A 72,089-nucleotide genomic window follows, 5' to 3' on the forward strand; every position below is an offset into this window, starting at 1 on the left:
GGTTTGGATTGCTCTGGAAAAGCTTGGGCAAGGTGTTGATGAAGTTCTGAGCTCATTGCACTTGTACTTATAGGCTTGGCAATTGATTTTCACACACTTCCATTCAAATGCCAAAAATAGCAATTCAAGTATGCGTGCTTGCATGGGCGTGTATAAAGCCCAAAGAATCATTTGCAAAGGTCCAAAATCGTGCATAGGTCATGCTGAAAGCAATGCATTAAGCCATGCAATGTTGAAATGGGTTTGATAATGAAATCCTTCCAAATGGTACCATGCATTGCACCCATGCGTAAGTCCTTCAATATTGATCCAAATGAGATGATTTTGGACTTTTTGGAAATGTGAGATCAAGGGGAACAACTTTAGTGTTGAATACCTTTCCATTTGAAGCTTGTATAATGATTTATTTTGAGGTCAAAGTTTGGGAAATCAAACATAAATGAAACTTTTCTAAGTATCAAGTCAAAAGATCACTTCTTCCACCTTGGATAACTTTTTCTATGGACTTCAAATGGAAACCGTTCCTTCATTAAAGTTGTAGATATTTCAAAAATATTCAATTTGGTCACAAAATTGACCTTATTTGTATTTGGCATGAAGGAGTTATGCATTTTAGAAGTTGAGAAAATCACTTGTTCAATGGTAATGACCCAAAACGACCTATAATGTTTCCTCTTGGCACATGCATTTGCAAGTTGAATTTGAACTTCATACAAACATACAAGTTTAATTAGACATCGTGAATTTGATCATGGAATTTTAATGGATTTCATCTCATAAAAATTGAGCAAGTTATGGTCTTGGGAAGTTGACCGCCTAACTAGGGTTCAGACAAAATGACCTATAATCTTTCAGCATAAAAAATGACTTTCCAAGCAAAACTAGATCTTGACTTAAACATGAAAGTTGTTTGGAATGTAATTTTGAGTAAGTTTTAGCTTGGAATTATTTTCATATGACAAAAATTGTAGGAGATAGGGTCTAGGGAACCCCAGTTTTGACCAGTTGACTTTCTTTGGTCAACCATCATGAACCATCTTGCTAGCTTGACATTCTCTTGATTTTTGGTACTCATGGAGGACCATATATGCATAAGATGAAGTAATATGAATCATACCTTTAAATACTTGATCAATTGATGAGGAAACTTGCTGAGGAAGTCACATAAGATACTCAGATGAATTAGGGCTTCCAAGGCAATCAAGTTTCAAACTCTTGATGATTTCTTGATCAAAATGATATGTGAAGACCATGGGAATCCATATATGATGCCTAGAGTAAATATGAACCATGTCTTGATTAGTATCCTTGCATTGAGGGTCTCAAACCATAGATATGAGCTCGATGAGGCATTGATGGATGCACACACTACCTACAAAAGTAACAAACTATACATTGACATATTTTTGGTATTTTGGTTAGTAAATAATGAAAAACAAAGTATGATACAATCAGATATGCTTGGTGATATCTCCCAATGCAAACCCAATGAATGAGGGGTAAGGAGGATGCCAAAGTGTGATCCCAAAGCCAATGCATATGATAAGATAACATGAGGGATCTTAGGGTCAAACTTGGGGTCTTAAACACTATTCGCACCAAACACAACCTTTAAACCAATCTCCATATGTCGTCCTCTTCTCACTTGTCTGCCTTCTGTCGTCTCACTTCTATTTGAAAACACCATAGAAAATTGACTTCGACTCCATTCAAACACAATCGGCCAACCACCACAAAACATCGTTGGAGTTGTCCATACTCTCCACACTCACATTTATCACTATTTTAACACCCTTCACCGGCGCGAAAACCTCCCGCCATTTTGGAAGTTGCCGACGAATACCACAGATGCACATCCTCATCCGCCCTTCACAGACCATGCTAGAAGCGATTTCGTCCACACTTCTGTCTCTGTCACCAAAACCCAATTTCTTCCTCACCTTTCCTCAATGTTGCGCGTAATCCTTCCCTTTTCGATCGTCGTTGATATCCCGTCATTTCCATATTGTAGGTAGTATATATATATATATATATATATATATATATATATATATATATATATATATTCCCTCTTACTCTCCTTTGTTTTCGTTTGATTTCGGTTAAGTGAAATGAAGGTTTTAGGATTATGGTTGCTGTTAGAATATGATAAAATTGAAAGGAGAGGTATGTTTTTTTGCATTGAGAGACGAAAATAGCACTTGATGGTTTGTTTTGTTCACAACAAGAAAGAGAGAGACGTCATAACTCTATTTTTTGTTGATTTGTTTCTATACATCCCTGCCATGTGTCACATGCCTATTGGAGGCTTTTTTAATTTGAAATAAAACTCTCTCATTTTCTTCCAAGAACAACGTATACTCTCTCTTTTTCTTGCTATTTTATTTTCTTTCTTTTTTATTTCTTTCCTTTTATATATATATATATATATATATATATATATATTTAGGATTAGGTTAGTTCTTTCTTATTTTTGTGGTTTGGGCCCAAAGACTAATGATTTTTTTACACACCCTTTTATTCTCTGCATCTTCTTTGATTATGTCTTTTTAAACTATTTTTATTTTAATTACTTATATATTTTTGATTTATTTATTTATTTATTTATATGAATCAATTAATTGATGAACGCTTCTAAAATAAACTTCCAAGTTATACAAATCAAAACTCTAGTTTGTTTTCAATATAAACCTTACTTCATTTTTGTAGCTTAATCAAATCGTTCTCAAATCATTTATCATATATACAAATCAAACCTTGACCAATATCAAGTGATTTTTCCTAAATCAAGTATATCAGTTTCTCTTTTTTAAACAAATGCGAAAGAAAAGGACTGTTGGAATCTAGCTTCCGATGGAACCCTCGAGTGGTCGGTCTCGAGGTACACGTTTTGGGTTAGCCACTCATTCCCTATTTCACTCCTAAAATACTCAATAGACTTGGACTAAAATGACCGTTGGAATATAGCATTCCGGTGTAACCCTTGAACAGTTGATTCCAAGGCACGCGTCTTGCTCTTATCAAATGTTCATTATCCATTGAACAATTTTGTTAAATACCTTGAATGAAAAAAATGAAAAAATATCGCCGGAATCTAACTTTCCAGTGGAATCCCAAATGATTGATTCTGAGGCTCATGTCTCGTTCTCATCGAGCGTTCGTCATTCACTTATAAAACGCCCAACCAATCAAACTCTTTTTATAGCCGTCGTGCAATATTTAAAAACCTTTTTTAAAATGAAAGATATTTTGTCTCGAGATGATGATAGACAATGCTTCATCCACAATTGTGTGAGTTGAGATAAATGGCGTTTTCCCGTGAATATTGATTTGTAAATCCATTCAATGTGATGCAAAAGTCCACTCCTCACCTGTTTTGGGTAAGTAATATTTTTTGTCGATTGACACAAAATAGATTTCTCTAAAATCGACCAGCAAAAAAATATTTTCTATCCAGAACTATGTATGCCTTGAGTTTTCCATCGCACCCGGAGATGTGTAGGAGCAAGACCCACAATCTTGTCAGGCACATTAATAAAAAACTTTTTGCAGTCCCTTTTCTTTTCTCTTTTCACTTTTAATCACTAGAAGAAAATAATTAACATAAGCTAACATCAAATTGTAAGTTTAACTAAAAGGTTTTCATTGAGTACAACAAACATGAGGGGTGCTAATACCCCCCCTTGCCCTCTTGCCTAATCGACTCCTGAACCCAAATATGGTTATGACGACCATGTTCTTTTCAAGGGTTTTATCGATATTTTCCTTTTCCTTCATTGGAAAAAATAAAGTTCGGTCGCGACTGTGTTAGAACTTTTTTTTCCGCAAGCAGACGATGCGCTTCACGAAGGATTGTATTTTTTGAGGTATGACAACTGTTATATAGAGTTAGAATTAGGTTAGAGGTTAAAATTGGGATTATGAAAAAATGAGAAAGTGTGAGTGCATTTCACGTGAATTTGATGGAATTTATGGGAAAGTTGAATTTTGTTTGAATTTGATGCAAAATATCTAGTGTAATGCACTCCAAATTACTAATAAATTATGAATTTAGTTTGAATTTGAAGGTGTGTTAGATGTATGAGTGATTTGGCAAAACAAGTGTGATCTTTTTTGTGTTTTAATGCAAAAACTTGACTTTCTCCTTGACTTTTGATTTATGATGCATGAAAATGATTAATAAAATGTTCAATAAAAAGACGATGATTTATTTTTTCAAAATGAATAAAGAAACATACAAATTTAGTGAATTCTCTCAACATGTGCAATATTGACTTTTCTTGACTTTTGATTATTATACATGAAAATGTGAAATAAGAATTATGATGATGAATTAAATGATTATTGTAATGATGAACCATGAGGAATGAATTTTTAGTCAAATTCCTTAACACATGCAAGTGTTGAATATATGTTGACTTTTGACTTATGAATGTTTATGGAATTCCATGACCAAATGAAATGGATGCGAATGTAAGTTTTTTAACTGATGAAAATGCATGACCATATGAAATGGTCATGTTGACGTAGATTAAAAGAAACTAAAAAGAAAATGCAATGTAATTTTATGGTAGGACAAAATTGGGGTATGACAATGTGCAGCAAGATAAAACACTAGTCAAGAGACATAGTAATCCATATGTTAAACCCACTAGAGTCACATGTTATTATTGTAATGGAAGAGCTAACATATCAAATGTTTGTCTAACAAGGAGAGTAGTTGTTATTGTGAAATAAAGGGAAGAGGAAAAGGAAAGAGAAGTACATGTAGTTGAGAAAGATGAATATATAGGGGTTGAGTTTGCAGAGGAAGAGTCTGATGAGAGGGTAAATTTTATGTTGCAGAGAATTTTACTAGAATCCAAATATATAGGGAAATGCAATATTTTGTTTAAAATACATTATTCTATCAAGAACAAGGTGTGTAATCTAATTGTGGATAGTGGTAGCATGGAGAATCTGGTGTCACATAAATTGGTAGACTATTTAAAGTTGTTCTTAGAACCCCATAAGAAGCCATACACCCTCAGTTGGGAAAGAAAGGGATCAAAAGTTTGAGTGACATTAGTTTGTAGATCTTCCCTCTCCATCGAAAGCATTACAAAGAAGAGGTACTTTGTGATGTTCTTGATATGGATGTTTGTCGTATTTTACTTAGTACGCCTAGGCAGTTTGATAACGATATCATTATTTCGAGGACATGATAATGTGATGGTGTTTACATTAAGGAACACATAAAATTGCTATAGCTCATGTTTTGCACTTCGATAAGAATCCATGAGGAAAGAAATCTAGTTTCTTGGTGATGACGTAGAGTCAAAAAGAGCTTGATGAGGCTGTTAAAGAAACTGGTCTTTTTCTATCCAATGGTGATTAAAGGGCTAATGAGTGTTGTAAACGAGGAAACAATAATTCCATAATAAGTGTTAGGGATCCTAATAGATTTCAAGGAGTTGACCGCATATGAACTACCAAATGATTTTCCTCATATGGGAGATAAACGTGGGAAAGTTAAATTTTTTAATATGGGAGACGATATGATGGTGTTTATGCGTAAAGAGAGGTTTTCGGATGGTATTTACATCAAGTTGCAGCCACACAAATATGGGTAGTTCAAAGTGACCGAAAGATCAATGGTAATGCTTATATGGTAGCTCTCCCGAATTCCAAGAATATATTGAATACTTTCAGTGTTGCTGATATTCATGAGTATAACAGACGAGGCACTTTATCAAGAAGAGAACTCAAGGTCGAGTTATTCAGAGGTGGAGGAGAGTGATGTAGGAATGATGGTTGTGTGTATCTAAGAAGAAGTCGTGTGTCAGAAAGATTCGGCAGAAATTGTGTTGTTTTTGCATCCAATATCATAATGACTATTATTATACCTTTCTGGATAGGGAATCGACTCATGAGTCCAACACACTACTTTGCAGTGATATAATTAAGTCATATAAGTTTGTTTCAGGCTCGAATGCAACATTTTAATATTTTCCATAATTTTCTCCTTTATTTTTATTTTGGATTAAAAGCTTATTAGGGTTTCTTTTTTTGTTTTGTTTTTGTTTTGGATTAAAAGCCCATTAGGGTTTATTTTTATGTGTTTAAACACTTTTGGGTGTGGTCGTCAAAGTTATCTTTGATCATAATAAAATTAAAGTGTTTTTTTTCTTTTGGTGGATTCCAAAATTTCATTTGACAGATTTGTTGCTTGCAAACCTGTATTTTCATTCTAGACTTAGTGCTTGATAATCCGTATTGTTTTCGACTGCGCCATTTTGTATTATATTTTACTATTTCTAAGTTATGTTTAGAATTTTTAGAATTGTTTTATTTTATTATTTGTAATGTATGTTCATGTTTGTTAGAATTTATTAGAGTGAAATAAAAAAGGGGGAGAGAGGTTACAGTAAGATATAATTTATATGTATTATAAACCTATGACACTACTTGCTTAACCTACACCACACTCCCCCACAATCTCAAGGTGGCTGCAAAGGAAGACTAGAGGCAGGCAGGTTGAGCTTGCTTCTTAGCTCCATAAATCTTGAACTTGAAAGAGGTTTAGTAAGAATTAGCTTTCTGATCAACATAAGGAATATGACAAACAACCATAGTTTTGTTGAGGACCTTTTCTCTTACAAAGAAGAGATCAATTTCCATATGTTTGGTTCTTGCATGAAGCAAAAGATTATGCACCATGTCAACAATACTTTGATTGTCACAGAAGATATATTGAGTGGTAAAAGGATCATTCAACTCTACTAACATTGTTTGAACCCAAAGAACCTCAACTATTGTTTGAGCCAAACTACGATACTCTGCTTCTGCACTAGAGCAAGCAACAACCATCTACTTTTTGGACCACCGGGAAACGAGATCAGGGCATAAGAACACAACTGATCCAGAGGTGGACGTTTTATCATCTAAGTTAGTAGCCCAATTTGCATAATAATAAGCCTGAATTGAGAAATAGGGGGCAGGAGAGGCGGGTGTGAACAACAACCTAGAGGTGACATCGCCTTTAAGGTAACAAATAATTCGTTTAACAGCAAGCCAATGAGAGTCCAAAGGGTGTGCCATAAAATGGAAAACTTTATTGACTGAATAACAAATTTGTGGATGAGTAATTTTAACATACTACAGGGCCCCCACAATAGACTTGTAAAGAGAGGGATCAGAAAAATAAGTCGACCCAGTTTTAGTGAGTTTGGTACTTAAATCCATAGGAGTAACTGAAGGAGAATGGCGATCCAAAACGCAGCGGAATTTAAAATTTCCCCTTTAATGATCCTTACGAATGGGCATGATCAGTGATAGAATCGTTACCTCTTATGGCGATCATGAACGTTGAACGATGGCAACGCCTCTACTCAGTCCACACGAACGGGTTCCTTCAATCTCAGTACTAGCTGCTATGAATAAAGACTTTGAGTGAGAGAGAGAGAGAAAAATGAAATTGCAAGAGTGACAATGCTTCTACCCAAGGGTTCTATTTATAGAACCACTTGAGTAGGCTGCAAGCTAAAAAGCCCACTCAAGTGTATATGGCCCATATCTTATAATATGCCATATACACTTAAGGGCACCGTACATTACGGTATTCCTTAATTAATCTATCTCTCATCAATCCGTCCTTTGTGTGTGACCCTATAGGTTTTCGCGACATTGGTAATTATATTAAATCACGTATTCAACATAATAAACAGTGAGCGGTATCTAGCAACACATCACTGTTATCCAAGACACGAAAATGTCATGTGATCTGACAAATCCTTCTGTGATAATAATTATGTGTATAATTACCCTTTTGCCCTTATGTCTATATTGAACACAAGGCATAGACAATGGCATCCTTGTCCAGTTCAATATTGGGCCCATAGACATTTATCCTGTTATGCAGGATGGGCAAATTCCATCTAGGTCACTCATGTCCCTTAGCATGCGTCGTGGAGTACCCATCAACTGTCTTTATGGTCATCCAGTTACGGACAATGTTTGATCAGCAATAAAACACTCGACTCTACATCTAGGGTCCATAGTGGTTTCAGGTCGAAGGGTGGTATACACCATTATCACCATGAGAATAACTTATGACACTTTGCATAACATTCTATATATTATTCTCATAGCGGGTCAATCCCGTATAAATATTACTCTTAATATTCATACCTATGTTTAAGACTTGATAACTCTTTATCCATGATCCATGAGATGTGATCATCAGCCTATAAACATAATAGTCTTCATGCTTTAATGTTATCCCACTTCACAATAAAGCTTGACTACGGATACTTTAAGAATAGTGTCATTATGTTTAATGTGATCTCATGATTAAGTCATACTTGATACATTAAACGGACTAGCTATTCTAGGGACTTTATTAAACAAACATAATAAAGAAAAAGCCTTTTATTATTAATAAATAATTCGATACAAGTACCAAAAGTATTGGCCTCTAGGGCTTACACCAACAATCTCCCACTAGCACTAGAGCCAATCAGGCATACCCCTAATGCCCATAGATCTAGTATGGCCATCATGCTTCTGCTGCGCAAGAGGCTTTGTCAGTGGGTCAGCAATATTGTCAAGTGTAGGTACTCTACATATTTTCACATCTCCTCTATCTATTATCTCTTGAATGAGGTGATAACGCCTAAGTATGTGTTTGGATCGTTGGTGAGATCTAGGCTCCTTAGCTTGTGCGATAGCACCATTGTTATCACAATAGAGACCAATGGGATCCACAATGCCAGGAACTATGTCAAGTTCACTAATGAACTTTTTGATCCAAACAGCTTCCTTTGCTGCACTTGAGGCAACAATATACTCGGCCTCGGTTGTAGAATCAGCAACTGTATCTTGCTTTGAACTTTTCCAGCTCACAGCGCCACCGTTTAAGCAAAACACATAACCAGATTGCGATCTAAAGTCATCCTTATCTATCTGGAAGCTAGCATCGGTGTATCCAATTACAGCCAGTTCTTCCTGACCTCCATATATCAAAAATGAGTCCTTAGTCCTTCTTAAATACTTAAGGATATTCTTGACAATTACCCAGTGAGCATCACCAGGATCAGATTGGTACCTACTCGTTGCACTTAAAGCATACGAGACATCTGGTCAAGTACATAACATGGCATACATGATAGATCCTATTGCAGATGCATATGGAATCTCATTCATGTGATCCCTTTCTTCCTTAGTTGAAGGGGATTGTGTTTTTGATAAACACAGACCATGTTGCATAGGTATGAATCCTTTCTTGGAATTATGCATATTAAAGTGTCTCAGCACTTTGTCTATGTATGTACTCTGACTTAGGTCAAGCAGTTTTTGTGATCTATCTCTATAGATTCTGATTCCTAATATATAGGCTGCTTCACCTAGGTCCTTCATAGAAAAGAATTTCCCCAACCAAGACTTTACTTGTTGCAGGGTAGGGACATCGTTTCCAATGAGTAATATGTCATCTACATATAATACTAAGAAAACGATCATGCTCCCACTAACCTTCTTGTAGACACAAGGCTCATCTTCGTTCTTGATGAATCCATATTGTTTTACTGTTTCATCAAAACGAAGATTCCAGCTTCTGAAAGCTTGCTTCAATCCATAGATTGACCTTTGTAACTTACATATCTTTTGGGCTTCTTCTGGTATGTCAAATCCTTCAGGCAGTGTCATGTACACGTCCTCAAGAAGATTTCCATTAAGGAAAGCAGTTTTGACATCCATCTGCCATATTTCATAATCATGATATGCAACGATAGCAAGTAAAATCCGAACAGATTTAAGCATTGCAACTGGTGAAAAGGTTTCATCATAGTCAACCCCATGAATTTGTTTATATCCTTTTGCAACCAGTCTTGCCTTATAGGTGTGTACCTTACCATCCATGTCAGTCTTCTTTTTGAAGACCCACTTGCATCCTATAGGGTTAACTCCTACATGAGGCTCTACCAAGGTCCAAACTTGGTTTGTGTACATGGAATCCATTTCAGATTTCATGGCTTCTAGCCACTTCTCAGATTCGGGACCAGTTATAGCCTCTTGGTAGGTCACAGGCTCATCTTGATCCATGAGTAATACATCACCTTGATCTGTTATGAGATATCCATATCTCTCAGGTAGGTGACGTATCCTGCTTGATCTACGCTGGTCTTGTTCTACTTGAGCAGGTTGCTCTTCCACAACTACTTGTGTTTCCTGCTCTAATTCCTCCATAGGTGTATCGATGCTTTGTGATTCTTGAATTTCTTCAAGCTCTACTTTCCTCCCACTGATTCCTTTGGAAATAAAATCCTTTTCTAGGAAAACTCCAGTTCGAGCGACAAACACTTTGCCCTTAGAAGGATTGTAGAAGTAATACCCTCTTGTTTCTTTAGGATACCCCACAAATAAGCATTTGTCAAATTTGGGCTCAAGCTTAGTTGAAATTTGTCGTTTCACATAAACTTCGCAACCCCAAATCTTCATGTAAGACATATGTGGTTTCTTACCACTCCATATCTCATATGGTGTCTTCTCAAACTTTTTGGATGGAACACGGTTAAGTGTGTAAGCTGTTGTCAATAGTGCATGTCCCCAAAAGAAGTTTAGAAGATCGGCGTGACTCATCATGGATCGGACCATGTCTAACAGGGTTCGATTTCTTCTCTCAGATACACCATTCCATTGGGGTGTTCCAGGAGGAGTAAGTTGGGATAGAATCCCACACTCTTTCAGATGGTCATCAAACTCTAGGCTTAAATACTCACCACCTCGATCTGATCGAAGAGTTTTAATATTCTTACCTAGTTGGTTTTGTACTTCATTCTTGAATTCCTTGAACTTTTCAAAGGACTCTGATTTGTGTTTCATTAAATACACATAACCATATCTACTGAAATCATCACTAAATGTGATGAAGTACTGAAAACCTCCTCTGGCTGGTATGTTCAGTGGTCCACATACATCAGTACGTATGAGGGCCAAAAGATCTTTAGCTCTTTCACCTTTTCCTGTGAATGGAGACTTTGTCATCTTTCCAATTAAACAAGATTTGCATGTCTCATATGATTCATAATCAAAGGAGTCCAAGAGTCCATGTGTTTCTCATTTATGTGGCCTAATCGACAATGCCAAAGGTAAGTTGGATTTAACTCATTAGGTTTCATCCTTTTAGTATTAATGTTATAAATAGGCATTTCAAGATTAAGGACATATAGTCCATTGTTCATTTGTGCAGTAGCATAGAATATATCATTCAAATAAATTGAGCAACAATTGTTCTTTATTATAAATGAAAAACCAAACTTGTCCAAACAAGAAACGGAAATAATATTCCTGCTAATTGCAGGTACATAATAACAGTTCTCTAACTGAATTGTTAAACCACTAGGTAAAGTCAATACATAAGTTCCTACGGCTAAAGCAGCAACCTTTGCTCCATTGCCAACTCGTAGGTCGACTTCACCTTTTGCCAAATCTCTACTCCTTTTTAGTCCCTGCACATTGGTAAAAATGTGAGAACCGCATCCAGTATCTAATACCCATGATGCAGAAGTACATAAATTAATTTCAATAACAAAAATACCTGAAGTTGAAGTCTCTACTCCATTCTTCTTATCTTCCAGGTACTTTGGGCAGTTTCTCTTCCAGAGTCCGGTCTTACCGCAATGGAAGCAGGTGCCTTCTTTTGCTATGCCTCCACTAGGCTTCAAAGCAGCAACAGTGGGTTTGGGTTTGACAACTTCCTTGCCTTTCCCTTTATCACCCTGCTTGGTGGGCCTCTTGTTCTGTCTCTTTCCATTTCCGATCATCAGAATGGATTTCCCTTTTGACTTTAGATTCTGCTCAGCAGTTCTTAACATGGCTAGCAGTTCAGGAAGATATTTGTCCATATCATTCATATTGAAATTTAGGACAAATTGACTGAATCTATCTGGCAACGATTGCAAGATCAAATCAGTCGCAAGTTCTTTTCCGAGGGGAAAACCCAATCTCTCAAGGTTTTCCACATACCCAATCATCTTGAGCACATGGGGACCTACAGGGGCTCCCTCAACTAACTTGCCTTGAAAAGGGCTTTTGAAACTTCAAACCTTTCATGCCTTGCTTGCTCTTGATAGAGCATCTTCAGATGTTCGATCATATCGAACGCTGCCATGTTCTCATGTTGCTTTTGCAATTCTGAGTTCATGGTAGCTAGCATGAGACAAGCAGTTTCATTGGCATCATCGACATGCTTCTTATAAGCATCTCTTTCTGCCTTAGGTGCAGAACTAGGAGGTTCCTCTTCAGGAACAGGTTTCTCCAAGACATACAACTTTTTATCATGTTTGAGGACAATCCTCAGGTTTCGGTGTCAATCCAGAAAATTTGTCCCAGACAATTTTTCTTTGTCAAGGATTGATCGCAAGATGTTGTTAGAGGTGTTTGTTGTCATGGTAATCTACATAAGAATTAATGAAAATATAAGTATCAATAACATATTTAATTAGGCCTTTAATTAAATATGCTCCCACTATTTTACTCAAAACAAATGACCCTCACCATTTGATTCGGAAAATCCCGTTGGAAGATTTTCTAGTGGGTCGAGATCCATATTTCACTTCGTTTTAAGTCCGCGTAGACGGATTACACAAAACTAGGTTATTTATGTAAGAACTCCTTCTAATTGTATCTAATACAACTCTCGAATATTTTAGTTGGGTGAATAACTCCTTATTCCAATCCATCACATGGATCATTTCCAACTCTTGCTTCTAAACATATATAATCTTATTATAATTTGTTTAGTTAAGTTTGACCCATTGTTTTAACTGTTGGATATTACAATTATCCCATCGCACCGTACTAATATAGAACATGCACCTCGCGTAGGCGAAACCTATATTATCCGATACTAGTCTTGATGAGTGTTAAAACTTGGAAAGCATAAACTTAATATTTAATTTGAGGGAATTTGCAAATATTCTGATCTCACCGGCTTATTTATCATATAAATCGTCTCTCACATGCATCAACATACATATATAATGAAACAATTATGGCCCCTAGCGCAATTGTTCTCCTAAGCCAATGAGAGAACCTAAGCTAACCTAATAACGATCTAAGCTTCTCCAAGCAAGATCCTCAAGGTTGTCCTCCTTTGGCACTGACTTCTTTGCTTTCTTCATAACATTACTGTAAGACCCCAATTTTGTCCCTGAGATCCCTCATGGCATCATATCATAGCATTGCATAGCCTCAAGGATCTCTGAGCATCTTGCCTTCCTCTCCTTTGGGTGGGGATCTTTTGTGAGTGGTTCTAGATCACCAAGCATTGCTTGCATTGTATATCATTGTTTTTCTTGTTTAATCACTAACCAAAAGCACCAAAAATATGTCATCTAACATTTGTTTTTTGCAGTCTAAGCAAGCACAGGTCAAGACAATTCAAGGTTTTCCTTTGTACAGGAGGTGATGGTATTCTCTTGGTATGAGGACCACATGTCTTTATTTTGAGCTTATATGAGCTAGAGGTTCATTTTGGAGCAAATTCCCCAAGTGGTTGAAGCTCAAATTCATCAGGCATTGTCAAGGTCATCTGAGGACCATATAGTCAACTGTACAGTCAATTGAAGGCTTTGAGGTGTGGGAATTGATCTGAGACATCCCATTCATGTTCAAACAAGGCTTATTCATCATTACAAACATCTATGTTGAAGAATTTGAAGCCAGTGCAAAAGTTTCCCAAAATGGCAAGTTTTTAGTCCACATTCAACTTGACTTTCCAACATCAAAGAAGCTTCAAATGAATTTTTGGTCAACATGAAAGTTGAAGATCTTTCTCTCCCATTTCCAAAAAGTCCAAGATCATGAGCATCTGATGAATGGTTAAGAAGATATGATCCAATGATTGCCAAGTGTGCTTGAAACTTCAAAATGCCATAACTTTTGATCCAAAACTCCAAATTGAGTCCCTCTTTTTGCAAAATGCTTCTTGTGACCTATATTTTTCCAAATCCATCATTGCATTGCATGAAATTATCTCATATAATCATTTTCCCATGCATGTTCATTTTGGAGGGAAAATGGAGAATTTGAATTCTATTGATCATACATGAAAAATACCAATGCCATTGTGTTCATGAGCTGATTTTAAGTGAATTTGAGCCCTCACATGGCACTGTTCACGTGTGCTTTCACCATGCAAGGGTGTTTTTGCTAATTTTGCCATGCACCTCATTCTCACTAATCTTCCATTAACCATTGCCTAATTATCATTTGAGGGTGATTAGTACATGGTATATAAGCTTAAGCATAACAGAATTTTGAGAACAATCACATTCTAGATCTAGATTTGAGATTTCCCTCCAATTTTTCTCTCAATTGAAACTTCAAAATTCTTCACATAGCATAGCAATTTTCTTGCATATTCTGGTTTATTGAGCATTGTTGATGAAGAATCAAGCATTGATTTGAAGATTTTGGCCAAGATTCAAGCACATCAAGCTCATGAAGATGAACATGGTTTTCTAAAATTCAGCAAGATCCAGTACATTTCAAGCCTCAATTTCTACATCAAGCTTCATAACAAGAGTAAGGGAGAAGATCTGGACACTTTTGATAGCTTGGATCCATGATTTCATCATTCTGCTCTTCAAGAGGTTAAAATTCAATCATTACCTTTCTTCATTTTATGCACATGATATTGTAGATCTTTTCATGCTGATAATCCTGATGCTTTTAGATTTTAAAATGGATGAATATTGATGAAGTTGCATTGATTTAAAGTTTGATGTGCAAATATGTTTGTCTTTGATCCGTCCAATTCATGGAGAGTTAGGTTTAGCTTTTATGATATTTAAAATCCTCGCGACGAGACCTTTCCAACGGTATATATTTCATAAATTTCTGAAAAAATTTCGTGAGCGCCGCCGTGGCTCCATCGGAGAAGACAGTGGAAACCACCGCGCTCCGCCTCTGGTTCTTGGCCTAGGGTTTGCTGGTTCAAACATGTCGTTTCACTGTTAGCGCGCCCATAGCCTTTGCGTCTTGTGTTCGAGTCCGTTCCATGACATTTCTAAAAATCCATTTATTTTTTCCATGCCTTAAGCGTTGCGTTTTGATGCTAAGCGCTTGCAACCTGAGTGTCCATGGTTCGATTCCTGGCCGTGTCAATTGTGATTTTATTTTTTCATGCGCCTTGAAACCATACGCTCTTGTGTTCGATTCCTAGCGAGCGATATTTTAATTTTCCCACTGAACTTTATGCTGAGCGCGCTGTTAACTGGCATGGCATTGTTTCGAATCCTGGCTTGATGCATTTGCTAATTTCCATTCACATTAATATTTTCCACATGTTTCACATTTATTTCATTATTTTCATCAATTTACAAAAATCATAAAAAATAGAAAATGTGTCCAATTAAATCCAATTTTTTTCCTACATGATCATTTGAATGTCTATTATTTTGTGATGCTGATTTCTTGATTTTATCATTTTCTGGATTTTAATTGAGATTGTGTGTTTGAACATGTATGCAAAGTTACCATGCTTCATTCAATTGATTGTGAAATGCTCATTAATTGTCCAATTACCATGAAATTTGATATGTTGATTCCTAACATGTTTCTTGATTTTTGAGAATTATTTTGGCATTTTTAGCATTTTCCATCTCTGTTTTAGACACATGGATGTATGGTGTGACAATGTGTGTCACACAATTTGATGTTGCTCTTGTTCATTTTCATATACATGTCAATTGAGCTTTTATGATTCCAATTTTTTGCATGATGCTTGTGTTTAACATGTTGTATGCACATAAAAAATTTCATGATCATTTGATTCATTTCTGTTTTAATATGGAATTTCTATCCTTGATGTCCAATTGTGTGCATTGTGATTGCCTTTGCCTTATCTTGTTTATTAGATGGCTTTGCTTGTTGATTTGGATTTGATCCTTTTTAGGACATGTTCTTACTTGTTTAAATGTGCTTCATGTTGAACATCAATTTCTGTTTTGACTTTTTGCTTTGCCTTTGACCCTAGTCTTTGCACTAGTGGTTTGTACTCACCGATTGTGTTTGTGTTTCAGGTATTAGCACTAATGATTGGTATGGCCTCATCATATGAGTTGCCAGTTACTTTGGTTAACTAACTTTGATTGTGTTGTAGGTCCTTTGGTGGTGAACTCACTTGATTGATTGCCTTTTAGGATTTGCTTTGTGTACATATTGGAAACCACTGTTGTTGTCTGTTGGTTGTTTGTCTGAATATCCTACTGATTGTTTTGACTTTTGTACAGGTACCTTAGTAGCTTTTAGCTCATTACTTGAGCTTTGCTTTGCTTGTGGTTGGTATACCACTTAGGTAACCTCTCTAACTCCATGTAGTCTGGAAGCCCTGTCGTTTCTTTTGGTAGGCATTTGGCTGAAGTCCTCCTTAAGAGGCAATGTTTGTGATTGTTTATTTTTGTGCTAAAGACCTCCATGTCGAGGCATGTGACTTAAGTCCTCCTAAGTGAAGAGGAAATTGGCAGATAGAAGGGATTTGCAATCAATCCCCTGCTATTCAGTTGAGTCTTTCATTATGCTCGCACTACGTGCTGAAGCTTTTGAATAAACACCCAAAATCTTGTATAGAGTCAGTCATGTGGAATAGGGTCCCTCATTCTGGATCCCCACACCTTCTTTGATTCAAGCTCACCCAGGCCCGGGTTAAGAGCTATGAGGTCTAACCCTCATTACCTTTCATCTGCTCACCCTGACGATCAATGTCAGTGGTTAAGAGCCTCAACACCCCTTACAGTTTTGGCTTGTTTGTCGAGGTTGATATGACCCCTTGACTAAAGCCCAACTTTGTCTGAGCCTTTTGCTTGTGTATAGAGTGTGATAATTGATTGCTTGTTTGCTTATTTGTGCATCATTCATATGTTTGCTTTTCATGCATCTTTGCTTGTTTGTGGAGTCAGATGTAAGACCATTGATTGGCTATCTGTTTCCTGTTTCTTTTGTGGAGTCAGATGTAAGACCATTGATTGGCCATTTGTTTCCTATTCTGTTTTCTTTTGTGGAGTCAGATGTAAGACCATTGATTGGCTATCTGTTTCCTATTTTGTTTTCTTTTGTGGAGTCAGATGTAAGACCATTGATTGGCTTTCTGTTTCCCAACTTGTTTTTGGAGTTGGATGTAAGACCATTGATTGGCACTCCGTTTCCAGTTTTGTTGTTCTCTTATGAGACCATGCTTATTTGCTTATTGCTTTGTGTTGCCTAATTCCAAAGGAACTTACTTGGATCATTTCTATGATCTCGAGAAAGCAACTCTTATTTGTGGCTTTGTCCCTTAACCCTTTTGTGCTTAACCTTGAACCTTATTTTCATCTTTAACCCAAACCAGAAAAACTTTTGTGCAAACATTTTCACTTGTTTTCAAAACTAGAAACCTAGGCCTTATGCCTTTGATTTTCAAACTCTTTTCACTAATACTCATTGTAATTGAACTCTAATTCATACTTTGACTTCATTTTGTGAATACTTCTAATTGGTTAATTCAACCCACTCAATTGCTTTTGTGGCCCTTGTCCACTTCTTAATCAAGTTTTCATGCATTAGCCATAGATCTGAATTATCTTAGTGGTTGATGTGAATCTCACCTTTGTCCTTAGTGATCGAATTGTAAGACTTCCATGCTTATTATAGGGTATAATCCCTCACTAGCATGTTGAAGCTTTTCTCACATGGTGGACTTGTGGTTGTTCAGGTCGAGTTTTCTCCCTTTGATAACGAAAGACCTTAAGGCTTTTTGTTTAAAATCAATCCACTCACTTTTTGGAAATCTTTTAGCCGAACTACGAGGTTTAGATCCTTATCTTTATGAAAGGTACGTAGGCAATGGGTTCATCCATTCAAACACAAAAATAACTAACTTGTACATTCTTCTCTCATCTCTTCAATCAATGTTTGCATAATAAATATTTCATAAACAATAACAATACAACAAGTTGTGAAAAGGGCTCCCTAGGAGTACCTAGGATGTTGTGGGTGCCTAACACCTTCCCATAGCATAACCAACCCCCTTACCCAGATCTCTGACCCCCTTTTGCTAGTTTTGTTTGTAAAACTTTATAGGCTTTTGTTCGCTTTCTAGCCATTCCTTTGGATAAATAGAAGTGCGGTGGCGACTCGACTTTGTATGATTTACCTTGGATCTAGTTAATATTTCCAATGGTGACGAATACACCGCTACAGAAAAGTGGCGACTTCACTGGGGATAAATTTTCCTTGGTGGGTTTTGCCTACTTTTCACACTTGTTGTATTATATTTGTTTATGACATATTTTTGGTGCAATTTGGGATTACTGTATTGATTGTAATGTTTGAATTGCTTGATATATCAATTGCCTGCTTGCTTGGTGATCTCTGTGAGATGAGTTCTATACCCGAACTCGAGTGCACCTTAGGATAGGAGAATGGCATAGTCTCGTCGACTTGTGTGGAGTTATTCCTTAGCAAGTTGACTTGTGAGTCCATTCACTTGGTGGAGGTCATGTTGGAATCATAATGTCACACAAGTCATTTGTGGTTAGGCATTACTCTTTCCAATATGTGCCTTAGAAGCCAAGGACCTTAGTTTACCAAGCCCATCTTGGCCTTTTTTTAGGACGTAGTGCGGAGGTCGTTCAGATGTAATATCTGATGCGATTGTTACGCGATACTACACTCATAAGAGTCTCTCTTGAGAATATTTTTGGAATACGAGTATTCGTTCCTCCGATAATATTCGAAAGATGGGATGATGACTATGGGAACCTCTGATAGAACATGTTCGGCAGGTTTAAACCCTAGTACACTCCCTTTGGGTGGTTCTTAACCGAGACTCCATGCTCGTGACTCACAACAAACCCGTGATTCATGGTTGATCCGTTCACACATCCTTAATATCAATGGAACTTGGGTGTTGATAAGGTGTAAACCATAATCCACCAAAATGGATGATTGATACTACCTCCGTTCCTATTTGTAAGAGACAAACATAAGAAATCACACAAACCAAGGAATATTTTTTTTAATTAATTTTTCTGAAAAATAAACTTGTACTTCCAAAAATACCCCTAAGTTAAACATTTAGTAGTATTAATGTTATAATTAAGCCAAATGTTGATATAATAAAAATTGGTCAGCATTTATTCTATCCAAAAATAATTACAACAAAAAAATTGGCTTTCCACATTCTCATCGTGAAAAATTAGATGCAAATTAAATTTCCCTCTATTTTTTTTATACATCTTCCCACCAAATTTTAAAAACCAAAATAATCTTCCCACCAATTTTGGTAGTATATTTGTCTTTTTTATATAAAGAGAGTTGGTGTTTCATTTCAATCATACTAGAAATTTAGTTTTCATCTACTAGAATTAAGTCCATGGCAGATGAAAATGGTGAGCAATCTCTTTATATATTGATTACTGTGTGACACGTTAATATACTTGGCTAACATATATAGTTATATGCATGGTAATATACATGATGATATCCATTAATATATTTATACACTACCATTTTTCTTTTAGTTTTTTATTAATTTGATTGAGCAACACATATATGAAAGTCCACTGTGTGTTTTGATTATACGTTTTGATGATTTATTGCAGAGTCGGTGATAAGTGAAAGTTCTAAAAAACGGGGTTTCCTGAATAACGAAGATAGAAAGGCTATATGTCAAATATTGCTTTGCTCTAGTGATGCTAATGGAAATCTAATTGGAACTGGAGTAGTAGAACGGGTAGCGGCATCATACAATGTTCATAGAAGTGTTATTTATCGCATATGGAAACAATTAAAGGACACAGGTAATGTTTGTCATAATAGAACACAAAATTGTGGAAGGAAACGAGTTCAATTAGATTTGGAGTTAATGCGTCAAGTTCCATTATCAAAACGGTCAACCTATCGATCTCTCGCTTGTGCTCTAAATATTCCTAAGACATCATTGGTAAGGTTGCATAAGGTCGGAGTGATACGACGGCATACAAACACACTTAAGCCTTATTTAAAAGAGGATAACATGATTGCTCGTTTAAGGTTTTGTTTGTCGATGATTGACAAAAATAGCTTACCTCATGATCCGAAGTTTATTTCTATGCATAATATTGTGTTCATCGATGAGAAGTGGTTTTATATTACCAGGAATAAAGTTACTAATTACTTGCATGTGGATGAAGAAGAGCCACATAGAACCTGTAAAAGCAAAAATTTTATAAGTAAAGTTATGTTCTTATGTGCAGTAACTAGACCAAGGTTTGACAATGAAGAAAATGAGACATACTCTGGAAAAATTGGTATATTTCCTTTTGTGTATGAACAACCCGCAAGAAGGAGTAGTGTCAACAGAGTTGCGGGGACAATAGAAACAAAGCCTATAGCTTTTGTTACAAGAGAGGTGAACAAAGCATACTTGATCAATAAAGTTCTACCTGCCATTGAGAACATGTGGCCAAGAGAAGATGTAGGGAAGAAAATCTTTATTCAACAAGATAATGCAAGGTCACATATTAGTAAAGATGATCCGGATTTTTGTCGTGCGGCAAGTGAAAGTGAGTTTGATATTCAATTGACATGTCAACCCCCTAATTCACCAGATTTGAATGTCTTAGACTTAGGCTTTTTCAATGCCATTCAATCTTTACAGCAAAAGGAACCGGTAAAGTCAATTGATGAGCTTGTTGGTGCAGTTCAAAAAGCATTTGATGAGTTTTCTACTGTGCAATCCAACAAAAATTTTAGCACTCTTCAATCATGCATGATTGAAATAATGAAGATAAATGGATCTAACAAGTATAAAATTCCCCATATGAAGAAAGACATGCTATATAAACAAGGTGGCATACCGGTTCAAATGAGTTGTGATTCTTCACTGGTACAAGAAGTCACTGAATATCTTCAAAATTATGATTCTTAATTTTTTCTTTTACATGGAATGCAATATTATAAGAATATTTAATGATACTGCAATATTATAAGAATATTTAGTAGTGTTATTTTTTGGAACGTTATATATACTGCATGCTTTTTAAGAATTTCCAACTATATACTTCATTCTTATCATTACTATGTTCTATTCTAAAAAAATCTATTTTTATTAAAAAAAAACAACAATAGCAGTAACATATGAAAAACAATAGAAATAAGGTACTACTCGTTAATTATCACAAACTGCATCGTCAAAACAACACTCCATGGCACAAACTGCAAATGTTTCGACAGACTATATTTTGGTTCATAGTGCAAAACAACACTCCATGGCACTTGCAGTTCATTTTCATAATTATATTCTATTCTAAAAATTCAATTTATATTAAAAGAAAACAACACAGTAGTAAAACAATAGAACAAAAGTTACTCATTAATCATAACAAACCGCGTCGGCAACTTTCGAAACCGTTTTATCGCGATCATTTTTGCGGTAACAAACCATTTCTTAAAACCATAATCATAATTCATGACATTTACATTACATTAGATTCCATAGAAATATATTTTGAGCACATTCATAGCCTCATTCCTCAAAGCTTCACGTACATGGTCGAAGCCATCTTCTTCTTCCTGTTTAACATTGCTATTTTCTTCTGCTTCTTTTTCTTCCTGCTTAACACTATTATTTTCTTCTGTTTTTTCTGCTTCTTTTTGGTGCCATGTTTTAAGCTTCTTTCTAATCACTGGTTGTCTTCCTTCTTCCTCACTCTCGATATCCGATTCTTTAACAATATCGCTACCTTGGTATGGATCCTCAGTGTTGGGGAACCTATTCAAATCAGAATTTTGTTTCACTTTTCTTTCATGAGATTTTTCAATCTTACTTTCATAGGTGTGATGAGAGTTCATACTCATGGTTTTCTTTGAAATATGAGTAAGATACTCGTAGTAGTTCCCTCCTTTATAACCAGTGGGAATTTTTTTCCCTCCAAATCATTAATATCAATGGAAACTGAATAGGTTTGGCTTTAGATACCCATTATGTGTATGGGGAATATACATAGCACGTTCTTTTCAAAACATTAATGCCCAATGAATAATAAATATTGCATTTTGTTTACTAAGGGTATAAATGAGATTTCTCAATTAATAAAATTTAATTTTATAATGTGTCTCTTATAAAAAGGACCAAAAGAAAGTTACAATTTGTCTCTTACAAATAGGAACATAGTATTAAGGATGGTTGAGCCGTTCGTATATCGTTAATATCAATGGAACTTGGGTGTTGATAAGGTGTAAACCATAATCCACCAAAATGGATGATTGATATTAAGGATAATATGAGTCATCCCATGACCTTTGTCTGGTGTGCTTTGCTTGATCCTTGAGTGTGATTGTTGCATTCATGCATTCATGCATTCATCTGCATCCATATCATCAGCAAAAAGAAAATTTTCAAGGAACTTAAGGGGTTTATTTGCAAAATTTTCAGATATGGAAAGACAAAAAAGGCATACAAAGAAGTACAGCTTCAGACAGCCTGATCTGAAAGAGTTAAGGAATCTAACATCCTATGTATTAGATCCCTTGGGTTTCAAAGCTCGTTATGGGAAACTTCTTCCTCTTCTGACTACTCAGGTTGACGAAGGGTTGATGGGTACTTTGGTGCAGTTTTATGATCCTCTGTATCATTGCTTCTCTTTTCCAGAATTTCAGTTGTTGCCTACCCTCGAGGAGTATGCTTATCTGGTGGGTATACCGATTCTAGATCAGGTGCCGTTCAGTGGCTTGGATAGTATTCCTACTTCTCAAGAGATCGCAGACTTGTTGCACATAGATGAATCCTTGGTTAAAGATCATATGACTACCAAAGGTGGAATTCAAGGTCTCCCTTCTGAGTTCCTCATTGCTCAAGCTACCGTGTATGGGAAGGCCATGAGTGAGGATGCCTTTGAAGCCATATTTGTACTTCTCATCTATGGATTGGTATTGTTCCCCAACATCGACAAATTTGTGGATGTGAACGCTATTAGGATCTTCTCTGTTCTTAATCCCGTTCCGACTCTGTTGGGTGATACCTATTTCTCTTTGCATCTGAGGAATGCAAAGGGTGGTGGCGCTATTGTGTGCTATTTGCCTCTGTTAGATAAGTGGTTTATTTCTCACTTACCTCAGACGGTCGCTTTCAAGGAGAACAAGGGATGTCTACGGTGGTCTACGAGGCTTATGTCTCTCACTAATGATGATATCTCTTAGTATAATCGTGCATATGACGGTGTCCAGATCATTGACTCTTGTGGTGAATTCTCCAATGTGCCTCTTCTTGGTACATGTGGTGGGATTAGCTACAACCCTATTTTAGCACGTCGTCAGCTTGGGTTCCCCCTAAAGGATAAACCTAATAACATTCTGTTAGAAGGTGTGTTCTTTCAGGAGGGTAAAGATCCCCAAGGCTTGAAGAGAAGAATGGTTCACGCTTGGCGCAAGATCCACAAGAAGGGTAGAAATGAGTTGGGTCCGAAGAATTGCATAGCTTTGGAGTCATATACTGCTTGGGTAAGGAAGAGAGCATCTGAGTATCTCATGCCTTATGATTATCCGAGACCTACACCTTTGATTGTGGCTGGGCCTTCAACCCTCCCTAACCGAGGAGTAGAGGAGTTGAGAGACGAAGACCTTTCACGTGCCTGGATCCGTGAAAGAGAAGAGTTGCTTCAGCAAATCAAGGAGAAGGATGCTCTGATCGAGTTCCTCAAGCATCAGGTCATTGATGATCCTGATGATGCCTGGACTTCTTTATTTCCTCAGTCTTCCAAGTTCTAGAAAAGGAGGTATGACAGACTCGCCAAAGAGAAAGCAGATATGGAAGCAGCATATGAGAGAGAGGTTAAGAGGCTTCGTGCAGCTTATCTTCCGGCATCCCGAGCTTCTAGGGATCCATAGGATGTTTATTTTCCTTTTCTCTTGTAATGATTGACAATGCTGTACTTCTTTCTCAAATATATTTGATGAGATATTTTCCATATGCGATCAAAATGCTTAATATTCAAAATTTGCAAATAATACCCTAAAGTTCCTTCGAAAATAAAAACAAATCATGTGCACGAGCATTGCATGCATCATTTGCATAAGCAGGTGTCGTTTTCAGCCTCTGGTCTTGTGGTCTAACTCTGTGCTCTTCAATTATTTTGAAGACAAGCTGACTCATCGGTACTACACCAGAGCCAACTCTTCCAGATTGATGGATCATCTTGAGCAAGAGAACCGTGAGCTCAAAGAGGAAGTCGCCAGACTGAGTGCTTTGATGGAGTCTTTCCTGACTGCTCAGAATCAGTCGTCTCCAACACCTGCAACTCCTCCCCAGAGGACAGTCATTTCTGAGATTGTCTCCTCTACAGTGCCTGCTGCCAGTGCCCACTTCGTGCCAACAGCCATGCCGTCCGGGTTTCCGTGGGGGATGCCTCCTGGCTTTATGCCTGATATTCCTGCTCCAACGTTTGCTTTGATGCCGGCATCTAGCCCGGTCCTTGCTATTCCTCCTCCTGTCGTGCATACCGCTCCTAGGGTAGACGACACCATCTATCATTCTGAGCCGTCTGAGGGCCCAGATGTTCATGAGAAGATGGATGCGATGAATGACCAATTTCTTGAGCTGCACAAGGAATTGAAGAATCTTCGAGGAAATGACCTCTTCGGCAAATCTTCTGCCGAGCTTTGTTTAGTTCCTGGTGTCAAAATTCGTGTCAAATTCAAGGTCCCAGACTTCGAGAAGTACAAGGGGAACACCTGCCCTCTCAGTCACCTGGTTATGTATGCCAGGAAAATGTCTACTCAAACGGATAATGATCAGCTACTCATTCATTATTTCTAGGACAGTCTGTCCGGTGCTGCACTACGGTGGTATATGAGTTTGGACAGTGCAAACATCTGTTCCTTCAATGATCTTGGCGAAGCCTTCGTCAAGCAATACAAATACAATGTGGATATGGCTCCCGATCGAGATCAGCTCAGGGCCATGTCCCAGAAGGACAAAGAGACATTTAAAGAGTACGCCCAGAGGTGGCGAGAGTTGGCAGCTCAGATTGTGCCTCCGCTGGAAGAGAAGGAAATGACCAAGATCTTTCTGAAGACCTTGAGCTCATTCTATTACGAGCGGATGATTGCTAGTGCTCCTTCTGACTTCACCGAGATGGTGAACATGGGGATGCGACTAGAGGAAGGAGTCCGTGAAGGACGTCTGACCAAAGATGAAGGCTCTTCTAGCAAGCGATATGGGGCGTTTGCGAAGAAGAAAGATGGAGAGGCACATGCTGTGCAATCCCATGTGAAACCCAGAAAACCCTCTATGAGGAGGAAGCTTGTGTGCTCAGCCAGCAATCAGCACCAGGTGGCTCACATAGCACCTGTCTTCAGAGATAACCAGCAATATCATCATCAGCAACACAATAATCAACAACCACAGCAGCAGTATAAGCAACAGCATCGTCCTCAACAGCAGGCCTACCAGCCTCGCAACAGTAATCAAGCCAGTACGAGTTATGAAAGGAAGAAGATCACCTTCGATCCGATTCCTGTGTCATATGCAGAGTTGTATCCCTCTTTGATAGAGCGGAAATTGATTATTCCCAGAGACCCGCCAGCTATACCGGTCAACCCGCAGTGGTGGTATAAGCCTGATCAGCATTGTGTTTATCATTCGGGTGCTCCCGGCCACGATGTGGAGAACTGCTTTCAGCTGAAGACTAAGGTTCAAGACCTTATGAGATGCGGCATTCTGAGCTTTGAGGACGCAGGTTCTAATGTTAAGAAGAACCCACTGCCCGAGCATGGGAGGTCAGTTAACATGGTTCAGGGCTGCCCTAGCAAATACAAGGTCAAATATGTTAGCCATATTCGACAGTCATTGGTGGAGTTGCATCGTCTACTGTGTAATTACAGTCATCTGGAGCATGACCATGACAAATGTCGTATCTGCTCTGTCAACCGTCTAGGTTGTCGCCAAGTGCGGAAAGATCTTCAGGAATTGCTGGATGATGGGACCATCGAGATCCTTCAGAACAGAAATGTTGATGAAGACGAGCCCGAGGTTAATAAGATTTCTCATGTGTTCAGGATCCCTGAACCTGTTGTCATTCGATACGATGGTAGCAAGCAGAAGGTTTCTCCTTACCTGATTATCAAACCTGTCGGTCCTGTGCCTTATTCTTCCGACAAGGCAATCCCATTCTGATACAATGTCGTTGCTGTTGAAGATGGGAAAGAAGTGCCCCTGCCGTCTCCTTCTGTTGTGAATATTGCTGATGTCAGTGGGTTGACCCGTAGCGGTCGTGTGTTTTCTGCACCCCCGAAGCCTCAGGCTGTTGCTGACTCTGTTGAGCGTCCGGTTGGGAATGCTGTGAATTCTCCGAACCCGACACTTGTTGTTAAACCCTCCTCTGTACAAAAGACTCCTGCTTCTGTTGGCCCTAGTGGCAATTCGAAAGAAGACTGTGATGAGATGCTGAGGCTCATCAAGAAGAGTGAGTACAGTGTTGTAGATCAACTTCTACAAACACCATCCAAGATCTTCGTGTTATCGTTGCTTCTGAATTCAGAACCGCACAGAGAGGCTCTGCAGAAAGTCTTGGATGTGTCTTATGTCGATCACGACGTCACATTAGAACAGTTTGATAGTATTGTTGCAAACATTACTGCTTGCAACACTCTGAGTTTCTGTGACTCTGATCTCCCCGAGGAGGGAAGAGACCACAACTTGGCATTACACATTTCTATGAATTGCAAAGACGACACCCTGTCCAACGTGCTGGTGGACACTGGGTCATCCCTAAATGTATTTCCAAAATCCACTCTCTCCAGATTGTCATTTCAAGGGTCTCCCATGAGGCAGAGTGGAGTTGTTGTGAAAGCTTTCGATGGGTCGCGTAAGACTGTGATTGGGGAAGTTGATCTCCCAATCAAGATTGGACCAAGTGATTTCCAGATCACCTTTCAGGTTATGGATATCCACCCATCTTATAGCTGTTTCCTTGGTAGACCATGGATTCACGAGGCTGGCGCCGTGACATCCACCCTACACCAGAAGCTGAAATTCGTTAAGAACAAGAAACTGGTTGTGGTAGGGGGAGAAAAGGCTCTCCTGGTTAGCCACTTGTCTTCCTTCTCATACATAGATGTTGATGATGAAGTTGGAACGCCTTTCCAAGCTTTATCTATAGCCGAGCCTGTTGAGAAGAGGACTCCTTCATTTGCTTCCTATCGTGATGCGAAATTGGCCATTGAATGTGGTGCAATTGCTGGTCTAGGAAAAATGATCGAGCTTGAAGACAACAAGTCCCGGGCTGGCATTGGCTATTCTTCTGGGGTCTTCAACGACAAAGGGTTGTTCAAGAGTGGAGGTTTCATCCACCCCGCTCAGAGCGAAGAAGTTGCTGCTGTTCTTGAAGAGGATGCAGAGGATTCTGACAATTTTGTCATCCCTGGCGGGATCTGCCACAATTGGGTCGCTGTAGATGTTCCTACAGTCATTCATAGATCAAAGTAAAGTTTCACTTTGTTTAAAAACCCTTCTCCCATGCCAAAAGGAGAAGTGATGACATTGTTGGCAACATTTATACAATGATATTTCATTCAATAAATTCATGTTAAATGTTTGTTTTTCCAATTATTTTCACTTTTTGCTTTTTGCATGAAATTGGTGATCACAAAAAACCCTAAAAACAAGAATAAAAGCAATCTTTTCATCTGCATAATGATGTCTTGTTTGATTTCTAAAAAAGCTTTTATATCAAAATCATTATGCAGGTTGATTCTTAAACCCATTGAACATAATGATCCAACGCCATCTCCCAATTTTGAATTCCCTGTATTCGAGGCAGAGGAAGATGATGTTGAAGAGATTCCTGATGAGATTACTCGTCTTCTTGAGCACGAAGAGAAGATCATTCAGCCACATCTCGAGAATCTAGAAACAGTCAACTTGGGGTCTGAAGATTGTGTTCGAATGGTGAAGATTGGGGCACTCCTTGAAGAGTCTGTGAAGAAGGGGTTGATCAGTTTGCTACGAGAATATGCTGATATCTTCGCTTGGTCGTACGAAGACATGCCAGGTCTGGATACAGATATTGTGCAACATTTCCTGCCTCTGAAGCCTGAGTGCGTGCCTGTGAAGCAGAAGCTCAGAAGAACTCATCCAGATATGGCAGTGAAGATCAAAGAGGAAGTTCAAAAGCAAATTGATGCGGGGTTTCTGGTGACTTCTACGTATCCTCAATGGGTGGCCAATATTGTGCCCGTGCCTAAGAAAGACGGAAAAGTCCGGATGTGTGTGGATTACTGTGATTTGAATAAAGCTAGTCCAAAAGATGATTTCCCTCTACCACACATTGATATGTTGGTAGATAATACAGCTAAATTCAATATCTTCTCCTTTATGGACGGATTTTCCGGATATAATAAAATCAAAATGGAACCCGAGGATATGGAGAAGACAACATTCATCACACCTTGGGGAACATTCTGTTATCGAGTGATGCCCTTCGGTTTGAAGAACGCCAGAGCCACGTATCAACGCGCTATGACTACCTTGTTTCATGACATGATGCACAAGGAGATTGAGATCTATGTCGACGATATGATTGCTAAGTCACGAACGGAAGTTGAACATGTTGAGCATTTGTTGAAGCTTTTTCAGCGTTTGAGGAAGTTCAAGCTTCGTCTGAATCCCAACAAATGTACATTTGGAGTCCGTTCTGGCAAGTTATTGGGTTTTATTGTCAGCGAGAGAGGTATTGAGGTTGATCCTGCAAAGGTCAAAGCAATACAAGAGATGCCTGCGCCCAAAACTGAGAAGCAAGTCCGAGGTTTTCTTGGCCGCTTGAACTATATTTCCAGATTTATATCCCACATGACTGCCACATGTGCGCTGATATTCAAGCTCCTCCGGAAAGATCAGTCTCATGATTGGACCGAATATTGCCAGAAAGCTTTCGACAGTATCAAAGAGTATCTGTCTGAACCTTCGATCTTGTCTCCGCCTGTAGAAGGAAGACCTTTGATCATGTATCTGACTGTTCTTGAAGACTCCATGGGTTGTGTCCTTGGTCAGCAAGACGAGTTCGGAAAGAAAGAATCTGCTATCTACTACCTGAGTAAGAAGTTCACTGATTGTGAGTCTCGATACTCAATGCTTGAGAAGACATGTTGTGCTTTGGCTTGGGCTGCTAAACGTCTACGCCAGTACATGATAAATCATACAACTTGGTTGATATCCAGAATGGATCCAATCAAGTATATCTTTGAGAAGCCTGCTTTAACCGGGAGGATTGCCCGTTGGCAGATGTTGTTATCTGAGTATGATATCGAGTATCGAGCTCAGAAAGCTATCAAAGGTAGTATCTTGGTGGACCACTTGGCACACCAGCCGATTGAAGATCATCAGTCAGTTCAGTATGATTTCCCAGACGAGGAGATTTTGTATTTGAAGATGAAAGGTTGTGACGAGCCTACACTCGATGAAGGGCCAGAGCCTGGTTCCCGATGGAGTATGGTATTCGATGGCGCTGTAAATCAGTACGGAAATGGAATTGGGGCAGTAATCATTACTCCTCAGGGCACACATATTCCTTTTACAGCAAGGCTAACCTTCAAATGCACGAATAATATGGCTGAGTACGAAGCCTGTATCATGGGATTAGAAGAATGCATCGACTTCAGGATCAAGCATCTGGATGTTTATGGTGATTCAGCCCTGGTTGTCAATCAGATCAAGGGTGAGTGAGAGACGAATCAGCCAGGTCTCATTCCATACAGAGATTATGCGAGGAGGATTTCAACATTCTTTACTGAAGTTGACTTTCATCATATTCCTCGAGAGGATAATCGGATGGCAGATGCTCTTGCTACGCTCGCCTCCATGATTGTGGTCAAGTATTGGAATGAAGTTCCCAATATCACCGTGATGCGTTTGGATAGACCAGCTCACGTGTTTGCAGTTGAAGAATCAAAAGACGACAAGCCTTGGTATTACGACATCAAGTGTTTCCTCCAGAACCAGGTCTACCCGCCTGGGGCATCTGTGAAAGACAGGAAAACTTTGAGAAGGTTGTCGGGCAGTTTCTACCTCAGCGGTGAAGTGTTTTACAAAAGAAATTTTGACATGGTTCTGCTCAGATGCGTGGATAGACACGAAGCAGACCTGTTGATGACTGAGGTCTATGAGGGTTCATTTGGTACTCATTCTAATGGACATGCCATGGCTAGAAAGATGCTGAGAGCAGGCTACTATTGGCTGATAATGGAGTCTGACTGCTGCAAATACGTGAAGAAATGCCACAAGTGTCAGATTTATGCGGATAAGATTCATATTCCTCCAACACTTCTGAATGTGATTTCATCACCATGGCCTTTCTCTATGTGGGGAATTGACATGATTGGCATGATCGAACCGAAAGCGTCCAACGGACACAGGTTTATTCTCGTAGAATTGATTACTTCACCAAATGGGTTGAAGCCGCATCATATACGAACGTGACCAGGCAGGTGGTCGTAAAGTTTATCAAGAATCAGCTGATTTGCCGTTATGGTGTGCCCGATAAGATCATTACTGATAATGGATCTAACTTGAACAATAAGATGATGGAGGATTTGTGTAGTTAGTTCAAGATTGCACATCATAATTCTTCTCCTTACAGACCCAAGATGAATGGGGCTGTTGAAGCTGCTAACAAGAATATCAAGAAGATTATCCAGAAGATGACAGTCACGTACAAAGATTGGCATGAGATGCTGCCATTTGCTTTGCATGGATATCGTACATCTGTCCGCACTTCAACAGGGGCAACCCCTTTCTCTCTTGTTTATGGCATGGAGGTTGTGCTCCCAATAGAGGTGGAGATCCCATCAATGCGAGTCTTGATGGAAGCCAAGTTGACTGATGCTGAATGGATTCAGAGTCGTTACGACCAGTTGAATCTGATCGAGGAGAAGCGATTAACTGCCATGTGCCATGGCCAGTTATATCAGCAGAGAATGAAGAAAGCATTCGATAAGAAGGTCAAGCCTCGTGTGTTCCGAGAAGGTGACCTTGTGCTCAAGAAAGTCTTGTCTTTCGCGCCCGATTCCAGGGGCAAGTGGACTCCAAACTACGAGGGTCCATACGTTGTCAAGCGAGCCTTTTCAGGCGGTGCTTTGATGCTTACAACTATGGATGGGGAGGATTTCACTCGTCCTGTGAATTCAGATGCAGTCAAGAAATACTTTGCCTAAAACAAAAACAGAATAACTCGCTAAGTTGAAAACCCGAAAGGGCGACTTAGGCAAAAAGGAGCGTCTCGGTGGATTGAAAACCCGAAAGGGCGATCCAGGCAAAAGTTAGAGACATGAAAAAACAAATATTTGCATCCCGCTAGATTGAGTACCTCATCCTGGGGCAATCTAGGCAAAAATTAGGGATTTGGCAAGTAACTGCATCTTGACAAGACTGTGTTCTACATCTGTCATCTATCAAAGATTCCTGTTCATTCGTCGTCAACTGAAGCTTCGAATACATCGAATCCGGAATTGGTGGAGAAATGGTCATTATGTTCAATGTAGCCCTTTTCCAATATATATCACCAATTTCAAACTTGTACAAATCTATGGAGTCTCGCCATTTGCAGGCTACTATTCCATCAAATAAATTTGAGCCTTTATCCAATTATTTGCAATCTTATTTGTTTCTATTCAACAAATGTTTTGCATGTTTTAATTGATAAAATATCATTGTTTTAAATAAATGAATTTTTCACAAATTGTTTTTAAACAAAGTGAACATTCACAATGATTCAAGGATACTTAGGAGATCCGCAGTGCTCTCCCAAGGGTGGCATGATTCCCAACAGGGTAAGATATTTGTTTATATCTCAAGAATAACTGTATCTTTTTCCTATAAAACCTTTTATGGTTTCTCCTCAGCGAGGTTGCTCAGTGCAGTGTTGGTTGAAGTTGTTCAGCTTCATTTCCCCGGCAGTACAACATTCTTCCTCCAAGGCTCTATTAGCCCTATTGTGGTTTACATCCCAGTAGAGTGTTGTTTTAGCCCTATTGTGGTTTACATCCCCAGTAGAGTGTTGTTTGAACACTTTTGTGGGTCAATCCCAAGCAGAGTGTTTGTTGAAGACTTCAACTTTCCTCTCCAGCATTATTCTCTCCCCAGCATGGGTGCTGTTCTTTGGAAGATTCGGTATTTAGTGGGTTGACATCCCAATATCCCGTTATTTCTTCAGATAGATCGCCAGCGGAGTTGTTGGCATGATGAACTTTATCGATGTTACCTATCCCCATCAGAGGTATGGTTGCCTCCTGGCATCTCTGATCCCTAGTAGAGTTGCTTGTGTGGTAGGATCTACTTGTGTGATCTTTTCTCCCTCAGTGGATTTTTTCCCCAGTGGAGTTGTTTGGAGTTGCTTTCGTGGCAGTTTTCGCCTGTGCTGCGAGTTCCTCTTTCCCAGCTGAGATTGATGATCCATCCTTGCAGATGATCCTTGTTGTCTTTGATCCCGGTAGATTGTTTGTTCTCCGGTGATCCTGGCTTTCTCTTTCGAGATGTAGTACCGGGTGTTTGATTCCTGGACCTGTTGGTGTTAGATATGTTTGTTTTGTCAGCATTCATCAAACATAAATCAAGCATATTCATGCATACTTTCAACATTCAGATATTCATGTTGCATTTTTTTGCCATATATCTTTTGTTTATTGTCTCCTGCTAATTGGTGATATAGATCTCCCCAGTAGATCTCCCCAAGCAGATGTCGGGTGTCTAATCTCTCAATATAGAGTCAGCCCCTTAAGCAGAAAGTGTCTGTCTTTCCTTCTGCATTTCCCCACTGAGTTATATCCTCGTGGATGGCGGTTGTTTCCGTTCCCTCCCAACACACATAATGGGATGGGTTTTCCCTTTTGAGTTCTTTCCTCATTAGGATGAGTCTTGATTCAGTTCGCCTTTTTGGATCATTCCTAAATTGGCTTCTTTGTGGCTGTCTCTTGTGCTTCCCTGTGGTATAAATGAATAGTTGCTTACTAACCGGAACTCATTCATCTTATCCTCAGTGGAACTCGTGGCTTTCTACCTACTAACCGGTAGTCGTAAGTCCTATCTGTGTGGTTTACTGCCTACTAACCGGTAGTTATAAATCCTACTTTTATCCCCTAGCAGAGGTAACCTTTGTGGTTCATTCTGGTTGATGGCGGATTTTGTGGTCTTCTACCTACTAACCGGTGGTTGTAAATCCTATTTTTTTTGCTTTGTTCCTAAGCAGAATCTTCGGTCTTCTACCCATCATCTCGGTAGTTGTAAACCCTATTTTCTCTCCTTGCAGAGTTAACCTTGTTTGTTCATCCCAACCGATGACAGTTACTTTCCGTGGTTTTCTGCCTACTAACCGGTAGATGTAATCCCCTCTTTGCGGTTATCATTACCCAGTTTTCGGTATTGATATTCCTTTCTCCTTTTGGATATTTGCTTTGATTAAGCAATTTTATCCCCAGCGGGTCTTCCCCTTCCTTGTGGATATTTGCTCTGAGTAAGCAATTTTATCCTCGGCGGGTCCTCGTTCATTCACCGTTTGCCGGTAATGTTTGTTATCCCTTTTGATTGGTCATCATTATCATACCTAGATTAGTATCTTGATGCCTTTCTTTTCGGTTGATTTATCCTTTAACAACCTATAACCCGGTTATGGATAATCTTCCATGCGAGTATATTATCTACATTTTGACGGCAATAGATAATATATCTCATGCACTCTTCAGTCGGAGCCTTTCGTGTTTCCCCAGTCGAGTAAGATTCGTTGTCCCTTTGCGGAATCAAATATTCATTTTACCCCATTTGTTCTGATGATTGCCTTACTTGCAATTTATCCCCAGTGAGTCATCTCTCGTCTACCCTTTTGTTGTTGGTAACGTTTGTTTCTCTTTTCGGTTGATTTATCCTTTAACGACCTACAACCCGGTTATGGATAATCTTCCATGCAAGTGTATTATCTATGTTTTAACGGCTATAGATAATATATCGCATGCGCTCTTCAGTCGAAGTCTCGTTCTTCCCAGTTGAGTAAGATTCGTATTCCTTGTGGAATCGAACGTCCATCCTATAAACAAGTCTGCTTTTCTAGCTTTCTTCAGGATGATGAGTGTTTTGGAACACAAACCAATTCACGATTTTGGTTGACTTATCCTTTAAACAACCTATAACCCGGTTATGGATAATCTTCCATGCGAGTATATTATCTACGTTTTGACGGCTATAGATAATATATCTCATGCACTCTTTGGTTGAATCCTTTGTTTGTTTCCCCAACTGAGTAAGATTCGTATTCTGTACAGAATCGAATGTCCATCCTATAAACAAGTCTGCTTTTCCAGCTTTCTTCAGGATGATGAGTGTTTTGGAACACACACCAACTCACGCTTTGGTTGGTCACCTATTATATACCTACTACCCGGTATCCTTGGTGTCCCTTCCTTTCTGCTCCCTATTACGACCTCGGTCCCCTGTGGAGTCAGATTTTCCTGAGTCGAAATATACCTTTTTCAAGTCTTCCTCAGATGATTTGGTCGATTGATATCTCTCACCCGTACACAGGTCTTAGATATTTATTCTTCCCGAGCTTGTTACTCACTAACCGGTAACATCTCATCCTTTTGCTTCCCCTGGAGAGTCTTTGTTAGATTTCCCCAGCGGAGTAGTTGTTGTGATTCGCTTTTTGCTGTATTGGCATAACTCTTCAGTACATGCATTTTCCCGGCAGAGTTGTCTTGTCAGCTCTTTCCCCAGTCTGAGTCCGGATTTTCATCTGAAGTATCCTTTGTGGATAGTCTTGTTGTGTTGGCGTATGTCCCAGCACATGCATCTTTGAGTCAGCTTGATTCTTTCCATCGGATGTGTTTCCCTTTGGAATTTCTTCTCCCCAATAAAGTCTTCAGTTTCAAGTCGTGTCCTGCTCACGCATTTTTTCTTATTTCTATTCCCATAAGAGTCACGTTAGAGTCTTTGTCCCATGGAAGTGCATCATTCATGTGGATTTGTCTTTTCTCCTGATTTCTTTCCTTCTTTGTGGACCCATGTTCCCACAGAGATATTTTGTTTTACATACATACATTTGCATCATGAGGTCTCTCAGGGACCAAAATTTATCTCATCGTTGTTATTTAAGCCCATTCTACCGCGTCGAGATGAAGATTTTAACCTTCACTTCTCCGGCTAGAATGATCTTAAATAGGGGCATCTGTAAGACCCCAATTTTGTCCCTGAGATCCCTCATGGCATCATATCATAGCATTGCATAGCCTCAAGGATCTCTGAGCATCTTGCCTTTCTCTCCTTTGGGTGGGGATCTTTTGTGAGTGGTTCTAGATCACCAAGCATTGCTTGCATTGTATATCATTGTTTTTCTTGTTTAATCACTAACCAAAAGCACCAAAAATATGTCATCTAACATTTGTTTTTTGCAGTCTAAGCAAGCACAGGTCAAGACAATTCAAGGTTTTCCTTTGTACAAGAGGTGATGGTATTCTCTTGGTATGAGGACCACATGTCTTTATTTTGAGCTTATATGAGCTAGAGGTTCATTTTGGAGCAAATTCCCCAAGTGGTTGAAGCTCAAATTCATCAGGCATTGTCAAGGTCATCTGAGGACCATATAGTCAACTATACAGTCAATTGAAGGCTTTAAGGTGTGGGAATTGATCTGAGACATCCCATTCATGTTCAAACAAGGCTTATTCATCATGACAAACATCTATGTTGAAGAATTTGAAGCCAGTGCAAAAGTTTCCCAAAATGGAAAGTGACTTGTAATTTCAAGTTTCCAAAAATGGCAAGTTTTTGGTCCACATTCAACTTGACTTTCCAACATCAAAGAAGCTTCAAATGAATTTTTGGTCAACATGAAAGTTGAAGATCTTTCTCTCCCATTTCCAAAAAGTCCAAGATCATGAGCATCTGATGAATGGTTAAGGAGATATGATCCAATGATTGCCAAGTGTGCTTGAAACTTCAAAATGCCATAACTTTTGATCCAAAACTCCAAATTGAGTCCCTCTTTTTGCAAAATGCTTCTTGTGACCTATATTTTCCAAATCCATCATTGCATTGCATGAAATTATCTCATATAATCATTTGCCCATGCATGTGTCATTTTGGAGGGAAAATGGAGAATTTGAATTCTATTGATCATACATGAAAAATACCAATGCCATTGTGTTCATGAGCTGATTTTAAGTGAATTTGAGCCCTCACATGGCACTGTTCACGTGTGCTTTCACCATGCAAGGGTGTTTTTGCTAATTTTTCCATGCACCTCATTCTCACTAATCTTCCATTAACCATTGCCTAATTATCATTTAAGGGTGATTAGTACATGGTATATAAGCTTAAGCATAACAAAATTTTGAGAACAATCACATTCTAGATCTAGATTTGAGATTTCCCTCCAATTTTTCTCTCAATTGAAACTTCAAAATTCTTCACATAGCATAGCAATTTTCTTGCATATTCTGGTTTATTGAGCATTGTTGATGAAGAATCAAGCATTGATTTGAAGATTTTGGCCAAGATTCAAGCACATCAAGCTCATGAAGATGAACATGGTTTTCTAAAATTCACCAAGATCCAGTACATTTCAAGCCTCAATTTCTACATCAAGCTTCATAACAAGAGTAAGGGAGAAGATCTGGACACTTTTGATAGCTTGGATCCACGATTTCATCATTCTGCTCTTCAAGAGGTTAAAATTCGATCATCACCTTTCTTCATTTTATGCACATGATATTGTAGATCTTTTCATGCTGATAATCCTGATGCTTTTAGATTTTAAAATGGATGAATATTGATGAAGTTGCGTTGATTTAAAGTTTGATGTGCAAATATGTTTGTCTTCAATCCGTCCAATTCATGGAGAGTTAGGTTTAGCTTTTATGATATTTGAAATCCTCGCGACGAGACCTTTCCAATGGTATATATTTCATAAATTTTTGGAAAAAAATTCTTGAGCACCGCCGTGGCTCCACCGGAGAAGACGGTGGAAACCACCACGCTCCGCCTCTGGTTCTTGGCCTAGGGTTTGCTGGTTCAAACGCGTCGTTTCACTGTTAGCACGCCCATAGCCTTTGCGTCTTGTGTTCGAGTCCGTTCCATGACATTTCTAAAAATCCATTTATTTTTACCATGCCTTAAGCGCTGCGTTTTGATGCTAAGCGCTTGCAACCTGAGTATCCATGGTTCGATTCCTGGCCGTGTCAATTGTGATTTTATTTTTTCATGCGCCTTGAAACCATACGCTCTTGTGTTCGATTCCTAGCGAGCGATATTTTAATTTTCCCACTGAATTTTATGCTGAGCGCGCTGTTAACTGGCATGGCATTGGTTCGAATCCTGGCTTGATGCATTTGCTAATTTCCATTCACATTAATATTTTCTACATGTTTCACATTTATTTCATTATTTTCATCAATTTACAAAAATCATAAAAAATAGAAAATGTGTCCAATTAAATCCAAATTTTTTCCTACATGATCATTTGAATGTCTATTATTTTGTGATGCTGATTTCTTGATTTTATCATTTTCTGGATTTTAATTGAGATTGTGTGTTTGAACATGTATGCAAAGTTACCATGCTTCATTCAATTGATTGTGAAATGCTCATTAATTGTCCAATTACCATGAAATTTGATATGCTGATTCCTAACATGTTTCTTGATTTTTGAGAATTGTTTTGGCATTTTTAGCATTTTCCATCTCTGTTTTAGACACATGGATGTATGGTGTGACAATGTGTGTCACACAATTTGATGTTGCTCTTGTTCATCTTCATATACATGTCAATTGAGCTTTTCTGATTCCAATTTTTTGCATGATGCTTGTGTTTAACATGTTGTGTGCGCATAAAAATTTTCATGATCATTTGATTCATTTCTGTTTTAATATGGAATTTCTATTCTTGATGTCCAATTGTGTGCATTGTGATTGCCTTTGCCTTATCTTGTTTATTAGATGGCTTTGCTTGTTGATTTGGATTTGATCCTTTTTAGGACATGTTCTTACTTGTTTAAATGTGCTTCATGTTGAACATCAATTTCTATTTTAACTTTTTGCTTTGCCTTTGACCCTAGTCTTTGCACTAGTGGTTTGTACTCACCGATTGTGTTTGTGTTTCAGGTATTAACACTAATGATTGGTATGGCCTCATCATATGAGTTGCCAATTACTTTGGTTAACTAACTTTGATTGTGTTGTAGGTTCTTTGGTGGTGAACTCACTTGATTGATTGCCTTTTAGGATTTGCTTTGTGTACATATTGGAAACCACTGTTGTTGTCTGTTGGTTGTTTGTCTAAATATCCTACTGATTGTTTTGACTTTTGTACAGGTACCTTAGTAGCTTTTAGCTCATTACTTGAGCTTTGCTTTGCTTGTGGTTGGTATACCACTTAGGTAACCTCTCTAACTCCATGTAGTCTGGAAGCTCTGTCGTTTCTTTTGGCAGGCATTTGGCTGAAGTCCTCCTTAAGAGGCAATGTCTGTGATTGTTTATTTTTGTGCTAAAGACCTCCATGTCGAGGCATGTGACTTAAGTCCTCCTAAGTGAAGAGGCAATTGGCAGATAGAAGGGATTTGCAATCAATCCCCTGCTATTCAGTTGAGTCTTTTATTATGCTCGCACTACGTGCTGAAGCTTTTGAATAAACACCCAAAATCTTGTATAGAGTCAGTCATGTGGAATAGGGTCCCTCATTCTGGATCCTCACACCTTCTTTGATTCAAGATCACACAGGCCCGAGTTAAGAGCTATGAGGTCTAACCCTCATTAACTTTCATCTGCTCACCCTGACGGTCAATGTCAGTGGTTAAGAGCCTCAACACCCCTTACAGTTTTGGCTTGTTTGTCGAGGTTGATATGACCCCTTGACTAAAGCCCAACTTTGTCTGAGCCTCTTGCTTGTGTATAAAGTGTGATAATTGATTACTTGTTTGCTTATTTGTGCATCATTCATATGTTTGCTTTTCATGCATCTTTGCTTGTTTGTGGAGTCAGATGTAAGACCATTGATTGGCTATCTGTTTCCTGTTTCTTTTGTTGAGTCAGATGTAAGACCATTGATTGGCCATCTATTTCCTATTCTGTTTTCTTTTATGGAGTCAGATGTAAGACCATTGATTGGCTATCTGTTTCCTATTCTGTTTTCTTTTGTGGAGTCAGATGTAAGACCATTGATTGGCTTTCTGTTTCCCAACTTGTTTTTTGGAGTTGGATGTAAGACCATTGATTGGCACTCCGTTTCCAGTTTTGTTGTTCTCTTATGAGACCATGCTTATTTGCTTATTGCTTTGTGTTGCCTAATTCCAAAGGAACTTACTTGGATCATTTCTATGATCTCGAGAAAGCAACTCCTATTTGTGGCTTTGTCCCTTAACCCCACTTCTATTTATCCAAAGGAATGGCTAGAAAGATTACATTACATAAAGAAACTCGTTTTACATACGAGGGAGTGAGATGAGAAAAGAAGTTACATTGAGAGATTAAAAGAGAGGCACGACACGCAGGTCGTATTTTAAAACCCAAAACAAAATAAAGGAAAACTAAGGCCATAACCGATCACCACAAGACAAGAATAATAAACACATTATTATTATTATTATTAGTTTTAATTCTTTTAATTAATTAAAACCAAATTAAATTTCGACGACCGATCACACTACACAGAGTTAGTCGAACGGGTGTATTCTGTCTTGCGTTAACCGGTTAACCAAATGCGTTAACCGGTTAACACTGTTGAAAAACTGTTAGAAAATTGTATTCCATCTTGCGTTAACCGGTTAACCATATACGTTAACCGGTTAACACTGTTTGAAAATCTTTTAGAAAACAATATTCCGTCTTGCGTTAACCGGTTAACCATATACGTTAACCGGTTAGCACTGTTTGAAAATCTGTTAGAAAGCACAACTCTTGTGCAGTCACAACCCTAATCGCATAACTCCTTGACAACACAACCCTTGTGCCGTCACTAACCCTAATGCACCAATTTCATACCGTCAAACACATCTCGATTGTTGATTCAGTATGATTGATCAACACGTCATTGCTTCACCATACTAATGTCGGATCAAGAAGCAAACAACCATTGATTGCTCAAAGGAAAACAACCATTAAGTGTTTGAATGAATGAAACAGGAACAGTATATCATATATACCGTATTTTGCATCAGGATTACTTATATCATATATATAACTTGATCGATCTCGATTTAATTACTCATTTATTCTTTGATTCATTCTGTCTTTAATTGTATTAATACAGAAAATAAACAGTTATCAGATTCATGGTTTCGTAAGTGGCTCTGATACCACTGAAGGAGAATGGCGATCCAAAACGCAGCAGAATTTAAAATTTCTCCTTTAATGATCCTTACGAATGGGCATGATCAGTGATAGAATCGTTACCTCTTGTGGCGATCACGAACGTTGAACGATGACAACGCCTCTACTCAGTCCACACGAACGTGTTCCTTTAATCTCAGTGCTAGCTGCTATGAATGAAGGCTTTGAGTGAGTGAGAGAGAGAGAGAAACGAAATTGCAAGAGTGACAATGCTTCTACCCAAGGGTTCTAATTATAGAACCACTTGAGTGGGCTGCAAGCTAAAAAGCCCACTCAAGTGTATATGGCCCATATCTTATAATATGCCATATACACTTAAGGGCACCGTACATTACCGTATTCCTTAATTAATCTATCTCTCATCAATTCGTCCTTTATGTGTGACCATATAGGTTTTCGCGATATTGGTAATTATATTAAATCACGTATTCAACATAGTAAATAGTGAGTGGTATCTAGCAACACATCACTGCTATCCAAGACACGAAAATGTCATGTGATATGACAAATCCTTCTGTGATAATAATTATGTGTATAATTACCCTTTTGCTCTTATGTCTATATTGAACACAAGGCATAGATCGTGTCATCCTTGTCCAGTTTAATATTGGGCCCATAGACATTTATCCTGTTACGCAAGATAGGCAAATTCCATCTAGATCACTCATGTCCCTTAGCATGCGTCGTGGAGTACCCATCAATTGTCTTTATGGTCATCCAGTTACGAACAACGTTTGATCAGCAATAAAGCACTCGACTCTACATCTAGGGTCCATAGTGGTTTCTAGGGGTGGCAAACGGGCATGCCCGCCCCGTTTCGGCCCGCCCCGCAAAAGCCCACAAAAAAACGGGGCGGGGCGGGGCGGTCATAGTTGAGGATGCGGGCCTAAAACTTAGACCCGCCCCGCAAAAAATTGAGGGCGGGGCGGGGAAAGCCCGCAGGCACTGCACTCTTTAAGCCTAAAAATGCAAAAATATATGTAAATACACGTGCCCGCAAAAGCCCGCGAAAAAAACGGGGCGGGGCGGGGCAGACACATTTGAGGGTGAGGGCCTAAATCCTTGGCCCGCCCCGCACAAAAGTGCGGGCAAAACGGGCATTCCCCGCGGGCCGAGCCCGTTTTGCCACCCCTAGTGGTTTCAGGTCGAAGGGTGGTATACACCATTATCACCATGAGAATAACTTATGACACTTTGCATAACATTCTATATAGTATTCTCATAGCGGGTCAATCTCGTATAAATATTACTCTTAATATTCATACCTATGTTTAAGACTTGATAACTCTTTATCCATGATCCATGAGATGTGATCATCAGTTTATAAACATAATAGTCTTCATGCTTTAATGTTATCCCACTTCACAATAAAGCTTGACTACGAATACTTTAAGAATAGTGTCCTTATGTTTAATGTGATCTCATGATTAAGTCATACTTGATACATTAAACGGACTAGCTATTCTAGGGACTTTATTAAACAAACATAATAAAGAAAAAGCCTTTTATTATTAATAAATATTTCGATACAAGTACCAAAAGTATTGGCCTCTAGGGATTACACCAACAGTAACTACTGAGGAAGATTTAGACATGTCATTCTTGGCAAGAAGATCTATGAGATATTTGGATTGAGTAAGAAGTAAAGTGCCATTGGACAACCTCCTCACCTCAAGGCCAAGAAAATAATACAAGTCCCCAAGTTGTTTAAGAGCAAACACATGATTAAGCTTGAGAGTGATTTGCTTAATGAGAGCTACAGAGTTGTCTGTGATAATAATATCATCAACATAAACTAGCATGTATACGGTAGCACTTTGGTGCTTATAGATAAACAAAGTGGTGTCACACTTGTTGTTAACAAAGCCAAAACACAACATGGTGGTTTTAATACACTAAAACCATTGTCTTGGGGCCTGTTTGAGGCCATACATAACCTTATGTAAATGACAAACCAGGGATGAATTGGAAGAGGTGAAACCATGAGGTTGCACCATATAAACTTCCTATTAAAGCAAGCCATTAAGGAACACATTGCTAATGTCTAATTGTTGCGAAGGCCAATTGTGAGTGAGAACCAATGTGATAATAAGCCTAATAGTAACATGCTTAATAACAAGAGAAAGTGTCTCATTAAATTCAAACTCATGAAATTGATGAAACCCTTTAGCAACAAGGCGAGCCTTATATTTGTTCATGGAGCCATCATCATTTTCTTTAACACAAAACACCCACTTGCACCCTATAGCTTTTAAGTTTGGGGGTAGAGGAACCAAAGGTCGAGTTTTGTTTATTTTAAAAGCACCATACTCCTCTTGCATAACAGCAAACCATTTAGGATCTTGGAGAGCTAGTTTAGCACTCTTAGGCTAAGAATGAACAAGGAAAACATAGGGGTTAAGACGAGGTAAAGGAACACCATACTTGGTTTTGGTATTCATAGGATGGGAATTATTTGGTAGAGGATGAAGAGTAGGATCCTTAGAAGGAGAGACATAAGAGAAGGATTGTGAAGTATGAGAATTATGCTAAGTGTTAGCTATGGAAGGAACAAATGCGGGTGAGGCATAAACACTAGGTAAGGAAGGTATAAAGTTAGAGGATATATGTTTTGTAGTAGTTTGACAAGGAATAAGGTGGACAGGAGAACTAGAGTTGATAAGAGGCTTAGTAGGAGAAGGAACTGAATGTTGAAAGGGGGAATTTAGTGTGATTATCGATAGAGAGGAGGATGGAACATAGGCTTAGGGAAATAAGGATGTCGTTGGGAATAATTCATGATAGGGAATAATTCATGCGGTAAATAAAAAAGAAGAAAGAATAATTATTTTTATGAAATACAAAATATAACACCAAACTCAATTTATGTGATGCACATGCATTAAAAATAGAAAAAATATATATGTTATTGACAAATGTATGTTATGAATAATGTTGAACATTGACTCAATAGAGAGAGATTGTGGAATTAATAATTTTGCCTGCCATAACAAAGTAAGTTAAATGAGAAAGATAATTAAATAAAACATTGCCTCATATTCCCTTTGTTTAATGTTTTAGAAGAATAGAAATGGGGGAGTGTCACACCCTAAATTTTCCCTTGAGTTTTTAGCCATTTCATTAAGTCATTTGAATTATATTACATTGCATTCTCGCACATATTGGAAACCAGGCAAGACCTTCGATGGTGCAACTAGATGTGGAATTTGAAGTCCAATCAGAGGCAATTGGACAAATCCATCCACTTGAGCTTTTTGACTTAGATATGAATGGAGAAATTACCGCTTATGGATTTACAATGCTTTGTTGAGGAGGTGGGGGTAGAGGCGGTTAATTGACCATTGCTTTAGAAACAATAATAGTTTCATGCGCAATAGAGGATCGAGTAACTTTAGATCCAACCATCACTTGGAATCATAGGAATTAGAGATCTGGAAGTTCAAAGAAATCTAAGTTGAAAAGATACTTAAATGGATAGAATACAAAGGATCTTTGCGTTCAGTTCTAAATGCTCTTGATTCAGTGACCTGAGTATGTTGTGAACTAACGAATCAAAGAGAGAATGTGAGATTGTGTAAATCATAGGAATTAGAAATCGTTTACCACTGACGGTGTCACTATTCCATTCTGGAACCAAAAATGGACTAATGACCAACAATGATGGCATATATGAGCTTTTGGTATGGTGGAGAAGGGGGGGTATACATTGTTAGCACTCCAACACTGAGTCAGTATGTGAGGAAGAATAGTGAATTGAAATTGTGTTTGAAACTTGTCACCTGATTTGACGCCTTCTCTATATATACTAGAAAGGGAATAACAAACTCACTATTTATTAGGAGTGAATTGCAGAGAGTTATTGGATGCCCTTGCTAGCGTCATATGGAGAAATCTCGTGTGCTAAGAAGGTTCAGGAAAGATTACTATCCCTTCAGGGTTTTCGGTCGGGGTCAATATGGCCGATCCAAAAAAATATATAATACCAATTGTAACACCTATAGTCATATGTCTAAAATAACAACCATTGGTATTAATAATTAGTACATGGACACATCAACATAAATATCTAGAAACAGACTAGATTTAAAATTTGCAACAACACAACAAATGTACTAATACATTGAAAACTAGACATAATCTCCATCACAGAAGAAAAGATGTTCCATCGGGTCTTCAGTGTCAACCATCACTACAAATTCCAATCAAAGTACATGTTTTACCTTAAAATATATCCAACAACATGTGATGTAATTCAAATCTTAGTGAGCTTCCCAATCTAAACCATCGAGTTTATCACTATCCATCAACTCAGTTAAGGTATACTTGAAATGTCATAAGGATATCTCACACCCATCCCATACGAACTAATACCAATAACTCATCTCGTGGTATCTCACTAGCCTTAAGAGTATTCTTAAGTCATTAAGGGTTCATAAGGATATCATAGATACTTAGCCTATCATATTGAAATAAAAAAGTGACAACTCTCTGTTACCACAACATAGCTATTAATCATTATTTATCTAATCACATGACACCTAACATAGTTCTACAGTATTACGCAGACTTAGATAAACTATGACTAGTCCAAAATAAGATTTACTATACTTCACACACTTGATTCATCTTAATTTTTGCTCAATAGAGTTTTAGGACTTAGGCAAGCTAGAAGAAATAATGAGGTATTGTAGCCTATCTTGTTGGTCGAGTATTCAGGATTTACCTATACTAGAATAATCAAGGTTTGCCCTGCAATACTGACTAAATATTCATGATTTGCTTATACAGGATATGATTAATCTAGGTTCGCCCTACAATACCAATTGAATATTTAGGATTTATCTATGCTAAATTAATCCAGGTTTTCCCTGCAATAGTCGTCCTCAGAACTCAACATTCATGATTTTCCTATATTAGAACAATCCAAGTTTGCCTTGCAATACCGATCGAATATTCAAGCTTTTTTATACTGGATATGGTTAATCCAGGTTTCCCCTACAATACTCGACCTCAAAACTCGACATTCAGGATTTGCCTATACTAAATTAATTTATGTTTGCCCTACAATACTCAATTCTCATTGTTATCTCATATATGCGATCATCCACACAATACACACAAATGAGATTCTAAGGACCATCCTACATATATGAACACCATAACTTGTGTCTAACATCACATCCCATTAACATCATACTAATACCCCATTGGTTGAGTACAATATTACAAAATAGTCAACAAACTTTTAGAACCTTATCCACCAAGTCTAGTATTACAAGATATCTAATCCTACAAGTATATGGTGAGACGTATGTCTGATTCTGGGTTATACACGATGTCAGAATTCATATCATTGAATATAGTCGAGGCTTAGTCCCTCACCCATTTGATTTCTATACTTGTTAGTCGTACTTGTTAGTCATACTTACCATTACTTCAGTATTCCATTCTGATAACAACCTTAAGATTCTTCATACTTTACTTGACGTGTTCCAATTTATCAATCTACATTTAGTCTCATCCCTTAAGCACACAATTTTGGAGAAAAAAATTAGGAGTTAGATAAGAGGCGATTACCAAGTAACTTAGAAGGATTAAATGCTCGAAGAATGAAATAATAAATAATATGCAACCAACTGAGATCGGTGGAGCATTGATAAGTGTAAACCAACGGGGGCCGAGTAGACCACAAGAGAGAAAAATTTCCTAACATTTCAACCAAGATATCTGTGAGTTGAGTAGGATTTAATAGTGCTCTAGCATAGAGGTAAGACAAGGATAAATGATAATCTAATGACCAATATTCCTCCAGAGAAGGCTCAACCCTATGTATCAAGTGGCTTACAACAACCACGAGATTTACCAAGTGAATGAGGAAAAGGAATTCAAAGGCTCCACAGTTGGGCTTTCCAATGTGTATGAGGGAATATATACTCAAAATAAGTAAGTGATGGATTGAGCAACCAAGTCAAATCATCTATTACATAAAATTTATTTATCCTTTTTTAGAACACATAATTTTTTTTTCTTACTTTTGACTTTCAATTTAACAACAAAATTATTGGTCAAAATAAAATACAAACATTCATTCATTTGACCATATAATAATAATTCTAAATTAAACAACAACTACAATAACAACAACTATAATAATAATAATAATAATAATAATAATAATAATAATAATAATAATAATAATAAAATAATAATAGTTCCAAGAGCAATAAAACTAATATAATTTTTTTTCCACATGCGGCTACAAAACTACAAAGCTCTAAAACTCTAAATCATGTATTCACGGTTTAAATAACAAGTACAAAACTTCTATAAGACTTTTATAATCCTCCTAAAATTTATATTTATAAGAGCGATTTAAATAATTGTGTTAATTTATCAAAGAATATGTATACTAACAAATATAAGTAGTATTAAATCCATATATGTATCCATTATATAACATGTAGTTGAATATCCATATGTTTTACCCAACATGGATATTTGTTAAACTACTCGTCTCGAGCACAATTTGTTGCTCTTAGCATTATAATCTCCAGTGCGACCTCCTTGAAATCTTCTTTAATCAAAAGCATTAATGAATGTAGAAGGTTCTTCAATAAAAATAGTTTAATTGTCGTTACTCTCTTCTTAAACAAATCAAGAGTAAGTTTTGTTAATGGATGAAAAACTTTGTATCACGAGAATCTGATTTTTAACAACTAAAAATTGATCATTCAAACCGTCAAGAATTGAATCACCAAATCTTTTAGATAATAATGATGAAGCATTTACATAGAATCACATCTATAAAGATTCATATATGTACAATTGAGAACTGAATATGTTAGTGATAACTCAACTTCTCCCAAAGAGTCGTCATTTCAATGAAATAATCTAAAATGCTTCTTGAATTCTACTTAGGTTTATAGATCTAGTTCCGAAGAGTCGCAACACAAATGCTATCAACCTGAAAGAAACACTCACATGCTTCTTCTGAAACATCAACAATTTTTTCGAAAAAGATGATAATTTGTGTAACCAGGTAAAACAATATTAATGTTGATAATTTATTTAAAAAATTTAGGTCGTAGCGGGTACATCAACAAATTCAACAAAACATTCTTTTTCTATGTTAATTTTTCGGCTCTCAAAAAATAGAAACTCAAAATTCAATCAATAAATTGATAAAATTTAATGAAAAATTAAGAAAGCTCTTTCTCAGACGAACTTTTTCATCCATTACAGTTATATTCTCCCGATTCAAAAAATAGTTTTTTTCAATTATATATCGAAAATATCCGATTTATATAAAAAAAAACTTGATCTTTAAGTGGAGTTAATTAGCCACTTGAACCTAATTTCATGAAAATAACAAAATTTAGAATGTTAAAAAATGTTAATGGCATTTCAATTTCTTTTAGTGTTGGGTCATTTATTTAAAAGAAACATGTTGGGTCGGAGCATGTCACTATTTGACCCGACATCAGTGAACACGAACATCTACATGCCTTAAAAGCTAACCTCGACGGCTACGTTTTTGGTTTCAGATCTCGCTTTTCATTTTTGCCTTTGCAATTTCAGGTCAGATTTCGATTCCTAATCTTTTCATTCGTTTCCAATTTTTCATCCCTTTATTCTCATGCTATCTTGATTTTCACATGCCATTGATGATGTTAATTCAGCTTGTTTTACTTACTTCTATTACTTCACACTGATCAAAATGTTTTTAAATAAGAAGTGACATTTTTTAACCTAATTTTTGTTCCTTTACGTTTTTGTACCGTTTTGTCGATTATCAATATCAATCGGTGAAAAACATATAGATGTATTCATGGTTTGTATTGTTGGTGGATTAAACATGATATTGTTTCATGTAATAGATGCATGTTTGTGTGCTGCACTTGATTTGTGTCCTAGTGAAACATAGTTGTAATATTTATGTCTTTTTGTAGGATTTTAGGTTAAGATATGGCAGAGGCAAAACCTGGATTGAGAAAGCCGGTTTTCACTAAGGTTGAACAGCTTCGACCGGGGACTAGTGGCCACACTCTAACTGTGAAGGTTGTGAATACTAAGATGGTGATGCAGAAGGGTCGTCCGGATGGTCCTCAACCGCGCCAAATGAGAATTGCTGAGAGTTTGGTGGGTGATGAGACGGGGATGATCATATTTACAGCTCGAAATGATCAAGGTATGCTTGTTATTGCTATGGTATTGTCCCGGTTTCACGATCATTTTATTGCATTTGATATTTTCTCACATTAATATGTTTATTTATATTGGGATATTACGACTCGAACTTGTTTGATTGTCAATTTTGTCGGTACCTGCCATATGTGTTCCTATGTTTGTTAATACCGGTCTCGTATTGTCCATGTGTGATGACGACAAATTATACTCATAGTTAATAAATGCTATAAAAGACATGAAGACCTGTAAAGTTTGAGTTCAGTTACTCTACATGTTGTAACGAATGCTAAATAAAATCTGGTATGCCTGATTTGTTATATAATGGTATTGCATGATTTGTTACTAATTGCACTTCATGCATGCATGTTGTGCAATTTTAACTACTATGGCTAAGAGATTGATTTTGAATATTCTATTCTACAATGTGATGTTAATAAACTTCATTTCTTTCATTTATTCATTTCTGGCTTTAAGAAAACTAAACCTTTCTATTTCTCTCCTATGTAATTTAACTTAATTTATGCCAAAAGGTCATAGTACGTGTTTGTGCATACGTTGTTGGGTCATAGTATGTGTTTGCAGGATCGCAAGTTAGTATGTAAACTCATACGATCTTACATTCCAATAGTATGCCGGCGTGCTGTGATTCAGGGGAGATCATATGCACCAAACTCGGTGAACTTGTACGACGAGTTTGGGAACTCGTTTTGATTTCAGATATGCGGCACCCATTATTTGGGTTTTTTATAGATAAAAACCCTAATTTTTACAACGGGTCTGGGTCGGGTCACATTAAATCTTTTATTTTTGATTTGTTAAAATTGGAATGGAGAGATACGTAGTCACAGCGTATTATTTCCTTCTAAAAAGTAAGACTCTTTTATTTCACTATAAATTCTTATCCTCTATCATTATTATTCTTCCTTATTACTGTTAGAAACATTTTCGCTTTCTCCGCGTCGTTTTAACACTACATACAACTTCCTCTTTCAAGCTTCCTCATCCCCTGCTTTTCTACCATTTTGAGAGTCTTACGATCCGTGCTACGATCCTCGACTTACGATTTTTCAATCCTCTACCGTTTCCGCGTAAACTCGATTTTTTAAACACCGGTAAAGACGTGACACACTTAGTGTATGGTTGGTTTAACGTTGACAATTTGGTTTAGATCAAATTGATTTTGTAAAATTGATTTTGTAAAATTGATTATGGTTAAAAGTGATTGGTTTCTGTTGGCCAACTTTCTCTTTAATACGGTTGTTCCAAATCATATCTTATTCATCGATGTCTTAATTCTAAGCTTAACTTGCATTGCGGCGCCAATATCATAGCATTGTTATCTTAGTTTAAATTTATACGAATTGATGTTGAGTTTATATCGTTTAAGGAAACGATCGATTGACACTTTTTTTCTGTTTTTATATAGAATCACTGTTAATTTGCATCCATATTGAACAAATGAGTTAAGTTTTCTTAGAATTGCTGAGAAATGTTCAAATGTGTAAATGTTAATAATCACTTTCTTGAATGTTTCTTTTCTTCAGTGGATCTGCTGAAAGAGGGTTCAACCATCATTTTGCGAAATGCGAAAATCGACATGTTTAAAGGATCAATGAGGCTTGCTGTGGACAAATGGGGCCGCGTCGAAGTAACAGAACCTGCTGATTTCACTGTTAAGGAAGACAACAACCTCTCCCTTATTGAGTACGAACTTGTTAATGTTGTGGAGTAACATGTTTGGAATAGTTTGCAACTTCTACTGTGTTATAATGAGAATAAAGCAAAATCCAGCAACTAGGAACAGAGATTTGGAAAGCTGTGGTACAAGAGTTATTTATTCCAAATGATTCAGCGGTTCTTATAAAACTGAAACAAATGTCATGTGCATTGCATTAAATGAGACAAAAGATAAGGGAATTCGCTTCCAAATCTTGTTTTTTTTTGGTTTTATTATCTTATCTTTAGTTATGGATTTTGTGCATTTTTCTTCTTCCTTTGGATCATATGTATCAGAATTATATTATATGTGGAAGACAAACCTTTATACTTGGTGTAATAACCATACTTCTAGGGGTGTATGTGGGTTGGATAAATCCATCAAACCAGGTCAAACCAATCCAAAAAATGGTTGGATTGGGTTAACGGAGAACATGGTTTTCAAAAACGAAAACCCATTAAAAACACTATGTTTTGGGTAAATTCATAGCCAAACCATGAAACCCATTCAACCTAATCAATTTACAAATTATATCATTAATTACCAGATTTTTTATTGTTTAGATCTATGAGGGATTTGTTGTTTATGTTTATGTTTTTGTTTTTGTTGTATATTGATGTTTATGTTTTTTTTGTTGCAATTTGGTGGAAGATATTAATGTTGAAGTTAAAAATTCTTTTTTGAATTGTGGAGTTAAAGCTTTGTCAAACGTGAGTATGAACGGTTAAAAATTTTAAAGGCTAAATCTGATCTATAATTTATCATAGGTTTATTTTTTTAGACCTACATAGTCTTTTGAAAGATCTGATTTGGACATTTGAAAATAAGTAATTCAACTAATTTACATATAAATATTAGCAAGATTAAATATTTATTTTTATTAACTCATTCGTATTTATGTATTATTATAACTTTTTTGATATTATTTATAATTTATGACAATGATTTATGACATTGTTCATAGATTTTTTGAATTTATTTTCATAAGTTCTAAGATAATTAAGTAACATTTTTATATTTTAATTTAAAGTATAAAATACAATATAATAATAATAATAATAATAATAATAATAATAATAATAATAATAATATTATTATTATTAAAATACATTTTCCTTATAATAATTTTTTTGATAAAGTTAAAACATTCCAATTAAATTGAAAAAAACTTTTTAAAAAATCTAAAACTTCAAATTATCAAATTCAAACTATTAAAAAATTAAATCACTATCAATGAACATGTTCATCAGCAACAATTAAATAAAATAAAGTATAAAAAATTAAAGTTTATTTCAATTCTTAAAGCATGAATAAGATTGAATGTTTTTTTTTTCCTTTTTAGATTGAATTGTTATATTTTACAATGAATGGTTGTTGTTCTATCATCACCATCATGCTCTTGTAAAGAGATATTGCCTTCTTTCTCTAATAATTTGTGTTAGGTGAGAATATGGACATAAAGAGGTCTAGAAGGGGGTTGAATAAATCATTTTTCTTTAAGACAATTTCTAAAACATTTTAGTTTGCATAAACGAAATCAGAGATTTTAAGAAACGCGAAAGAAAAACACAAAAACAAGAGAGCTTTGAAGCATCTCAACGAATTGCACCAAATGAAATAATACAAAATGTTACTAAGTGCTTGGTTGCTTCTAATGCAACTCGATCATAAGACAACCAAAGCCGCTTTAAACAAAACGATTTAAAAACTCTTCATATAGATATTATGTCTAGCCATAATTGAATTCATGATAATTCTATAAGATTGATACACCACAAACCTAAGCTTATACATAAAATCTCTATAAACATAGTCTAACTTATGTGTCATACAATCAATGCAATAGCGATATTAATGGATGCTAGTAAAATAAAGAAGATAAGGGAATATGAAAAGATACACGCACGCACGAGCGCACGCATACACACGCACACGCACGCGCACACACACACAAACACACACATACACACACACACGCGCATGCACGCACACACAGACACATAGACACATGTAACAACCCAATTTTAATAATTATTTCTTATATTATTATTATTATATTCTATTTTATTTATTTGGAGTGTTAAGTAATTAATTGGTTGTTAGGTAGTATAATAATTGATTATATTAATTAATTTGGTGTGTTAATTAATTATTTAGTTGATAGGAGATATAATTGAATAATTAATTATATTAATTATATTAATTAACTTGGTGTATATTGAGTTGGTTTAATTTATTTGAATTAAATTAGAGATATTTAAATATTATGTCTTATTGGGCCTATTAATTAAATTACAGGTATCACTCTTTAAGCCCAAATATAGAATATTTTTTTTAAATAATCAATTTTTAAAAAAAATCCATGATTTCAAAAAAATTACATAAATGGGCAATTTTTCCCTAATTTGTACATTGGCGCCACCCTAGATGGCGCCTACCCTTAAAAGTAGGGCAAGTCGCCACTAGGAGTGACGCCTACTCCTACTTCCTTTTTTTTTTTTTTTTGCTTTTTTTTTAATATGTTTTTAATTATTTTTTTAATTTTTTAAAATCTTTTTTAACTTATTTTAAATTTATTAATTTATATTTATTATAAATTATATTAATTTATATTAATACATATATATATATATATAAATAATATTATTTACAAGATATATATATATATATATATATATATATATATTAATTTATATATATTAATTTAATTTATAACTAAATAATATTATTTATAAATTATTAAAATATATTAATTTATATACATGTAAATAAATAATATTATGTATATATTTGTAAAATACACAAGATATATATATATATATATATATATATATATATATATATATATATATATATATATATATATATATAGATATATATTAATTTATATTAATAAACACAATATATTTATATTAAAATAATACACAAGACAAATATTATAAAGTTTAATTAAAATGCATTATTAATTTGGGATTTTTTACATATTATGCGTCCCTGGTACGATCCGTACGGGGGAGGTCTAACTACTCGTCTAGACGGCTCACGTGGTGGTGGTGCTTCCCTATTCCCACCCCTAGTCGTAACGCGTCCCCTTGCCCTTTGCCGTTGTGGTTGGGTTGAAGTCCCTTCAATGCTGTAGGAAAGGCGGGTGCCCTCTGCGCCCTTAAAGCTTTGTCTCGGTGGGACAAACTGACTCCTGTTGGGTGCGCCCTCGAAATGTGACCTTTGGTAGTTGAGGGTTGAATCGGGTTGGCTAAAGAACAATGTCTGTTGTGGTGTGTAGTAGTCTTGTTGGTAATCCTCTTGTATACCTGTGTCGGGGCTAAGTGGAGGACTGGAAGAGCCCGGGACATCAGTGTTGGGATTGGTGTTGGTAGGGGGATTGAGTTTGTGGTAGGTGTTGGGACTGTTGATGGTGGTGGGAATGTTGAGGTTGGTGTTGGTAATCTTCATGATATTGGGGTTGAGTTTGTGGTATGTATTGTTGATTTGGTTGGGGGGTGGACATGTGTTGTGGTGGTTGTTGTTGGTAATACGGTGGTGGTGGTTGTTGTTGGTAATACGGTGGTGGTGGTTGTTGTTGGTAATATTGTGGTGGTTGTTGTTGTTGGTAATATTGTGGTGTTTGTTGTTGTTGGAAATATGGTTGTTGCATTCGGGGATCGTCCAAATAGAACGGGTCAGACACAATCATTTCTGGATTTGTATTTGCTCTATACCAATCCACATATTCCCTTGTCAGTTTCATTTCGTTGGGTGCCACCGGAAATTGTAGAACATAGTGGGCACGCTCTTTCCACATTTTACGGAACTCCTTTGCAAATGCCTTCCAATTTTGGACATACCACTGGTGGCTGACTTTTTTAAGATGCCAAGGTTCCAAAGACATTGGGGGGCCTGGGATTTCTTGATGCATTCCGAATTGCAGTTTGACACGGTCACTTTGGTGCATCTCCACAGTGGTGAACCGCATGATAGCCGTTTTTGCTGTCCAAACAGTTGCATCTTCGGGGTTGGGTTGATGTTCCAATCCCAAATATGGTCTCCAAATAAACTACAAAGAAAAAAATAAATATGTTATTTTTTGAGAATGCTTGATATTAATATATTAGGTAGAGGATGAATGATTTAGTGGTAATACATCTTGTGGTCGGAGACGATCCAAGAGTTGACGATAAAATATTATTTTATTTTTCGGGGTAAGACTGTAATCTAGTCCAGTTGCAATGAACCTAAATAAAAAAAGATAAATAATATTATTTACAAATATTTATAGAATAAATATACAAAATGAAATAACATCATAAATTTACCTAGTTGCGTAGGGGAAGGAGTAGACGTTAGGATTTTCGGGGGCTAGCCTTGGCAATCTCCACCACCCCCATGTTTGGAGCAAAAAAGCACATCCAGAAAATGTACAGTGGTCATTTTGTGCATTTTTACACAAAGAGCTATATAGGAAAGCCAATACAGCAGAACCCCAACTATACGTGCTTATTCTATCTATGTCCTCGAGCAAACTCAAGTACATAAAGTTTATGCTATTTCCCGTGCCTTCGAAAAATAGCAAGTTCCCAAATAATAACATAATGTAAAACTTTGTTTTTATTATTTTTTCTTGTTCGGACGAATCCTCAGTCAAAATTATAGCGTCGTGGTAGAATTGGAGGCTCGATAGTTTAATACCCTGGCCCCTTGCTTTCGCAAATCCCTCACCCTCGACTAGATCTACGCCCAACATTTAAAGACATAGTTCGTTGGGCTGTTGAACATTTCCAGTCACAGGCTTACCATCTATTCGAAGACCCAAAAGCATGTACACGTCCTCTAGTGTGACGGTAGATTCACCAGTTGGTAGGTGAAAAGTGTGTGTCTCTGGTCTCCAACGTTCACACAAAACAAGAATAAATTTCACATCAATTGTGGCATTTACCACATGCATAACATGACCGAACCCCGCACGCTCTATGTAAGGTACGCACCATGGGTCTGGATAAGCCATAGGGTGTGAACGTTGACGAAATTTCTTGGGATCCTTTAAAAACAAACAATATAAATATCATTAGATTTGAGTTTTAAAAAATAAATTATAAACATACGAAAGAGGCAATGTTCAAGGAAAACTTACGAATGAGGCAATGTTCGCCCTAGTGCCTCTGTGTTCTTGGCCCATGGTAAGAAGAGACATGATTGCAATGTAGAACGTAGGTTTGTTGATGAAAAGTTCGCCGGTGTTCTCTGAAAAAAAGTGTTAGTGGATGATGAAAGTTTTCAAGAATGACCTGCTATTTATAACCGTTTGCAAAGTTGGCTGAGAATCTTGCAGGCTAGGTGGAGCTGCATGCATGTAATAATTTTGACACGTCTACTGCATGCATCAGTAGGTCAGGATAAGACATGAACTCTAGGTGGATATGACTTTGAGGGATAGGCATGCGTGAGAATCTTGCAGGCTAGGTGGATAGGTTAGCATGCATTGGTACAAGTTAGGTTGCACTTGTCTTGTCTAGGGGAAGGCTTGGTGGATGTGTTGTATGCAATAATGTGACACGTCTAACGCATGCATCATAAGTGAATCCGTGTATATAGGCATGCGTGGGAATCTTGCAGGCTAGGTGGATATGACTTTGAGGGATAGGCATGCGTGAGAATCTTGCAGGCTAGGTGGATATGACTTTGAGGGATAGGCATGCGTGAGAATCTTGCAGGCTAGGTGGATAGGTTAGCATACATTGGTACATGTTAGGTTGCACTTGTCTTGTCTAGGGGAAGGCTTGGTGGATGTGTTGCATGCAAAAATGTGACACGTCTAACGCATGCATCACAAGTGAATCCGTGTATATAGGCATGCGTGAGAATCTTGCAGGCTAGGTGGATATGACTTTGAGGGATAGGCATGCGTGAGAATCTTGCAGGCTAGGTGGATATGACTTTGAGGGATAGGCATGCGTGAGAATCTTGCAGGCTAGGTGGATATGACTTTGAGGGATAGGCATGCGTGAGAATCTTGCAGGCTAGGTGGATATGACTTTGAGGGATAGGCATGCGTGAGAATCTTGCAGGCTAGGTGGATAGGTTAGCATGCATTGGTACAAGATAGGTTGCACTTGTCTTGTCTAGGGGAAGGCTTGGTGGATGTGTTGCATGCAAAAATGTGACACGTCTAACGCATGCATCACAAGTGGAAGTTATCACACAGGTATTCACAAAATCTTCACAATATCAAATTTTCACACATATCTTCGCTTATATATTCACACAAATTTTCACACAGGTATTCACAGAATCTTCACAATATCTTCACATATTTCACACATATCTTCACGTATCATGGCATCTTCATCACAATACAAAATCAAAGCTCACATGAATGGTGAGACTTATGAATGTGATATGTCTGGCTTCCTATTTAGAAACACCGATTGCACTTGTTTTTGTCTAAATAGAGGAGCTGACTTCTCTTATCTGAAAAAAAAGATTGAGTCCAAACTTAGACAACCTGTGTCCCAAATTTTTTATCAACAACCTTTTTTTTTTTGAAAATAATTCAGTTAAGTTTTATAAGTCATTGATTCAAAATGACATGGAGGCACAAAACATGTTTCGTAACCATGAGTATTCTGGTTACGATTATATAGTGTTGTACATTGTCTTGGAACAATTTCAACTAACTCAGAATATTCAGTCACAGGTTATTGATCCTGTGGTTGATGACGAACAAGATGTTGAACACCCCGTTGAAGACGATGTGGTTGATGATGCAGAAGACGTGGTTGATGACTTGGTGAACCGTGATTCCGAAGACGAAGACCAAGTACAAATACCTATAGCGCAACACTACTCACCGCCTGCGCACTTCACAACCCTTAACTTGGGCGAGGATGAGCCCTCGTCAGATATGTTCTACAACCCATATATGAGGTCTGATGAGGAGTTAAAAAAGGGTGACCAATTTCGGACCAAGGAAGAGTGTTTGTTAGCAATAAAAAACTGGCACTTGAAAAACTGTGTTGACTACGATGTTAACAAATCAAACCCGGAAAGATACGTTATTTTATGCAAAAAACCGGAGTGTGGGTATAGGTTGATGGCATCGTACAAGAAGAAACATAATGCGTGGGTGATAGGGTCCATTTCTCAAGGTCACACTTGCGTCAACACAAACATGGCACAGGATCATCGCAAACTTAGCCATGATATGATCTGCCATTCCATAATACCTCTTGTTGAAGCTGACCCTCACTCAAGGTCAAAACTATTATCTCCCATTGCGTTGCTGTTTTCAAATATACACCGTCGTACATAAAGGCTTGGTTAGCAAAAACCAAGGCAATTGAACTGGTATACGGTAATTGGGAGGAATCATACAAACAACTTCCGCGCTACCTGGCTGTACTACATTTGTATTCACCTGGGACGGTTTCTATAATGGAGACCTTGCCGACACAATCCCCTGACGGAACTCGTCTAGAAGGTAATGGAATGTTCCATAGACTTTTCTGGGCATTCCGTCCCTGCATCATCGGTTTCACATTCTGCAAGCCGCTTATTCAAGTCGATGGAACTTGGTTGTATGGGAAATACAAAGGATCGTTACTGATGGCGGTCGCACAAGATGGAAATCCTAATATTTTCCCAATAGCCTTTGCATTGGTAGAAGGAGAAACGATTGCTGCTTGGAGTTTCTTTCTTAAGAATCTCCGAACGCACGTGACTCCATAAGCTGGCATCTGTGTGATTTTTGACAGGCACGTTTCTATAGACAGTGCATACAATAATCCAACAAATGGTTGGCATGACCCCCCGTCTACGCATGTCTACTGCATCAGGCATATTGCTCAAAATTTTGTGCGGGAGTTCAAAGATAAATTCTTGAAGCAAAATTTGATAAACGCGGGGTATGCATTAAACCAACCTGGATTCCAATACTACCGCCGGGAAATAGTGTTGGCAAATTCTGATGCAGGTAGGTGGGTCGATAATATTGACAGAGCAAAGTGGACTAGGTCATACGATGATGGGGTGAGGTGGGGCCACATGACAACAAATCTTGTGGAATCAATGAACGACGTCTTTAAGGGCATACGTAACCTCCCGGTAACCGCTTTGGTGAGTGCGATGTATTTTCGGATGGCAACCTTGTTCGTAACAAGAGGCAAGCGCTGGCATGCAGTGTTACAGACGAGTCAAGTGTATAGTGATGCCTGCATGAAGTTTATGAGGCAGGAATCTGCCAAAGCCAGCAGCCATCGGGTTACGGAATTCGACCGCCATGGCCACACTTTTAGTGTCAAGGAAATAATTGACCACAACCAGGGGCTGCCCAGACAAGAGTATAGGGTCCTAATACCAGACTGTTGGTGCGACTGTGGTCAATTTCAGGCCTATCGTATGCCTTGTTCCCATGTCATTGCAGCGTGTTCACACACCCACTTCGATGCATTGTCGCTAGTGTCTCCCATCTACAAAGTCGCAACATTGCTAAATGTATACGACAATCCCTTTCTGGTGGTAGCATTGGAGGCATATTGGCCAGAGTATGACGGGGAAATTGTTTGGCACAACGATCCGATGCGGCGTAATAAAAGTGGTCACCCAAACAGCAGGTGCATTAGAACTGAAATGGACGTCGCAGAGAAAATGCAGAGGAAGTGTAGCATATGTCAACAACTGGGGCATAATAAGAACAAATGTCCATATCGTGGATCTAGTTCCACAACATAGTTTTCATATTCATAACTCTGTGTACCAATGCTATTTATCAATAAAGTTTACTTTTTATTCCAAATAGAAGATGACATTGGAACAACAAACACAAACATCTAACATTAGAACAACAAGTACTAAAACAAAAACAAATACTAGAATAAGAATAAGTACTAAAACAAGAACAAGTACTAGATCAATAACAAATACAAGAACAACAACACAAACAACCACTAAAATCTAGGAAATTACAACAGTTAACACTATGTCATCTGATCCATGCATCATTTGGATGCAATCAATGTCGCTTTCAACTTCAACCCACCAACATACCATTTCTCCAGTTTCAAATGAGAGCCTTCTTCTAAGCCTCTGAATCCTTCTGATGACTTCACCAGGTTGGTAATCTCCCTCTAACCAAGACATCAAGGACCTTTTTAGTTGGTCCAACGAACGGATGTTCCAAAATTTCATCTTCATTGGGGGTTTGACAGGCGAGAAAATAACATGCCCATCCCTTTTTAAGATTACTGGTTCAGGATCCGGCCGCCTTGATGATGTTCGCTGCCATGATGACGGTCTGGGGGATGCCATGAACTCAACTTGATAGAGAAAGTGATAGGAAAATATGGTGAAGAAAATGCAAGGAAAAAACACTTTATTTATAGGAAAAATTCTAGGTTGTACACCAATGTACTGAACCCTAATTAGTGTCGCACTTAATTAATTAGTCTTAGAGAGAATTAGGGTTTGAATTAGGTCATAACTACCAAACTCTAATTATAATCGATCAATAAACCCTAATTATAATTGATTAATTAACCCTAACATGATTAACCCTAATTCTCCCAAAAATTTATAAATAATATTATTTAGTTATAAATTAATATATATATATATATATATATATATATATATATATATATATATATATATATATATATATATCTTGTAAATAATATTATTTATATATATGTATTAATATAAATTAATATAATTTATAATAAATATAAATTAATAAATTTAAAATAAGTTAAAAAAGATTTAAAAAAATTTAAAAAGATTATTAATATATATAAATAATATATATATATATATATATATATATATATATATATATATATTGTAAATAATATTATTTATATATGTATTAATATAAATTAATATAATTTATAATAAATATAAATTAATAAATTTAAAATAAGTTAAAAAAGATTTAAAAAAATTAAAAAATTATTTAAAAACATATTAAAAATAATTAAAAAAAAAGCAAATAAAAAAATAAAAAAAAGGAAGTAGGAGTAAGCGCCACTCCTAGTGGCGACTTGCCCTACTTTTAAGGGTAGGCGCCATCTAGGGTGGCGCCAATGTACAAATTAGGGCAAAAATTGCCCATTTATGTAATATTTTTGAAATTATGGATTTTTTTGTATTTTTTTTAAAAAAATTGATTATTTAAAAAAAATATTCCCAAATATAATACTAGTATATAAGAGGTGAGGAGAGTGAGAATTATGATTCATTTGATCATTGAAGGCAATAGAGAAAGAGAAGAGGAAAAGTAAGGAGAAGCTAGGGTTTCCAGAAAATTGAAGAGGTAAGGGGGGAATCCTTATTATTATGGGTTAGTATGATTGGGTCAATGGGTAGATGTATGTTTAGGTTAAAATCCCTAATTTTGTATGGTTGTTTGAAATTGTTAATTTTGATGAGTATGCTCGATTGTGGTGATTGATTGTGTTAAAACTGCAAATTAACGTTATATATTTAGAGTATTGTGTGAGTTATAATTTTCTGAACGTGTGGCTTTTTACGGAATCGAAATCGGAGGTCCGGAAGTCCTCCAGCGATGAAAAACGCAGGAAATTCTGCATTCTGTTTTGTGTTAACGCAGGAATAGCATTCTGTTTTTGCGTTAACCGGTTAACCAAAAGCGTTAACCGGTTAACATTATTGAAAATCTGTTAGAAATTTGTATTCTATCTTGCGTTAACAGGTTAACCAAATGCGTTAACCGGTTAACACTGTTGAAAATTGCCAGGAAGTGCATTCTATTTTGCGTTAACCGATTAACCATATACGTTAACCGGTTAACACTGTGTGAAAAGTGAAAAATTGAGATTTAAATGCTGTATTCGTTTTGGAATGAAATCTAAGTGCGGGTATTTGATAATTAGCCTATATTTGTGAATGATATATTGTTGTGAATGTGTATATGTACCATTGGTGGATTGTGAATGCTATATTGTTATGAATGTGTATATGTACCATTGGTGGATTTGTGAATGATATATTGTTATGAATGTGTATATGTACCATTGGTGGATTGTGAATGATATATTGTTATGAATGTGTATATGTACCATTGGTGGATTGTGAATGATATATTGTTATGAATGTGTATATGTACCATTGGTGGATTTGTGAATGATAAATTGTTATGAATGTGTATATGTACCATTGGTGGATAATTCATAGAGTTGAATTGTGGTGATATGTAGAATGTTAAGATGGTAGAGATGATCTTAATTGCATATGTATTGGTATTTGTACATTCATTCATGGCATGGTCGGCTTCATAGTGGAAGCGGTGAAACTGTGGGTTCACATAGACAATGATCCTTAATTGGAAATAGACGTAGCACACGTTGATCCTTAATTGGAAATAGGCGTGGTAGATAGACGGTGATCCTTAATTGGAAATAGACGTAGCACACGTTGATCCTTAATTGGAAATAGGCATGGTAGATAGACGGTGATCCTTAATTGGAAATAGACGTAGCACACGTTGATCCTTAATTGGAAATAGGCGTGGTAGATAGACGTTGATCCTTAATTGGAAATAGGCGTAGCACACGTTGATCCTTAATTGGAAATAGGTGTGGTAGTGGCTTTGATCTTGTCCGGATCGGAAGCGTGACTTGGATTCTAGATATTGAATCGGAAAGCGGTGAAACGTTGGGTTCACATTGAGGTACCACATGCATAGAGTCACATGTCTTGCATTGAGTCACATTAGAGTCATGTGATAATTGAGTGTATGCATTGTTGTGATTGTGATGTGTGTATGAGATATGGTAATTGAATTTGGTGATGTTTGAGTACATAACTTGATGTGGTTGTGATGTGTGTATGAGATATGGTAATTGAATTTGGTGATGTTTGGATACATAACTTGGAAAAATATGTGATTATGTGATAATTGTAGTTATGTGTATATTTGAGAATATAATATTGGATCTGAATATTGTACCCCTTGAGTTTTGATGGATGTTTCAAAAATGTGAAATATATGTTGGTTAATGTTATTGACATGGTTATGCAAGGTGTGATGAATTCCATTAATTGTCGATTTAATCATTGTGCCTGATTATACTTCTTCATAATGATTTGAATTCTCACTCTTTCTGTTTGAATGTTACCTTTACATGGGTATCGTGCAGATACTCAGGAGTAGTATCGCTGAAGTAAGTGGACGGTAGCTCGCTCGAGATTAGCCGGAGAGTTTCCGTATTTTAGTTTGAAGACTAGGTAATGAGTCAATGCTCTGGTCATGTAACACTGGGTAGATTAGTAGTATTGAACTCGTATCCTATTTGGATAAGTATTATGTTATTACTTGTGAACATGCTTATTTGCAATTGCTGTTGAGAGGCCATAGTGCCAAATATTCTGATTATGGTTTTAGTTTATTTTGAAGAGATTATTGAGAGATGATCATGGTATGGGACATGGATCATTTGATGAAATGCATGAGTATTCATTATTTTCCGCTGCGAATGCATATTCTTGAATATTCATGATAATTGGAATGTGTTATTTTAAATGACCAGGTGTATTGTATATTGATGATGAATGATGTTGGTTTTTGAAAGCTTTTAGTTTTTGAAAACGTCGATGTGACGCCCTTTTGTTTATATGCGTGCTTATTTACTCTGATTATATGTTAAGTATTTTGGGGTAGAAAAAGGGGTGTTACAACACACACACACACACACATGCACACACACACACACACACACAAAAACACACACGTACGCACGCACGCACACACGCACACACACACACACACACACACACACACACACACACACACACACACACACACACACACACACATATATATATATATATATATATATATATATATATATATTGGTTCGATGTTCGTCGTCACTTTGCCTAATCCACTATTCAATGGTGTTTGTTAACCACGGGGAAATAATCACGATCTTATAATATTTTGATAAGTTTGATACAAACATTTTGGTTACAATGAACTATCACATGATAATTCCCTCTGTTGACGCATACACTTAAACTACTAATAAAAACAAGATCCCTTAAGATCTTGATCAAATAACCCCGCTATCCAAAATAGCATGCTCCAAGTATTCATGTGTGGCGATCCCCTTGATTCCATTGATTTCTTGTCTGAGCGATTGCCATTAAGTGAGCGTATATTGGACAACTCCCAACTTTTTTTTGCGATCTATGTTTCTTCGATGCCACCAGAGAAGGACAACTTCCAACTCTTCCTTACGGACTGTTGATACTTGATATTGCCAAAGTCTTCCCTTGATAGACAATAGTAAAAACCAAATTGTATTCAAGAAATGATACCTGCACCTGCTACAAATAGTAAACTTCACCCAAAAACATTAGATACCCTAATGTATAACACCCTTCTAAACCCCACATACAATTATCACATAATTCAATTAAAAATCGCAACCACAACAGTGTCACACACATAAAAAACAAATCCTTCTCCATAACACGATTTACATCAATTCATATTAAACTTGTCATCACATGCTCACTTCCATTTTAAAGTATCATCGCAGCGGAATCATTATCAAATCAATTAAAACATAATAATTTCAAATTTTAAAACACAAGAAAAAGAGTTGTATAAATCAGCTCAATAACCACATTAGTTATAATACTTTAACATAAACATGACATAAGAAGCTAAATAAGTGTTCCTAACGTGATGTTACATTATCATAGCAAGACATTCTAATTAAACGATAAACTAAGAAGCAACTCCATGAGCCGGATTCCACTTACTTCAACAATGCTACTCCTGAGTATCTATACGAGGCCATGTGTTAGTTCATAATTTCGATGCCCACTAAAGAATTACCAAAAGGGAAATCCTATGTAGAGATGTTTCGACCAGGTAGAGGTGTTTCGACTGGATAAAGGGTAATAAGAGTCAGCGTGCAGTTGGGACTTCAAAAATATTTCTTAAAATGGTTGAAGACGGTTTTCGATTGGAGATTCAAAATTCAAATAAAGGAGGAAACTTTGCTCTTATCTGAAACTGTTGAAGGTACATGTGGGGCATAATGGATAGTTACATCCAAGCCAGGTGCCATGTGTCTCGACATGATTGAAGGGTCGTTAGAAATGGTTATTTCGATTAAGTATAAATAAAGGGTCTTAGTGTTAGGATCAAGTGTGTCAAAGTGTGTACGAAGTCTGTAAATTTACCAAGTACCCGTGTGAATAGGAACCGTAAATTAAAGAATGTACGTTTATTTACACCATTGTTAGTTATTTTAAAGCAATACAATTCACCTTTATTTTTCTTCCAGAAATAAATTTCTTTACTTCTTTATTTCAAACAGTCTCCTTTTACTTCGTTATTTCAAACAGTCTTAATATTTCTTTGTTTTGAACACTTACCGTTGCCACTTGGTTATCATCATAGTCTTTTACAATTTTTCTCCTTAATTCATATTAGCTTTTTACCATAAGTTTTAATCACTAGTCCTACTAATATCATCGAAGTGTTCATGATTACTAAAATTCATTTTAAAAACAGTTAGCACATGTCCTATGATCAATCTGATCGATCCTGTGAGTAACCAAATTTAGAAATTTGGAAGATCAGTAGTTGTTTACTAATTTTCAAGGTAAACAAATTGGCATGCCCAGTGGGATTGTGATAGCGTTTTGGAATTGTTTTTAGTTTTGGTTGTTAAGTCATTTTCCCCTTTTTTCAGAAAGAATTTGTTTTATGTTATTAAGGAATGGTAAAGTAGCCATAAACAACGAACAACGACCAATGGGAGAATCCCATACGAGGATGGTAAATGTAAATGTGCCAGATAACCAAAACTCTCAAAATCCATCAATCAGTAACATAACGCCCCTTCTTCTTTGATAGGGGCGAACACAACCACATTGCACGTGTTTGAAATAGTTCCATCTATGGTGAGTTCGATGCCTACGCATTCAATCTCCCATACTGAACCGATTTTAACTTACATCGGGCCTAGGGGGTGTAAGACCCCAATTTTGGGCCCTAAGATCCCTCATGGCCCATATCATTCATATCATAACCTCAAGGATCATTGCATGCCTTTGTCCCCTTCTAGTGGATAGTTTGCCTTGTGGGTTGATTTCTTGATCACCAAGCATACTTTGCATTTGTATATTCTTGCTTTTCATATGTTTATCATTCAAAAAGTACAAAATATTGTCAGTCTAACCTTGTTGCTTGCAGTTGAAGCAGTCATCAGCAATTAGGTCAAAGTCAGTCATTGATCAGTCAAAGCAATGGATGATGGCCATTCTTGTGGAATTTGGGCATCATGATCAATAATCAAAAGTTCATACAACTTGAGACATCATTTGAAGTCAAGGTCTCAAGGATTTAGGGTTTGGAAATCATCAGAAGAAGTTCAATCAGTCCAAAACCCTAGAAAAGTCAACAGACAGTCAAACTTGGTCAACTGAGGATTTAATCAAGAATTTGATGGATAGAATTGATTTGAAGAAGTTCATTCATGCTTGTATAAACCTCATCTATCATGTTCAACCTCATCATGGAAGAAAATCAAGTCAATCAGAAATTTTCCAGAAATAGAAAGTGGACCTGTAATTTCAACTGCCAAAAATGGAAACTTCTTGATCTTAAACTTACATCATGATACAAGCTTCAAATGAATTTTTGCCCAACATGAAAGTTGAAGATCTTGTCTTCCCATTTTCAAAAAGTCCAAGAACATCAAAATCCCATGTGTGGTTGTCAAGATATGATCAAATCATTTTCACCAATTTTTGAACTTCAACAAGCCATATCTCTCAAACCATAAGGCCAAATTTGGTGGGGTTTTTTCCTACAAACCACATTTTTCATCCTCTTTCCAAAAATATAAATTTCATGACCTAAAACCTTGCCAATCAAAATGGCATTTTTGGACCTTTTGCATTTAAAATCAAAGTTTGACCAAACTTTGACTTTTTGATTTATGGACTTTTTCATCATTTTGCCAATTGGGAAATGTTTTAAACCATATTTGAAACTTGCTCAAAGCTTAAAACCATCATCATACCACCATTTTCCCATCATCTTGAATCAAAATGCAAAATGGACAAAATTGGCAATTGGCTTCATTTGAACAAAATCAGTACAGCAGTACATGTACCACCAAAAACAGCAACATGTTGTCCTCCTTGGCAGCTGTAGCAGGCCCAATTCGCAGCAGACAAACACCTCCCATTTTCCACTTTGTGCATAGTTAGCAATTTTGGCAAATGGAGCTCATTAAGCTAATCCAGATTATCATTCTCTAAACCAACTTTAAACAGCCACATATAAGGGCATTTTCCTGACATTTCAACCCTAGTTTTTACAGCCTACACACAGAAAACCTCTCACACTCTCATCTTGCATTTTTGCCATAAGAACTTTTCTGGCCAAATCCTTCAAACACTCGAGCAATCCTTGGTTCAGCAATCATCCAAGCTGCGTTTGGAGACCATAGCAAGCCTTGTGTTCTTGCTGCAACAGCATTTTCCTCATCTGTTTTCAAAGCACACAATAATGGCAGTTGGAGCTACCGAGTTTTCCAAGCATTTTTGAACCTACCTTCTTCAAGTATTCAGCATTGCAAAGCACGAGGGTCATCTTTTCAAGTATAGCAACCTCAGAATACACTGTTTCATCCATTTCTTCATAAACAAGTAAGTTTTCGAGTACCTTCTTTCTCCATGCCCTGCTATGCATATGAAAGATCTTTGAATGCTGGATTGAATGCAAGTTGAATCACTCAAAATGGTTGTGACATGAAGGAGAAATCTAAGTTTACATTTCTGCATCCAAAAATACTTTCCATCGATTTGCTTAACTGATGTTTGTTTTACCACAAACTATGCTTGGATTATGATTAGGTTAGCTTCATTGATGCTATTAGCATGGTTGATTTTAATTTCTGGACATATGAAATTTTTCGAGCTCATAGTGATGGATATATGTTCCTGTTGCTTAAACTATTACCATGCCCAGGATTTTCCTTTGATTATGTTTGTTGTGTTTGGTTATGACCATCTGATGTTGCATGATGTAAATACCTGCCATGCTGTATGGGATTTGTTGGTTTGATTTTCATTTGTTCATGTCGATTTTGAACCATGAAGGTGGATTGAATGCCCTGCTGTTACATGAACCTACCATGCTCAGATTTCTCCTTTGATTAATGTTTTGTCTTGCTGTTGGCTGATGTTTATTTGTTGTTGATAATGAATATGCCTGCTGCTGTTTGCACCCCTTATACTTTCCTCCAGAAATCCATGTGAGCTGTGTTAGTTATGTTTGGTTTAGGGCTGCTTTGGACATTACATGAACGTTGTCATTGCCTTGCTAACTGCCATGTCTCTTGAATTTTGGTTGAGAATGTATGTTGATGATGAAGCTTGCCCTGCTTGTTTTGAGCCTTATGAACATTGTCCTAAAAAATCCATTTTGATTGTGCTGTATGCTGTTGATTGCCTGTTGCTACACATTGTCAATGCTGTGCTGCTAACCATGCTATTAAACCTCAAACTGTCCAATAATTTTTTTTCATGCTGTGGCCTGTTATTGTTGTTTATGCTGTTGGTCATTGCTGTTGTGATAAAGTGATGAATGCTGTTGCTTCTCAAATCATAGAACCATGCTGTTTAGATCCTGTTATGTGATTTGCTTGTTTCGATTGTTTGTTCAATGATTAAGATCATGAGAAGATGATGCTGTTATGCTTGAATATTGCCCAGAAAAACCACATGTACTGTGTTGCATATTGTTGTTTGGTTGCTATGTGAACATTGCCATATGCCTTGCCATTAAGTGATTTTGCTCAGAACTTGTTTGATGCTAATAATGAACATGAAGATGAAATTGATGCTGCTACAACCAAACCATGCCCATAACTTCTCCTGCTTGTGTTTGCCTTGTTGTTCATGTCATAATTAACCTTATTACCACCTTAATGCTGCATGAACATTGGCTGTTGTTTGTTTTGTTGGATAACATGATAATGATGAATGCTGTTATGCTATGCTACATTGCTGTTGTTTTGTTTGGTTCGATGATGATCATGACTATTGCTGTTTGCTTGATGCTGTTATGATAATTATATGACAATGATGAATACTGCTGCTGTTGTCTGTTTTAATTACATGAACCTGCTGTACCAAGGCCATGACATTAGTTGTTTGTGTTTAAAACTTGTTTGATGTTGATGAACCATAAACAATGGAATTGATGCTGCTAATGCCCTGTTGTTCATACCAAATTTTCCCTGGCCAGATTTCCCATGTCTATGTGTGTTTTGCTGATTGATTAATATTGCTCACTGATGATATTTCATGGCCACGATTTTTTGGCTAATACTGTTGTTCATGTGCTATTGATTTTAATGATGAATTTGGTTGATGAATGCATGATATTGCTGTTATGTTTGAGCTGTCCATAAATCTTCATGTCCATGTTGTTTTGCTGTTATGCTATTAACCATATTGCAAATTGATGATGAATATATGAGCTACCATGCTGATTGTTTACAGCTGCCATGTTAATTATGCTATGCTTGGTCTGGTTTTGGTTCATTGAATGATGAGTGTGTCCTGCTGCTTGCTAAATCCACATGTTGTTTGCTGTTGTCCATTTTGGTTGGATGTTGATAGACACCATGAACCATGCTGCTTTTGAATGATACCTTGTTTCGATTTCTGTTTACATGAAGATGATATTGCTTGCTATTATGATGAACTGCCCAGGAATTCCACCTGTTGTGTTTTGGCTTTTGTTGTTACATGATGATGATAACATTGAGAATACCTTGCCTTTGCCATGTTTCAACCTTAGGGTTTTGAAAAACCAGAAAATTTGAATTGTTTGGCCATGTACTGTTCTATTGGCTGGGAGCCAATCAGAACATTTCGTTTTGCCTTGCCAAAACGCAGTAGTTTTGATTAATGAACCCAATATTACAACTCTGCCATTGTTGACTTTGTTTGACCATGCATTTTTGTTCACATTTCATCCATATTTCACCCAATTTCACAAATCATTTTCTCCTTCATTTTTCATCAAAAAATCTTGAAATTTTTTCCACATGATCACAAGAATGTCCTTTATTTTATGGTGAATTTTAATTAATTTTTCATGTTCTGGATTTTAAATGATAATTATTTTCTTCACATGTGTGCATAAATGATACATTGTGCCATTTCAATTGTGAAATTCTCATGTTGCATCCAATGAGCTTGAAATTTTTTGTGGTGAAACTAGACACATTGATCTTCATTTCCATATAAAGTTTGTGCATTTATCATTTGTGGATTGATAGTTATGTTTTTTTGAAGTTGTGTGTTGCATTTGGTGTCATACCATGATCATGCATTTTCACAATTTTTGTTCACACACTTCCCTACATCCAAATGACCCCAAATTTTGCATGAATGATCCCTTGTATGTCTAATTGATGTATGAATTTTCTTGGAATTAATCTTGCTGTTTTTCATTTGATTGAGAATTTTCTTCCATATGTGGTCATTTGTTGACTTTTTGTGCTATGCCTTGCCAAATCTTTTGTGAAATTCTCAAATCTTTTTGTATGTTCATGAAATTTCATATGTGATAACTAGACATCTCAAGCTTTGCATTGGTGTAAATTTCATTCATTTCTCTTCTGTTTTCAAATTGATATGATTTTTTGAAGTTGACCCATGCTTGTTGACTTTCACCTTGCTTACTTGAATTTGGTTTGACTTCATGATTTTTGTTGACTGCCTTCCTCTCATCCAAATGCCATGAAATTTGACATGTATACCATGTTAGATGTTAGGATTGAGTGTGATTTATTTCATGATTTTTGAGATTGTTTGAGTTGACTTTTGAATGAAGTCCTTGCTGTTGACTTTTACATGCTTCCTCCGCTATGCTTTGCATTCTTTTGCATATGAAATGGCTTTGATGCATGATATAAGTTTGAATCCAATTGTGTTTACTTTCTTACATGATTGAATTTGACTTTGATTGAACATTGCTTGCTGCCTTGACTTTTTCTTTCATCTTTGACCCTAGGCCAGTCCTAGTGGTCTTCTGAGCTTATGTTGAGTTCATCTGTTTCAGGTTGAGCAACAATGCCTCAAAGACCATTCAAATATGCTTGAGTTGAATTGTTTATCATGTGCTAACACTTTGTTTTGTAGGTGACTCATATGCTTGAGTCTTTGTGCCTTGCACAATTGGTCCCACTGTGTGACTATTGGTTCATTTCCTTTTGGTTTTGACTGTTGACTTGTTTACTAATGAGTTTGACTTTTTTCAGGTACTTTAGTTGCCTAAGTTCTTTGAACTTGCTTGCTTGCTTTGCTTTTTAGCATTTGCTTTGAGGTATAAATACTTCTTCTTCATGTAGTCTGGAGACCCGGTCTGTTATTTGACCGGGCAAACTGTCTGAAGTCCTCCTTAAGAGGCAATGCCTGTGTTTGTTTATATTTGTCCCAAGCAGGAAAAGTCCTTCAAGTAAGGCAATTGGTGGAAGGTAGGGATAAGCAATCTATCCCCCACTATTCAGTGTGTCCTCTCTTTGCTCCCAATACCTGGTTGAAGCATTGAGATAAATACCCAAGATCTAATCGAGTCAATAATGTGGAGAGAGTTCCTACTTTCTGAACTCCCACACTTTCTTTTATGCTCTCTCTGATATGAGATAGAAGCAATGAGGCACACCCCTCATCTCCTTTTCATCTGCTTCACCTGAGTCCCTCAATGGCCAGGTTAAGAGCGACCTTCATCTATTACAGTGGACTTTTAAAGTCAAACCCTCTTGTGTGAGCCCCCATTGTTTGGCTATAGAGTGTGCTGTTTGATATTCATTGATCGATTGATTGCTTCATGTGCACTTGCTTGCCTGTATGCTATGCATTTATCATCATCAATTGCCATTAATGCATGATCATCTCATCTGTTTTGTGATGTTATCATTATTGTTTACCCATTAAGGACAATTGTAAGTCCATTGCTTTGGCATTTGCTCCTGTGATATGGAAGGATAGAGTGTAAGACCTCATTGGTCACTCATATCTTCTGTTTATCTGTGTGTATGTGAGGATACAGTTGTAAGTCCCTGTAAGTTGGCATCTGTTGTCCTGTGATCATAATTTGATCTGTTTGATTTGTATGTGAGGTTGCAGTTATAAGTCCCTGTAAGTTGGCATCTGCTTTCCTGTGATCATAGTTTGTTCATCTGTTTGTGTGAGAGGTTGCAATTATAAGTCCCTGTAAGTTGGCATTTGCATTCCTGTGATCATGTTATTGCTTTTGTTCTTGTATGTGAGGATCCATTGTAAGTCCCTGTGATGTGGCATTGGATTTCCTAGGACCATACTGTGGAGTTAACCTAAGTCCAGATAAATTGGCAGTTGACTTCCATGTTTCATCTTTGTTTTTCTTTTGAGGAGATTAGTGTAAGACCATTGAGTGGCATCTGATATCCCGTTCTGTTTTAGGAGACTGGTGTAAATCCATCTATTGGTATCCGGTATCCGCTTTTATTTCTTTGCCTGTGGAGATTAGTGTAAGTCCATTGAGTGGCATCTGACATCCCATTCTGTTTTAGGAGATTGGTATAAGACCATTGATTGGCATCCGATATCCGCCTTTGCTTTGTTTGTTTATTATTATTAATTGCTATTCCAAAGGACACACTTGAATCATCTGCTATATGATTTCAAGAAGTGAACCTTCTAAGAAGTTTTACTATCCATCCTTCATCCATTCATCATTCATTACGTCTTAGAACCTTTTCACACTTTATCTTTTAAAACTTGACATAAG

At 37.1% G+C, this 72,089-nt stretch overlaps 2 protein-coding genes across 2 annotated transcripts; both read left to right on the forward strand.

The window, feature by feature from the left end:
• The first annotated feature begins 19,393 nt into the window (after positions 1–19,393).
• On the forward strand, positions 19,394–20,929 carry LOC127137097 (uncharacterized). The gene is made up of 2 exons (XM_051063585.1): positions 19,394–19,409; positions 19,623–20,929. The coding sequence occupies exons 1-2, from the start codon at positions 19,394–19,396 to the stop codon at positions 20,927–20,929; spliced, it is 1,323 nt and encodes a 440-aa protein (XP_050919542.1).
• A 26,849-nt stretch (positions 20,930–47,778) lies between these two features.
• On the forward strand, positions 47,779–50,592 carry LOC127075092 (uncharacterized protein At4g28440). Its single transcript, XM_051016539.1, has 3 exons — positions 47,779–47,937; positions 48,309–48,547; positions 50,091–50,592. The coding sequence occupies exons 2-3, from the start codon at positions 48,325–48,327 to the stop codon at positions 50,276–50,278; spliced, it is 411 nt and encodes a 136-aa protein (XP_050872496.1). The 5' UTR covers positions 47,779–47,937; positions 48,309–48,324; the 3' UTR covers positions 50,279–50,592.
• The last annotated feature ends 21,497 nt before the right edge of the window (positions 50,593–72,089 follow it).

The sequence above is a fragment of the Lathyrus oleraceus genome, chromosome 4, assembly GCF_024323335.1.
Source record: "Lathyrus oleraceus cultivar Zhongwan6 chromosome 4, CAAS_Psat_ZW6_1.0, whole genome shotgun sequence".
NCBI classification, from domain to species: Eukaryota; Viridiplantae; Streptophyta; class Magnoliopsida; order Fabales; family Fabaceae; genus Lathyrus; species Lathyrus oleraceus.

What these genes read in the sequence shown, in the direction of transcription:
- LOC127075092 (XM_051016539.1), top strand. Translation starts at nt 48,325, where the DNA reads ATGGCAGAGGCAAAACCTGGATTGAGAAAGCCGGTTTTCACTAAGGTT. An exon ending in TACAGCTCGAAATGATCAAG is followed by an intron (nt 48,548 to 50,090) that starts GTATGCTTGTTA and finishes TCTTTTCTTCAG; the next exon opens with TGGATCTGCTGAAAGAGGGT.